Source organism: Borostomias antarcticus, assembly GCF_949987555.1.
Source record: "Borostomias antarcticus genome assembly, chromosome: 24".
NCBI lineage: Eukaryota > Metazoa > Chordata > Actinopteri > Stomiiformes > Stomiidae > Borostomias > Borostomias antarcticus.
In genome coordinates this window covers 18,322,718-18,394,806 of record NC_140257.1, presented here as the reverse complement: position 1 = coordinate 18,394,806, position 72,089 = coordinate 18,322,718, and the positions used below count along the sequence as shown (strand labels likewise).

The 72,089-nt window shown below is 43.2% G+C and overlaps 1 protein-coding gene across 1 annotated transcript; it reads left to right on the top strand.

Moving 5' to 3' along the window:
• Window positions 1–22,819: 22,819 nt before the first annotated feature.
• On the top strand, window positions 22,820–54,806 carry LOC311325640 (vasoactive intestinal polypeptide receptor 2-like; the record flags this gene model as incomplete). Its single annotated transcript, XM_084458363.1, has 14 exons — window positions 22,820–22,881; window positions 23,826–23,964; window positions 24,552–24,654; window positions 26,917–27,030; window positions 31,480–31,568; window positions 44,499–44,596; window positions 45,485–45,617; window positions 47,638–47,788; window positions 48,032–48,092; window positions 49,030–49,099; window positions 50,764–50,855; window positions 53,856–53,985; window positions 54,348–54,389; window positions 54,633–54,806. 14 exons carry the CDS (start codon window positions 22,820–22,822, stop codon window positions 54,804–54,806), a joined length of 1,458 nt encoding a protein of 485 aa, XP_084314489.1.
• Window positions 54,807–72,089: the final 17,283 nt, after the last annotated feature.

Genomic DNA, 72,089 nt, shown 5'->3' with positions numbered 1-72,089 from the left:
TGGAATCTGCAGCTAGTTGTTGTGAGCTCATGAGCTAACTGGCTATCCCGCTCTTATTGTGCTGGATTAGCATTGGAAGCATTGGAACTGATGTGTCCAGGCGACAAGACCTATATTAATTTATCAGACATTATTTCATGTCATTTCAATACACAGCTATTTCAGTGGCATGACTAGCTTCCGTCCTACCAGTCCTGAACAGAAACAAGCCAGCCATGCACATAAGCCAGGCTAGACCTGGCCTGGTTTGTTTATTTGTTTGCACAAAGACAAATTTGTGTATCCACCAGTCTCTTCAACAAGCAGTTACCATTCCCCTTTGATCACATGTGACACAGTTTGCACATGTGAGTGAGATACTGTAGCGCAACAAGATATTTGGGACCACAGGGCAGCCGTCGCTGTGTCTCCATACCCCTTCACCATTCAAAAAACACCATCATCACACATCCATAGACACCAAGGGAAGGTCATGTTGGCCTTCGCTTGATCTTCTAAAACTTCTTAAGTTGTACAAAAGAACATTCTCAAACAAGCTTAAATCCCACATATGGCAGCCTTCATGTATGTATGTATGTATGTATCTATGTATCTATGTATCTATCTATCTATCTATCTATCTATCTATCTATCTATCTATCTATCTATCTATCTATAATTTTCTATCTGCTTCATGCATGACAAACTGTCTCGGGTGTGATGTTTTCTGTCTGTCTTCCTAATTGCAGAGTAACTGCAGCTCTGATTGGTGGAGCTGCAGTTACTGATGGGGACAGAATTTCAAAACACAATGACAGTATTTGAGACACTGTATCCTTCTGAACAATGCCACACTATATATATATATATATATATATATATATATATATATATATATATATAATACACCATGTCAAGGAAATGTGATTTTCTTCATGAACATTGGAGATCTTGCAGTGAATATGAGGAGTATGGCTTGCTTCAGCTAGCTTCAGTTAAAAAAGGATACATTTCACAGCTGATTGGGGGAGACATTGCTGTTGCACTATAGGATTGTGGGTAATGCATTTTTTCTTGTATGAACAGCAGTAGTTTGAGAGGACAAAATGAGGACAGACTTCAAAATACTGCCCAAAATACAGTTTTAACAGTATTAACATTCTGAAAAAAATCACACTATATCTACCATGTTATGGGAATTGTTTTCATGACCATTAAAGATTAAGAGCAGGTATTTGCGGTTGCTGCATACAGTACTGTTTACAGTAAAACATTTTAATGTGCTGTGGGCTAAATTTTTGATATAAAAAAAACCTTTGAAGATCGTTTGTGGAGGACAGTCTGAAGATGCAGTGTAGTAATTGGGGTGTCAATGACCAAACAATGTGGGAGGAGTAGGGTTTGATAGGTTTTACAGCTTTTGAGAAAAAATGGTGATGGACTTCATAATATCTGCCAGCTCAAAGCATGGCAGTTTCTGCTCACTTGGGCCTACATGTTGGTGGTGGTTGCAAGGTTATAGCACGTACAGCTGATTTGTTATGATTTTTTTTTTTTTTTTAAAGGAGTAGTAAAGGGAAAATGCATGTTTAGCCCTGTTTTAAGGTTACTTATGATCATATACAATGGTTCAGCTAGCAAACTAGCACTTTTGAGAATGTCTGATAATTGCTCTACCACCGTTTTGGTCATATAATGGATGTGGATGGGCACCGTGAAAAATCATTCAAAAACATGTTAAACACTCAATTTCAAAGACAAGAAACTCACCGAGGTGTTAGTTGACATTCTGACATACAATTGACCATAGAGTAAGATTCTAGTTCATCTGGAAAGGCTTTTTAAAATATTTAGCATAGAACTATTTAGTCGCAGTACATACGTGTGTAAACTTCCGCAAACTAGGTAGCCTAGCAACATAAACAAAAACAATAGCTAACGGTCGCTTCAATACAAGTCAATGGATTTCATAAAATGATCAATAAAACCCTACAGGATTCATACTTTGCGGCGGTTTTGATGTCAGAACACCAACGGACACCAATTACCCCCTCAGTGAGCTTCTTGTCTTTGAAATTGAGTTTAAAGGACAATGCTCGTTTTTGACAACCTGGACCTTATTTACGACATATTATAAGACGTTTGACTCACCGAGATCACTTTGGTGTAGTTCGGAGGCATGTAGAAGAAATTTAAAATCCAGCTCGAGCCAGTATATCCATGTAATGGCGGTGGTCGGGGCACTTAGAATGCAGTTTCTAAAAATCTATTTTCTGCCGCGAAACGGTTGTTTTCATCAATCTGTCTTGATGAATCGCTAGTTGTGCTTACATAGAGCATAGGCCTGTTGTGGTTTTCACATGCCATGATCTTTAGAAATGTCTTTCGGAACGAAATAGCTTCCTCACTTGCTCCAGCATGCATGCGCACAGCGCGCAATCGTTGCTCCAGCACGCTGTGCGCATGCGTGCTGGAGCAAGTGAGGAAGCTATTTCGTGTCTAAAGACGTTTCTAAAAATCATATTACAGAGGCATGTGAAAAACCACAACAGGCCTGTGCTCTATGTAAGCACAACTAGCGATTCATCAAGACAGATTGATGAAAACAACCCTTTCGTGGCAGAAAATAGATTTTTAGAAACTGCATTCTAAGTGCCCCAACCACCGCCATTACATGGATATACTGGCTCGCGCTGGATTTTAAATTTCTTCTACATGCCTCCGAACTACACCAAAGTGATCTCGGTGAGTCAAACGTCTTATAATATGTCGTAAATAAGGTCCAGGTTGTCAAAAACAAGCATTGTCCTTTAACATGTTTTTGAATGATTTTTCAAGGTGCCCACCCACATCCATTGTATGACCAAAACGGTGGTAGAGCAATTATCAGACTTTCTCAAAAGTGATAGTTTTGTCAACGTTTTGATCCGAACCATTGTATATGATCATAAGTAACCTTAAAACAGGGCTAAACATGCATTTTCCCTTTACTACTCCTTTAAGTTATGAACTTTAGGCGGTTGCGGTAGCATCACCAGCAAGACTATTGTCCCACAATGCCAGTTGAGGACTTTTGGCATAGGACTGGACCTATGTGCAAAGTTTGATGATTTTTCATGCATTGGAAGTCAGACCTCCTAGGAAGAAGAAGATTCAGGGTATTGTGAAGTACAATAGGGAACAGCTGAGGCTGCCTGCTCTCTAATTAGTTAGGCTACTCAGAACTTTGAGTTATAGAACTGGGCAGCACAAATCTGAATATTGATAAGAATATAACATAGGCTAGAAAATAGAATAGAATATGGTATTATTGTGTAGGCTACTGTACCTGGGCTACTTGTGGATTGTCTGGAGTGCTGGGACAGAGTAGTGTAATGTACTGAAGTATTTTCACCACTAGATGTCAGCAGAGACTCGATATATGATCCCCATCATCAGTGCTGTTGATAGAGCTTGTTCCCAGTTGTCCGTTAACTTTGCCTGCTTGACTGTTTATGAAATGCCATTTTGGAGTATGGCCTTGGTACAGCCTGTATATAATTAAATGATTCATTTCCAAGGTTTAATTGTGTTGTTTTCTATCAAAGGTGCAAAATATCCACAGAGATGGGTGCTGGACACGGATCTTAGCTCCTTCAAAGTAGTCCTTATCTTTGAATTTGTTGTATAAATATGGGTAATACATCAATTTGAATATAAGATGTTTTTCTCACCGCCAATATGAAATCAGTATTTGATATGCTGATAAAGTAATTGTATTAATGCCACTACTGCCTCTGATTCCGGTGGCCATACTTGCCTTTTCATCTCGCAGGTGTGTCCAGGAGCAGGGGGGAGGTAGAGAGGGGAAATCTATTTTTTCATACTTGTGCATGTATATCTTTTTTTGTCTTCATATTTTTCATACCTATATATTAGATTTCCTACGGAGATTCAGAATATTGGCAAATACAAGAGGGACCAACTGCTGAGCTGCCCGGCCACTAATAATCTGAAACCAAGTGATACAAAATGCAAATACATGTAAACAAATATATACATATACTATACAGCATAATATAGGCCCTCACAGCACATTAGGAAATGACAACAAGCCAGTGGCCGTCATACCTTAAATAGCTAAAACATAGAGACAGGAATCTACAACATCCAGAACATTTCAGGAGACCATAATATACATTTAGCACACAAGTAGCACAGAAAAGATAGCACAAAAGTAAAGTATGTAATCTGAAACAACTGTTAATAACCATTGAACCAATATTCACCATTGAACTTATTTCTGCTTCTATATTTTCTATTGATCTCTTTTACACTTTTTAGTAATTCATAGTTGAAACCATTGAAATTAATGGTGGAATGTTCGGTTAGTGGTGGCAGTTGCTCATTTGAAAATATTCACATAAAAAAATGTGCCCCAGACAATAGATAACCAGCCCCAGACAATAGACAACCAGCCCCAGACAATAGATAACCAGCCCCAGACTATAGATAACCAGCCCCAGACTATAGACTACCATCCCCTGGATATAGACTACCAGCCCCAGACTATAGATAACCAACCCTAGACTATAGACAACCAGCCCCAGACTATAGACTACCAGCCCCAGACTATAGATAACCAGCCCCAGACTATAGATAACCAGCCCCAGACTATAGATAACCAGCCCCAGACTATATATAACCAGCCCCAGACTATAGATAACCAGCCCCAGACTATAGACAACCAGCCCCAGACTATAGATAACCAACCCCAGACTATAGATAACCAGCTCCAGACTATAGATAACCAACCCCAGACTATAGATAACCAACCCCAGACTATAGATAACCAGCCCCAGACTATAGATAACCAGCCCCAGACTATAGATAACCAGCCCCAGACTATAGATAACCAGCCCCAGACTATAGATAACCATCCCCTGAATATAGACTACCAGCTCCAGACTATAGATAACCAGCCCCAGACTATAGATAACCAGCTCCAGACTATAGATAACCAACCCCAGACTATAGATAACCAGCTCCAGACTATAGATAACCAACCCCAGACTATAGATAACCAACCCCAGACTATAGATAACCAACCCCAGACTATAGATAACCAGCTCCAGACTATAGATAACCAACCCCAGACTATAGATAACCAACCCCAGACTATAGATAACCAACCCCAGACTATAGATAACCAGCCCCTGAATATAGACTACCAGCCCCAGACTATAGATAACCAGCTCCAGACTATAGATAACCAGCCCCAGACTATAGACTACCAGCCCCAGACTATAGATAACCAGCCCCAGACTATAGATAACCAGCCCCAGACTATAGATAACCAGCCCCAGACTATAGATAACCAACCCCAGACTATAGATAACCAACCCCAGACTAAAGACAACCAACCCCAGACTATAGATAACCAACCCCAGACTATAGATAACCAGCCCCTGACTATAGATAACCAGCCCCAGACTATAGACTACCAGCCCCAGACTATAGATAACCAGCCCCAGACTATAGATAACCAGCCCCAGACTATAGATAACCAACCCCAGACTATAGATAACCAGCTCCAGACTATAGATAACCAGCCCCAGACTATAGATAACCAGCTCCAGACTATAGATAACCAGCCCCAGACTATAGATAACCAGCTCCAGACTATAGATAACCAGCCCCAGACGATATATAACCAGCTCCAGACTATAGACAACCAGCCCCTGAATATAGATAACCAGCTCCAGACTATAGATAACCAGCTCCAGACTATAGATAACCAGCCCCAGACGATATATAACCAGCTCCAGACTATAGATAACCAGCCCCAGACTATAGATAACCAGCCCCAGACTATAGATAACCAGCCCCAGACGATATATAACCAGCTCCAGACTATAGATAACCAGCCCCAGACTATAGACTACCATCCCCAGACTATAGACTACCATCCCCTGAATATAGACAACCAACCCCAGACTATAGATAACCAGCCCCAGACTATAGATAACCAGCCCCAGACTATAGATAACCAGCCCCAGACTATAGACTACCAGCCCCAGACTATAGACAACCAGCCCCAGACTATAGATAACCAGCCCCAGACTATAGATAACCAGCCCCTGAATATAGACTACCAGCCCCTGAATATAGATAACCAGCCCCAGACTATAGATAACCAACCCCAGACTATAGATAACCAGCCCCAGACTATAGATAACCAGCCCCAGACTATAGATAACCAGCCCCTGAATATAGATAACCAGCCCCAGACTATAGACTACCAGCCCCTGAATATAGATAACCAGCCCCAGACTATAGATAACCAGCCCCTGAATATAGATAACCAGCCCCAGACTATAGATAACCAGCCCCTGAATATAGATAACCAGCCCTAGACTATAGATAACCAGCCCTAGACTATAGATAACCAGCCCCAGACTATAGATAACCAGCCCTAGACTATAGATAACCAGCCCCTGAATATAGATAACCAGCCCCAGACTATAGATAACCAGCCCTAGACTATAGATAACCAGCCCCAGACTATAGATAACCAGCCCCAGACTATAGATAACCAGCCCTAGACTATAGATAACCAGCCCCAGACTATAGATAACCAGCCCCAGACTATAGATAACCAGCTCCAGACTATAGACAACCAGCCCCAGACTATAGATAACCAACCCCAGACTATAGATAACCAGCCCCAGACTATAGACAACCAGCCCCAGACTATAGATAACCAGCCCTAGACTATAGATAACCAGCCCCAGACTATAGATAACCAGCCCCAGACTATAGATAACCAGCCCCTGAATATAGACTACCAGCCCCTGAATATAGATAACCAGCCCCAGACTATAGATAACCAACCCCAGACTATAGATAACCAGCCCCAGACTATAGATAACCAGCCCCAGACTATAGATAACCAGCCCCTGAATATAGATAACCAGCCCCAGACTATAGACTACCAGCCCCTGAATATAGATAACCAGCCCCAGACTATAGATAACCAGCCCCTGAATATAGATAACCAGCCCCAGACTATAGATAACCAGCCCCTGAATATAGATAACCAGCCCTAGACTATAGATAACCAGCCCTAGACTATAGATAACCAGCCCCAGACTATAGATAACCAGCCCTAGACTATAGATAACCAGCCCCTGAATATAGATAACCAGCCCCAGACTATAGATAACCAGCCCTAGACTATAGATAACCAGCCCCAGACTATAGATAACCAGCCCCAGACTATAGATAACCAGCCCTAGACTATAGATAACCAGCCCCAGACTATAGATAACCAGCCCCAGACTATAGATAACCAGCTCCAGACTATAGACAACCAGCCCCAGACTATAGATAACCAACCCCAGACTATAGATAACCAGCCCCAGACTATAGACAACCAGCCCCAGACTATAGATAACCAGCCCTAGACTATAGATAACCAGCCCCAGACTATAGATAACCAGCCCCAGACTATAGATAACCAGCCCTAGACTATAGATAACCAGCCCCAGACTATAGACTACCAGCCCCAGACTATAGATAACCAGCCCCAGACTATAGATAACCAGTCCCTGAATATAGATAACCAGCCCCAGACTAGAGATAACCAGCCCCAGACTATAGATAACCAGCCCCAGACTATAGATAACCAACCCCAGACTATAGATAACCAGCCCCAGACTATAGATAACCAGCCCCAGACTATAGATAACCAGCCCTAGACTAAAGATAACCAGCCCCAGACTATAGATAACCAGCCCCTGAATATAGATAACCAGCCCCAGACTATAGATAACCAGCCCCTGAATATAGATAACCAGCCCCAGACTATAGATAACCAGCCCCTGAATATAGATAACCAGCCCCAGACTATAGATAACCAGCCCCTGAATATAGATAACCAGCCCCAGACTATAGATAACCAGCCCCTGAATATAGATAACCAGCCCTAGACTATAGATAACCAGCCCCAGACTAGAGATAGCCAACCCTAGACTATAGATAACCAGCCCCAGACTAGAGATAACCAGCCCCAGACTATAGATAACCAGCCCCAGACTATAGATAACCAACCCCAGACTATAGATAACCAGCCCCAGACTATAGATAACCAGCCCCAGACTATAGATAACCAGCCCTAGACTAAAGATAACCAGCCCCAGACTATAGATAACCAGCCCCTGAATATAGATAACCAGCCCCAGACTATAGATAACCAGCCCCTGAATATAGATAACCAGCCCCAGACTATAGATAACCAGCCCCTGAATATAGATAACCAGCCCCAGACTATAGATAACCAGCCCCTGAATATAGATAACCAGCCCCAGACTATAGATAACCAGCCCCTGAATATAGATAACCAGCCCTAGACTATAGATAACCAGCCCCAGACTAGAGATAGCCAACCCTAGACTATAGATAACCAGCCCCAGACTAGAGATAGCCATATGCAGTGTACCTTATACTGTCCAGCTGTGGAAAAGCTGTCCCCCTAACTGAATTCTGGGGACTGTAGCTAGAAAGCATCCAAAATCTCCCCATGCATCAATATTTTCACTGCATGGGAAACCCTGGACCAGACGAGAGCACATGATCGCACCTGCACGTACCTACCCCAACTTAACCCTGTACCTGCACGTACATACCCCAACTTAACCCTGTACCTGCACGTACATACCCCAACTTAACCCTGTACCTGCACGTACATACCCCAACTTAACCCTGTACCTGCACGTACCTACCCCAACTTAACCCTGTACCTGCACGTACCTACCCCAACTTAACCCTGTACCTGCACGTACATACCCCAACTTAACCCTGTACCTGCACGTACATACCCCAACTTAACCCTGTACCTGCACGTACCTACCCCAACTTAACCCTGTACCTGCACGTACATACCCCAACTTAACCCTGTACCTGCACGTACATACCCCAACTTAACCCTGTACCTGCACGTACATACCCCAACTTAACCCTGTACCTGCACGTACATACCCCAACTTAACCCTGTACCTGCACGTACATACCCCAACTTAACCCTGTACCTGCACGTACCTACCCCAACTTAACCCTGTACCTGCACGTACCTACCCCAACTTAACCCTGTACCTGCACGTACATACCCCAACTTAACCCTGTACCTGCACGTACATACCCCAACTTAACCCTGTACCTGCACGTACCTACCCCAACTTAACCCTGTACCTGCACGTACATACCCCAACTTAACCCTGTACCTGCACGTACATACCCCAACTTAACCCTGTACCTGCACGTACATACCCCAACTTAACCCTGTACCTGCACGTACATACCCCAACTTAACCCTGTACCTGCACGTACATACCCCAACTTAACCCTGTACCTGCACCTACATACCCCAACTTAACCCTGTACCTGCACGTACATACCCCAACTTAACCCTGTACCTGCACGTACCTACCCCAACTTAACCCTGTACCTGCACGTACATACCCCAACTTAACCCTGTACCTGCACGTACATACCCCAACTTAACCCTGTACCTGCACGTACATACCCCAACTTAACCCTGTACCTGCACGTACATACCCCAACTTAACCCTGTACCTGCACGTACCTACCCGAACCTACCCCAACCTAACCTTAACCCTAACCCTGTACCTGCACGTACCTACCCCACCTAACCCTAACTCTAACCCTGTACCTGCACCTGCACGTACCTATCCCAACCTACCCCAACCTTACCCTAACCCTGTACCTGCACGTACCTACCCCACCTAACCCTAACCCACAGGTGTGCTAATGAGGCACAATATCACAATACTTAACCCCTATCTGTTCCAGCGGGAAATACAGTGGCCATTGACTCTCACTGTGTAATAACTAATAACTGTTTGAAATACATCTAAATAAGTGTTGTAGTCAATCATTGCTGCGCTCTACTTACTTATACACAGCAATAACTTTGAAACCCTAACATAACCACTACCCTGAGTAAAGTGTAAGTGAAAATGAGCAATTACAACACTTACAATACAGACAAGGTTTATTGAGGTTTAAGACATCTAAAAGTTTACAGTCTATACCAGAGTTCATACAGCTGTCCACTAGACAAGACGACCGATCGACCAATCCCTAAAGGTTCAGGATCTAACCTCTTATAAAGACAGTCAAACAGTTCTATTCAGCCTGTCGTTTGTAAGACCTGTGGTTTGGGATGAAGCTCAGCTGTAGCTCCCATGCTCTGGATAGTAGCTATTACAGTAAACTGTTTATCACTGGGGGATAAAGCTGGCTGTATTTCTCTCTCTCTCTTTCTTTCTCTCTCCCCCTCTCTCTCATACTGGGCGGATCTTCCCAGACATTTATGTCACCTCGCAGATTGGTCTGCTATCATTAAGGAGTTATACTCCTAACAAAAGCTATAAGTCACTTTAGACACAAACTATCATGCTTCAGTCAGACAAGGATAATCGAGAGGCATGTCTGTCTGAGGTGAAGCCAAAGTAGCTGAGTTATTTGATGAATGATTGAATGAAATTGAATGATGAATGATAACATGAGTTTGCCAAGGAATCAACCCAAAAGTTATTTTTAGTTTTTTCTCTGACTTCAGGACCATGGATGTTATAGCATCAGAATTGTAGATTTTCTTGTACAATTTGAAGGGCTATAATTAGAGCTAGATATAATGCTAAAGTGGTCTGCATGGGCTGCATCTTCAAGAATATTTTACTTCACATCAATCACTAGCCTATCGACATTGCTTTTAGGCTTTTGCCTTGTACTTGTCACTTTTCCCCGTTCACACTAAAGCTCAGATTTCCTAGTTATTCTCTGTGTAAGAAGAAAAAAGGTTGTGTGCAATATTGTGCTTTTCACCATAAGTTAAAATTCTATGGCACTATTTATTTTTTATTTTTTTACCATAATCCTCATTGGTGTTTCTTGAAGTTTTAAAAACGTTTAACCAATGTCTATTAAACTGTCTAATAAGATCCGAGAGTTTTAACGAGGCATGAACGATCAGTTGATTAGGTATCATTGGAGAATGTTATGCACCACAAAGCGCTGGATTAGGACTTGACAGAGAGCGTTCTATCTGCCGCGCGCCGCGTGCACTGCTCTGTATTGCCCAGCGGTCCTGCGAGCGAGCAGTCAGTCTGTTCAATCAGCCAGGACACATTAACCCACTAGATGACTATAACCTACTAGATGACTATAACCCACTAGATGACTATAACCTATTATGACTATAACCTACTAGAGGTATCTGATGACTATAACCCACTAGAGGTATCCGGCCACGGGCATCCCGACTGGTTGAGCGCAACGCCAAACCAGCACCAATAGTTTTCCACTCTCTTTCAAGGGAATTGGATTGGACTCATTATCTCTCATTTTATTTTATTTTCCTTTGACATGTAGGGCTAGTTTTTAATCTTTATTGTAATGTTGGAGGATTTTTAAACGATTGATTACCTAGTGGGATTTCGGTTAGGATTCGCAGACCGTTTTAAGACAGTTGTGCCGTGGTCAAATTCGTCGAATTCAAGATGAAAGGCTTCCACGTTGTTTTTTGGTGTTTATCAACGTGTCTGTTTATGGTAAGTGTATTAAATGCAGTTTCAAAGAATTCGTACTATTGTGAGGATATGATTCGAGAGGAAGATGCCTTCCAAATAGGCTAGGCGATCTCAGTGACCACACATGCTACCATATATTAATTGTATTTATTTATGTATTCATGTATTTATTTATTTATTCATGTATTTATTTATTTTACCAATACTCACACGAGTAGCACATCTGGCTGGTCAACGGTTTAGAGCGGCCCAAAGGTCGCCCTACTAAATATACAATAGGTCTTCATGCATTTATATTATAGACTACATGAAGATAATATAATGAAACTTCGGGACATTTCTCCGTGAGTTGAGGCTGTCAGAGGTAATCTGAGGAGTCATTAGCGAGCTATATGTAAAGTTTCACCAATTAATTCCACCGGTAAGAAGGAACATTGAGATCTTCGTGCTGCCATGGCTGGCTTTATGCCCCCTTCCCCAAGTCACCACCAGACACCATCAGCCATAAGACAAACACCAGACTCGTCATTAGTCACCTTTTAGCTGTAAATTCCTCAGTTCTGTCTGAGGGTTTGGTCTAATATTCCATGCTACGCATGTGTCTGTGCCCTCAATAAGACATATAATTACATGGACACTGGTGTGTGTGTGTGTGTGTGTGTGTGTGTGTGTGTGTGTGTGTGTGTGTGTGTGTGTGTGTCTACAAGCACTGACAGATGTTAGGGTCAGATCCGTGCCATATCACATGAAAATTATTTCTCTTCAAGAATCAATGGGTGTATTGATTGATATGACTGTTGGATAGCAAGACATGTTCTGGATATTCTGGATTGTATTTGATACAATCTGACCATCCTTGTTTGTCTGCTTTAATGGACTTAATATGGGTGAACTGAAACACTGTAAGAGCACAGTACTGTACTCTACACTAGCAGCTTGCCTATCAGACTAGCCAAGGACTGTAGCACATAGACTTTGTGATGCACCTCGGTCACAACTCTAACAATAAGATGGTTTATTTGTCATATGTACATGACACACGTAGCATGTACTGCACAATGCCAGGCCTGGTGGCGCGCGCCGTGGGGCTCAGACCTACAGCCCAAGATTTAGTCTCCCGCTCTATCGACTCAGCTCTCCGGGCAAATCACATGTTGTCCAGGCTGTGTGATTTCTCATGTGCACTCTGAGCAGAGACTGCTGTGTGCTTCATGTAATGATCGCAAATGTGTTGTATTAAACCTACTTTTTATTATTATTATTATTATTATTATTATTATTATTATTATTATTATTATTATTATTATTGAAGAGGGATTACACATTGCTAGGGTTAGGGTTAACCCATACATTGCTTTCCCAGAAGAACATGGTGCAGTTTGAAATCTCTTTTGATCATAAGCGGTATGTCAGCTTGTGATTTCTGGAATGCAGTATTGCAGTATTTTATTTTCTTATTTAACCTTTATTTAACCAGAGAAATAAAATAACAGAGATTTGCATCTCTTTTTCAGGTGAGCCCTGACCAAGAAAGCAAAGCACACAGTTGCATACGAATAAAGACAACACATAATACAAACACATCAAATGATTAAAACAGAGCAACAGACATGGGTTAAAACAGTGCAGAAAACAAAATTAAAGCAATGTAAAATTGAAAAAAAGCTCCGTAGTCATCTCCATGTGTAATGTATAAGCCGTAGAGCTCCGTACAGTGTGTCTAGTGTATGCAGGCAAGACTTTGAGGCATACATGTACAGGATATCGCCATTAGTCAAGCAAAGTTTTTTTTTTTTGTGGATTAAATTTGAGATTAGATTTTTTCTTGCTTGAAACAAACTAGACCAGATAAAGCCTGGCTTATGGGCTGGTGTCGGCTTGTTTCTCTTCAGGACTGGTTAGTAGGATGGAACCAGCCATGCCATCGAAATAGCTGTGAACTGAAATTACATTAAATCTAACATCTGCTAAATTAAGATAGACCTTGTCACCTGAACACATAAGTTTCAAGATCGTTATAGACAGTTAGCTCATGAGCTCACAACTAGCAACAGCTTCCATAACATTAACAGTAGCTGTCGATGGCTAAAGCAGTTCCACTGATTATTCCTGTAATGTTAGCTATTTTGCTAACAGATTTTTAGAAACTGCATTCTAAGTGCCCCGACCACCGGCATTATATGGAAATACTGGCTCGCGCTGGATTTTAAATTTCTTCTACATGCCTCCGAACTACACCAAAGTGATCTCGGTGAGTCAAACGTCTTATAATATGTCGTAAATAAGGTCCAGGTTGTCAAAAACGAGCATTGTCCTTTAAGTTAGTTCAACAAAACGGAAAATATGCGATCGCTCACACTCACAAAAGATGACAACGCACAGATGTTTCATTTACCTGACTTCTTTGGACTTTTTGTGGTATTCCAGCAACCGATGGAAACTCACTCCCGCCGGTGCAGGTACATCTATGATTCCACAAATTGCACAGTATTTTAGCATTGTCTGTGTTTTTCTTCAGTAGCAAATATACAGTATAGTAGTACAGTACAGTTCTGAGTGTTCGCTTGAGAGATAATGATGGCTACTGTTGTTGTTCTGCCGAATTCCGACTCAGACTGCCGTTTGCCTCTAGCCTGGTATGACCATCCCATTCTCGCGAGCTCACATTCTGTTACACTAATGCAGAACGGTCTGTCCTTCGTCTCCTCCAGAGCGATTATGGCAAAATCCAGACCATACCGGGCCAATCAGGGACTGCGTTTTAAACTGCTGTTCCACCCCACAGTGGAAAGCAGCCCCTGATTGGTTCGTGTCCCTGCCGCTCGCTAAACAAACATGGCGGCTCCCGAATCAACGAGTGGTAACGTTAATGTTAGAAACGCAGCTATAAGTGCAGTTATGGCAGAAAAAGACTTAATCACAACACTTAAACAAGAACAAGGAGTTCTCGGTGGAAAAGACGTTTTTGCCGTTCTTCCGACTGGATTTGGCAAAAGTTTGCTGAACGCTCATTGGCTGAAGGTGTTTGTCTGTCAAGGCAAGTACCCCCTCCGACATAATCGCTCTTTATGGGGCAAAGGCCAGACCGATATTGCGGAGCGAAGAAGAGAGCTCGCTAGATCGGGATGGTCATGCCTGGCTAGTTTGCCTCCTCCCGATAGCTCAGTTTTGCGCAATGCATGTTGGTCAATTGAGTCTTTCAAAATAACAGCATCTGTAACCACCACATTCAGTTTATTGAACTTATTACTAAAAATAATGAAATATTCAGGTTTGGTTTAAGTTCATTGTAAGACACATATTACATGTGTTTAGAGGCTACAAAATCATAGACTTGAATTCTCCTTTAATGTGGACCTGAATGAACCTGTAGGCTACATCATGTCATGCAAAAGCATCCTTGCCCAAATGGAAAGTTTTTTTTTTTTTTTTACAAACTAGTACGGTTAGTAAAAGTGTGGTGCAATATCTGCAAGAAAGAGTCTGCAGACCATCGGTGCAGTTCTGGCCTTAATTATCATCTCAGTGCTGCCAGCCCGTGACAGCCCGGCCAGCTGGCTAGCATCCTGGCCAGCCCAATCCTCCGTTACAGCCCGGCCAGCTGGCTAGCATCCTGGCCAGCCCAATCCTCCGTTACAGCCCGGCCAGCTGGCTAGCATCCTGGCCAGCCCAATCCTCCGTTACAGTTTGGTCAGTTCAGGTCTAAAATACATTTCTTTAAGCCAATAGTGATCCCTGCCAAAAATGCCTGTAACAAGAATCTATGAGTGGTCAAAATAACTCTCTCCCTTTCATTTCCACTGCCTTTGACTGGGGCGGTTGTAGCTCAGTTGGTAGAGTGGGTCGTTCAGTGATCCAAGGGTCAGTGGTTCGAATCCCAGCTCCGATTGTCCACATGTCGAAGTGTCCTTGAGCAAGACATCTAACCCCAAACTGCTCCCAATGAGCAGGTTAGCACCTTGCATGGCAGCTACCGCCATTGGTGTGTGAATGTGTGTGTGAATGGGTGAATGAGAGGCCATTGTAAAGAGCTTTGAGTGCCGCTAAGTTGGAAAAGCGCTATATAAGTGCAGTCCATTTACCATTTACTGTGCCAGTCGTCCCCTTGGTCCCCATCTCACGTGAGTCTATATAGTGTAGCTGCACATCTCCTCAGTCACCAGGAACAGGACAGAAGACGTCCTTCTCTTGATACAGAGCATAACGGGTGTTCTGGGTCTATATAGTGTAGCTGCACATCTCCTCAGTCACCAGGAACAGGACAGAAGACGTCCTTCTCTTGATACAGAGCATAACGGGTGTTCTGGGTCTATATAGTGTAGCTGCTCATCTCCTCAGTCACCAGGCCACAACAGAAGACGTCCTTCTCTTGATACAGAGCATAACGGGTGTTCTGGGTCTATATAGTGAAGCTGCTCATCTCCTCAGTCACCAGGAACAGGACAGAGCATAACGGGAGTGATGAGATGACTGCTGCCGTGACATAGACAATAATGTAATGTCTTTGAATTCAAATATCTTCATTTTGAAGCTTTGGTGAGCAAAAAATGGATATGCGATCAATTTGCGATTAATTAGAGATCATGTCATTAATTAGATTTTTATCTTGTTTGACAGCCCATATGTGTATTTATTTATTTATTTATTTTTTCCAACACACATGTAAATGCTAGTTTTTGTCTGAGATTAAATGGATCTAGTTTCATTGTTCTTTACAGTAGCTAGGCTTATATTTGGGTTTAATAATAAATCCATCCATCCATCCATCTTCATCCACTTATCCGGGGTCGGGTCGCGGAGGCAGCAGCTCCAGCAGGGGGCCCTAGACATCCCTTTCCCTAGCATATCATAATGCTAAGGGTGTAGCCTAATGTAATAGTGTACCTTTCTGCCACTGCTACTAAGTGTGTGTACAGGAAGTAGTTGATGAATATTTAAATTTTTCTCAATTGTTTACACACAAATACTGGTACTTACGACACAATGACCACAACATGTAACTCATGCACCAACCCCCTGAACCAATTCTGCTAAACTACAAGCACAATTCCTGCTTTACACTCAAATTGCAGTTCTAAAACACACTTTTTTCAAAACACTACACACAATTCTCTGCATTTCATGAAGAAAATCTCTTGTTTTCACAAGGAACACACTGTCATTCAAAATTATAAGTTAATTGCCCTACTATGCACACTGACTCATCACATGGGCAAACACCTGTCACACAGTTTTACAATTAGCAATCAGAGCTTTAGCATAAAAGGGCAACAGGTGAGCTCTTCTGTTTTGGAGCAATGGAGCCAACATTGGAAACAAAGGCAGAGCCAGAGCCAGAGGAGTGAGGGTAAGAGGAGGAGGACGGGGAGGACGGGGAGGACGGGGAGGACGAGGACGAGGACGAGGAAGGCCAAGGACCGTAATCTCTGATGAGATCCGAGCCACTTTGGTTGACCATAGTCCATGTGGTCCATGTGGTCATGTGACCATGTGGTCAACCATGGTCTAACAATGAGGGAGGCTGGTCTACCATGGTCTAACAATGAGGGAGGCTGGTCAACCATGGTCTAACAATGAGGGAGGCTGGTCTAACAATGAGGGAGGCTGGTCAACCATGGTCTAACAATGAGGGAGGCTGGGAAAAGAGTACAGAGCAGCTTGAGGAATTTAAAATTAATATAAATTCTAGAATGCCATCCATAAAATGTACATGTGAAGCCAGTAGGGACTCTAGTATCTTTCCTTGATGTTCTTGTGCAGAAATCTGACCATGTTAGTACTAAGGTTTATAGAAAACCAACTGACCGTAATAACTTTCTCCACTTTTCGAGTTATCATCCCCCAGGTTTGAAACGTGGTTTGCCTTATAGTCAACTCCTCAGAGTGAAGAGAATATGTAGTAGTAAGGAATCATTTGAGGAACAAGCCTCTGAACTGTGTGAACGTTTTAAAACTAAAGGCTATGAGAACAACATTTTAGATGTTTGTCTGCAGAAGGTTCGAGACCTGGATAGAGAGAGCCTTTTAAATACCAAACCTCCCAAAGCGAGGGAATCTCAAATTGTTCTTGCAACCACATTCTCACCCATTAGTAAAGAAGTCAAAGTTACAGTAAAACGACACTGGCATATCTTATCTAGTGACCCTGAAATAGGCCACGTTTTCAGCAAACCACCTATCTTCGCTCAGAAGAGAGTCAGAAATCTAAGGGACTCCCTAGTAAAGGCAGACACTTACACACCACCACGACACTTCCTGTCAGACCCACCTGTCGGCAACTTCCCTTGTAGCAACTGTATACACTGCAATGCCATGATTAAAGGCCCATTAGAGCAGCCCAGACTCTGGAATACCCCCCCCCCCCACATTAGAGCAGCCCAGACTCTGGAATAACCCCCCCCCTCCCCCCCACACACACACACACATTAGAGCAGCCCAGACTCTGGAATAGCCCCCCCCCTCCCCCCCACACACATTAGAGCAGCCCAGACTCTGGAATAGCCCCCCCCCCCCCCACACACACATTAGAGCAGCCCAGACTCTGGAATAGCCCCCCCCCCCCCCACATTAGAGCAGCCCAGACTCTGGAATAGCCCCCCCCCCCCCCCCCCCACACACACACACACACATTAGAGCAGCCCAGACTCTGGAATAGCCCCCCCCCCCCCCCCCCCACACACACACACACACATTAGAGCAGCCCAGACTCTGGAATAGTGTCATAGAAATTTAACTGATCTAGTCAAAAAAGGATTTACCAAGATTCGCTCAAAAGGTTAAGTCTGGTTTATTGTGAAAAGCATACGAGCGCAAGGACTTCCTGAACAATAGCCCCCCCCCCACACACACATTAGAGCAGCCCAGACTCTGGAATACCCCCCCCCCCCTACACACACACACATTAGAGCAGCCCAGACTCTGGAATACCCCCCCCCCTACATTAGAGCAGCCGAGACTCTCGTAGCATTCAAGTCCCTCCTCAAAACCCATCTCTTCTCCCTTGCCTTTGATTACTTCCTGCCTGCCCCCCCCAGTAAAACAATTATTGCCATTTTAGTTCCTTTTTACTTTATTTTGTAATTTGCTGCACTTTTTTATTTTTATTTTATTTTGTTGTCTGTGTCTTTGCACGTATCTGTATTTGCACTACTCTTATGCTTTTGTATTTATATCTTTTGCTTTTATCTGTACAGCACTTTGGTTCAGCCACAGCTGTTTGTAAATGTGCTATAGAAATAAAATTGACTTGACTTGACTTGACCTGTTACATAGACTTAATTTACCCCGTTTGAGGTCCAATGCTGAATCAAATTAAAATTGTCAGACCCTACCCCCCAGTAGTTGAAGGGGCTGTTGTTTGTATTGAGATCACACATCTGATCAGCAGCACAACAGCCTCTGCTGACAGTACAAAACTACCCCTATTACTCACCAGCTTTAATACTGTAATCACATTGAAATTGAAACACTATCCACACAGACCAAACTCTGATCATACAGAGAGTAATATATGTTAACATTTGAAAAGCACTAGTTTTACTTTGTTGGAAAAAAATACATAGAAATGGTGCACAGAGAGCACATACCTCCCCTTATGAATACAGTGTGTAGCTTTGTGCATGCGAGCAATACACATTTGGTCTGTGCGTGCGCACGTGCTTGCGAACAGCACACATTTGGTATTGCTGCATTCGCTAGGTCAAAAGCTTCATGCTAGTCCAAACCCTGTACCACTGTGACGTTCTCATGTCGAGATATGGGCTTTTCAATACACCCCCCAGTGCATCATCTTCATCATCATCATCATCAAAGCTTAAGTGTCGCCAAACATAGCCTACCAAGTCTGATGATTGAGATACAGTAGGCTAGCCTACCAAGTCTGATGATTGAGATACAGTAGGCTAGCCTACCAAGTCTGATGATTGAGATACAGTAGGCTAGCAGAAGTGCCCGTGTTCCATTTAGAATGTTTTCTTACCTGGTCTAGTTGAGGGTGCCTCTAACCCTGGGTTAGGGACCTGCCTGGGTCCCTCTTCTCGCTCGTCTCTGTTGCTCTTTGCTCCGGGTGTCTCACAGGGTTAACCCTAACCCTAACCCTTACCTGGTCTAGTTCAGCCCTGGGTCCCTCTTCTCGCTCCTCTCTGTCCCGCTCTTTGCTCCGGGTGTCTCACACAGTCCTGTGTCCTTTTGTGGTCCATGATCTCACATAGGGAACGGGGTTGGATTTGTACAATGGTGGTCCGACGAGTAAGGAACAGTAGCAATGAGATTGTGGAGGTGTGTAGAGAGGCCCGGTTTGGGGTGCAAATCAAGTTCATCTGCAAAAATCCCCCCTCGCATTCTGCACTCGAGATGGTATGGGATGGTGGACACAGCGATGAAGAGGTTTTTCAATCCATCTGGCATTGATTTGCCTTGATTCCCGGTAGTCCCGTACAACAGTCTACGGGCTGTCGATGCCAAACCTTCGGCAGAGAGACATAACTTCCTCTTCTCCATACAAAGGCACCGCGGCCTCAAGCCAGTATTGTGCGTGAAGCACTTTTAACTCATCAAAGCCTGCTGTACCCACTGCTATCATCAGACCCACGTTGTTCCTTACCAGACACGTGAAAAACTCCTTCTGATCTCGGGTTCTGTCGCTGGGTTTTCCTGGGTTCAGGGGGACACCTTGTTGCTGGGTATCCTGGGTTCAGGGGGACACCTTGTTGGTGGGTATCCTGGGTTTAGGGGGACACCTTGTCGCTGGGTTTTCCTGGGTTCAGGGGGACACCTTGTTGGTGGGTATCCTGGGTTGAGGTGGACACCTTGTTGCTGGGTATCCTGGGTTTAGGGGGACACCTTGTTGCTGGGTATCCTGGGTTTAGGGGGACACCTTGTCGCTGGGTTTTCCTGGGTTCAGGGGGACACCTTGTTGGTGGGTATCCTGGGTTCAGGGGGACACCTTGTTGCTGGGTATCCTGGGTTTAGGGGGACACCTTGTTCCTGGGTATCCTGGGTTTAGGGGGACACCTTGTTGGTGGGTATCCTGGGTTTAGGGGGACACCTTGTTGGTGGGTATCCTGGGTTTAGGGGGACACCTTGTCGCTGGGTTTTCCTGGGTTCAGGGGGACACCTTGTTGGTGGGTATCCTGGGTTCAGGGGGACACCTTGTTGCTGGGTATCCTGGGTTTAGGGGGACACCTTGTTCCTGGGTATCCTGGGTTTAGGGGGACACCTTGTTGGTGGGTATCCTGGGTTTAGGGGGACACCTTGTTGGTGGGTATCCTGGGTTTAGGGGGACACCTTGTCGCTGGGTTTTCCTGGGTTCAGGGGGACACCTTGTTCCTGGGTATCCTGGGTTTAGGGGGACACCTTGTTGCTGGGTATCCTGGGTTCAGGGGGACACCTTGTTGGTGGGTATCCTGGGTTTAGGGGGACACCTTGGAAAGAGCCCTGGTTTAATGGCTTCAAACACACAGACCTGCAGACTGATAGCCCTGTGCGCATCAATGACAGTGCAGTCACATCTTTGCAATTGAAAGGACAATTCTGATAACTCCTGACATCTCAGTGCATCTTCTCCTGGATGAATACCTGCCCCAGAGCGCTCAAGACCTCAGACTGGGGCGAAGGTTCACCTTCCAACAGGACAACTACCCTAATCACACAGCCAAGACAACGAAGGAGTGTCTTCGGGACAAGTCTGTGAATGTCTTCGAGTGGCGCAGCCAGAGCCCAGACTTGAACCCGATTGAACATCTCTGAAAAGACCTGAAAATAGCTGTGCATCTAACCTGACAGAGCTTGAGAGGATCTGCAGAGTAGAACAGGAGAAATATCCCAAATACAGGTGTGCCAAGCTTGTAGCGTCATGCCCAAGAAGACTCGAGGCTGTAATCGCTGCCATAGGTGCCTCAACAAAGTACTGAGTAAAGGGTGTGAATGACAATTGACATATTTCAGTTTTTTACATTTTTTAAATACATTAGCAAAAATGTCTAAAAAACATTTTTCACTTTGTCATTATTGCGTATTGTATGTAGATATTTGAGTTAAAAAAAAAAACATTTTAGATTAAGGCTGTAAGGTGTGTAAAAAAGGGGTTAGCCACAGGGTTAGCAACTCGAAACCCGGCTCCTGGATAAAAGCGTTTATTAGTCCATTTACCATTTGATCTACAGAGAGGCAGGGTCTTGGCAATGGAAAAATGCATTGGAAAGGCGCCCCTTTTGTGGTGGGTTCTGGTACTACGGGGGGGGGGGGCGACTCACTCACTCACTCACTCACTCACTCACTCACTCACTCACAGACGGACAGACGACGTGACACCGGCCGACCTAAAGCCCCGCCCCCTTCGGCTGTCGCCGGGTGCATACTGTAGCACCCTTCAAAACACATTTACAAAGTGATTTTCAGGGCAGTGCTAGGGCAGTGCTAGGGCAGTGCTAGGGCAGTGCTAGGGCAGGGCAGTGCTAGGGCAGTGCTAGGGCAGTGCTAGGGCAGGGCAGTGCTAGGGCAGTGCTAGGGCAGGGCAGTGCTAGGGCAGTGCTAGGGCAGTGCTAGTCGGTACTTCAAACGGATGGCTAATTAAAACACCCTTCATAAAATGAGAAAAAAAACATCAAAAAAATAATGAAAAATAGAACACAAATACAGATAAGAGACTGCTTCAGAACTCACATTAAGCAAATGGCAAAGGCAGTTATTAACTTGAACATAATTAGCTTGCACAGAGTGAGTTTATCAGCAACAGCCTTTAAAAAGCCCTTTGGCCCTTCAGCCTGATACAGCGACTCATCAACTGTCTCCCTCTGAAGTCCTAATCTATGACCTGGTAGCGAGCGCGTTTCTGGACAGGACTGGTTCTGAGTGAGTCAGTCTCAGGGTGTATTCACACAGACACTAGTTAGTGCGCACAAAACGAGCTTTGGGCCCGAGAGCGCTTCGTTTAGGCCTGTTTGAACACAGCAATCGCACTCAGGTGCGCACCAAACCGAATTCTTGTGCACACCAGTTATGGTGTGAAAGTGCGCGACCACGGACCGACACAAGTACCTTATAAACCATTATAAATTTGTTCTTCCCGGGAGTTTTTCATGACGCTCTTGCACCCGCCCCCAGAAAGATATTGACCAATGACAGCACTGAGCCTTTTCATGTGACTTGTGGTGCTGCATTTGGACCAGAGTAAAGAAAGTGCTGTGTGAAAGCAAACCGCAGTATCTGAGTGATATAATGTATCACTTTGTCTTTTGGTGCGCACTAACATGTGTGAATACGCCCTCAGCTTCCAGGCAGCGGAGGAACTCTGTGCACCCTGGGTGATAAGGTCCTTCCATATCCAGGAGAAGACTTCTGATTCAAATCAGACACACGGATTTAAGCTGGCTTTGAGGAGAGAGGATTGATAGGTGGACCACTTTGTCTGCATGTGTGTGTGTGTGTGTGTGTGTGTGTGTGTGTGTGTGTGTGTGTGTGCGCGCGCGTGTGTGTGTGTGTGCGCGCATGCGTGTGTGCGGTAGTGGTCATGATCATGTCCATCGGAGTGTCCATTGACCTAGTCTACCAGTCTCTCCCTGAGTCTCTCCCTGAGTCTGCCTCTGAGTCTCCCTCTCCCTCTGAGTCTCCATCTGAGTCTCCCTGAGTCTCCCTCTGAGTCTCCCTCTCCCTCTGAGTCTCCCTGAGTCTCCCTCTGAGTCTCCCTGAGTCTCCCTCTGAGTCTCCCTCTGAGTCTCCCTCTCCCTCTGAGTCTCCCTCTGAGTCTCTCCCTGAGTCTCTCTCTGAGTCTCCCTCTGAGTCTCTCTTTGAGTCTCCCCGAGTCTCCCTCTGAGTCTCTTCCTGAGTCTCTCCCTGAGTCTCTCTCTGAGTCTCCCTCTGAGTCTCTCTGAGTCTCCCCAAGTCTCCCTCTGAGTCTCTCCCCAAGTCTCCCCCTGAGTCTCTCTCTGAGTCTCCCTCTGAGTCTCTCCCTGAGTCTCTCTCTGAATCTCCCTGAGTCTCTCTCTGAGTCTCCCTCTGAGTCTCTCTGAGTCTCTCCCCAAGTCTCCCCCTGAGTCTCTCTCTGAGTCTCTCTCTGAGTCTCCCTGAGTCTCCCTCTGAGTCTCTCCCTGAGTCTCTCCCTGAGTCTCTCCCTGAGTCTCCCTCTGAGTCTCTCCCTGAGTCTCTCCCTGAGTCTCTCTCTGAATCTCCCTGAGTCTCTCCCTGAGTCTCTCCCTGAGTCTCTCCCTGAGTCTCTCCCTGAGTCTCTCCCTGAGTCTTCCTGCTTGGCTCCTGCAGTGGTAGCGTGGTGCTCGCGAGCTTGGCCACATGCCAGGGCAAAGCATGCATCTCCATGTGTCTCTGCCATGTGAACCTTAAGGGATGTACACACAACGTTCCAGACACGGCATGTGAAGGGATCGCTAACTACAGCACAGTACACCTCTGCATTCTTACAAAACATTCATGTATATATGCACATACATAGTAGCTCATAATCCCCATGTATGAATCATTCATATTCCTCGTATAGTCATGGGAAGAACAAGCATTCAACTCTTTACTTTGACGTTCTGTATTCAAATATCTTCCATCCCCATCTTCCATCTTCCAGTGAAACATCATCTACACTCTCACTCAGAACAGAAAGGCACCATGGTTTGAGCGTGTGATTATATTCATATATAACATGGACATTTCACCAGTGGTTTGAACATTTGATTATATGAATGTATAACATGGAGTACAGTATGTTACATTCACTAAATGCAATGAATAATAGATTCAAGGCTTATTCAACAAGTCCTTGACATGTTTGTGCCTGGTTTGCTTATCAACCTGCTGTGTGAGGTGATATTTTGTGATACTTATATATCAAATAATTGCAGTTGTCCAGTTTTTATACAGTAGCCTAGGTCAATAATGCTGCAAAGAGTCACTGTCAAAGCCTTATTAATACAATGTAAACTATATGCTCATATGATATTTCTTTATGATTTAATGACATATTCCTCTTTCTGTTAGGTGAGTGCAAGACATCCAAACTGCAACTTTATGTTGGAGGTGGAGAAAGACCATGAAGAGTGTCTCATTAGGCTGAAAGAGAAAGAGCCAACCAGCTCCAATGGTGAGATTCCAGAATGTTCCTCCTCTTCCTCATTAGGTACAGTAGCTGATGAACCACGAGCTGCAGATACACGACTGAATAACTTGGTAGTAGTTGCATATTTTGTGAATGAATGGGGAATATTGTTTTAAGTTAGCTAGTTAATCAATTCATGACACATTTTGTAAAGCAGTTTAACGCAAAAGTGTGACTATTCCAGAGACAATTCCAGTGACCTCCAAGACTATGTCTTAATATTTAAAATCCAGCGCGAGCCAAGTATATCCATGTAATGGCGGCGGACGGGGCACTGAGAATGCAGCTTCTAAAAAATCTATTTTCTGCCGCTAAACGGTTGTTTTCATCAATCTGTTTTTGTGAATCGCTAGTTGTGCTTACGTAGAGCGAGGGCTTGTCGTGGTTTTCACATGCCTCTGTAATATGTTCTTTAGAAACGTCTTTAGAAACGTCTTTAGAAATGAAATAGCTTCCCCATATTCGGTCAGCTTCATCTTAAGACCTTTGTGATCAAAAGTTATCAAAAAAAATTAGTTTTCACCAAACACCCTTGCCGTGGCGCCCCACCAAAGTTTGACATTTCACCATAAAACAGGAAGTCCTCATAACTCCTCCATACATTATCCGATTTGTCCGATATTTCTCATGCTTCATGAAGGTCGCATTCTGAACACATCTATGCGTCAGCATTGAGTCATACTTATAGCGCCACCTACTGCTTACAGGAAGTCCTCATAACTCCTACATACATTATCCAATTTACCCCAAATTGCTCACACTTGATGAAGGTCGCGTCCTGAACACATCTGTAGGTCAGTATTGAGTCATACTTATAGCGCTGCCTACAGGTCAAGCAGGAAGTCATCATAACTCCTACATACATTGTCCGATTTACACAACATTTCTCACACTTCATCAAGGTACTGTCCTGAACACATCTATGCGTCGGTATTGAGTCACGCTTAGAGTGCCACCTACTGGTGACAGGAAGTTTCTCTCAGTACTGAACACCGAAATAGCACACCCTTTAACGGCGCCGCACCCCAACACACGTGGGGTGCGAGGGCCTGCTCACTGCTGCTCGCAGCCCTAGTTTCTATGTTGCTTTCCTAGTTTCAGTGTGCTAATAGGGCCATTATGCAAATGCATTGATTCGGCCAGGCCATTCACACTAGAGTACTACTGGGTACCAACGTTCAAACACAGTAGTCATGACAACATAGATGTGCAGTACGGATATTTAGGAAAAGTCAGGACACGGGGAATGTCGTACAGGCACTGGCAGAATGATTTTACCTTTAGTACCAGAACGGCAAACCCTGCTTCTGTTGTTACTGCATCAGTAATGATAATAAGAAGAATGCTTTTCATATGCCATACCATAGCTCTGCATTCAACATTGTTCCATTCAATGTAGTCTACTGTAGCGAGTGTTTCATCAATATTGAGATTGGCATGAGTCATCCGTTAACCTGCTAATCGTTCAAGTTGGCTTACATGTGTCCTCAACTGTAGACCACTCCCCTTTTCCCTGTAGACCACTCCCCTTTTCATTGTAGACCACTCCCCCTTTCCCTTTAGATCACTCCCCTTTTCCCTTTAGACCACTCCCCTTGTCCACCTTCCCTCCTCCCCTGACTGGCAAGCTGTTTTGAAATAAAAGACCCTTCAGTCAAAGAAGGAATTGTATTTTTTAATTTTATTTCACACACATCAGGCATGTTATGAGAAATAGGCAAACATAAAATAAGTGGCAAACAGTGTGTACAGTATCAGTAGTACAGTCATTCTAATACCAAATATAATACTAGAAATGGTGCTCGGAGAGCACAGACCTCCGCCCACAAATGCATGTCGTGGCTCTGTGCGCATGGCTCACGTTTGGTATTGCTGCATTCGTTAGGTCAAGAGCTTTATGGCTGTCCATACCCAGTGTCTCTGTGACCTTCCCCTATCGAGATATGCCCGTTTCAATCCCCCCCATTGACAGTGAATGGGGGGAATTTTTCGCTCCTGAGTCCAAGTCCAAAAAATGAATGGAGGTGAATGGGCGGCTCTGTGGTGCCTCCCTCGGGCCGCAGCCAGCCGGGAGCAGTTCAGTGTAACATGACATTACAATTATGTTATAAAATATTATATCATTTCATTCATGTCATCAGGGCATGAAGGGGAGCTGGACTCTCTAGAAGCAGAATGGTTTATTAGTTTATCAAAGAGGAACAGATGTCTGAAATGCTAAGATGTTGCTTTTGGCTCTTTTGACAGGGACAGGCTGCAAAGGAGTGTGGGATAACATATCATGCTGGGACCACGCTGAGGCCGGGCGGACGCTCACCCTACCCTGTCCCAGGGTGCTCAAGGCCTTATTCGGCAGCAATGGTGCGTGATTCCCTTATCCTCTTCAGTCGCACCTTAGTTTGACACTTTCAATATGAGTTATGTTTCTCAATGAATGTGCTTATGTTGTGTTTCCTTACAGCATTGCTTCTCTTAATTCAGATCAGTTCCCATTTAGTGAACACTTTAATCAACAAGAATGTTACAGCACCCAGTTTTAAAACCTGGGATCTCCCCCTAGGGGGATCATTAAAATATCTATGTGGGTGTGTGTGTGTGTGTGTGTGTGTGTGTGTCTGTCTGTCTGTCTGTCTGTCTGTCTGTCTGTCTAAGCAGGTGCAGGCTGGCAAGGACAAATGTTCAATAATCGTAATAAAGCTTGAGAGAAAACAGGTTCAGAATGAGGAGCACACCCTGCTTCATAGGATTCACTGTCAACAGTTATGTGATAATGGGTGCGTTAAGTAGCTGAGCGCTCAGTCAGCGATGAGTGATCAGAATTCACTTAACGGGTTGCTCAGTTACACTCAGACTGATCTGCTCAGAGCACAAGTGAGCAGTTTTGAACTATGATCTGTTTGTGCCAAACACCAATCATAATCACCTGAGCAAAAAGAAACAAGGGGTGCGTTTTGTCTTGGGAATTGTTGGGACGCTGCTCGCTAATCACACATGATTGCCAACAGGTGAAAAGTTCTCGTCTCCTAGCAACTCAGCGCTCGGTTAGAGCAGACCGTTAAGTGGTTTTAAAAACTGCTCAGCGCTCAAAGTGAGCATTCTAAGAGTGAGCGCTCAGCAACTTAACGCACCCAATGTAAAAATAATTTAATTGGGGAAAATAATGTCTAAGAAATAACCCACAGGGAGTGCACTCGGTGTATCATTTGACACTGAGGGACCCTTTGGTACTTTGTGGTGCAAGCCATTACAATCTGCAGTCTGAATCCATATTCCCACCAATGGACTTTTGGGGAAGATGCATTTTGTATCAAAAACATTCGGGGAGTACCTATTACTGGATTCAAAATCATGGTTGTGGCCAATAAAAGTGTGACAAACTCCAAAGAAAGCTGATTTTGGTTGTACTCAAATAACGCAAATAGCGTTCCATACAGGCGTCAACAGGCAGGCAGGCAGGAAAACAGGCCAGCAGGGAAGAAGAAAGACAGACAAGCTGGCAGCCGTGCAATAAGACAGACCAAGTAGACTGGCAGGCAGACAGTCATCCAAACCACAGACAAACAGACAGTCAGACAGACTGTCACACACACACTCACACACGCACACACACACACACACACACACACACACACACACACACACACACACACACACTACCCCTAGCTCACACGCTCCTGTAGTTCATGTTCCTGCCCACTCATTAGTTCCATCCAGACTGCATGTGGAATGTTAGACTGCATGTGGAATGCTAAACTGCATGTGGAATGCTAGACTGCATGTGGAATGCTAGACTGCATGTGGAATGCTAGACTGCATGTGGAATGTTAGACTGCATGTGGAATGTTAGACTGCATGTGGAATGTTAGACTGCATGTGGAATGCTAGATTGGATTGTTAGTCTGCATGTGGATTGTTAGTCTGCATGTGGATTGTTAGTCTGCATGTGGAATGTTAGACTGTGGCTTGTTAGACTGCATGTGGAATGTTAGACTGCATGTGGAATGTTAGACTGCATGTGGAATGCTAGACTGCATGTGGAATGTTAGACTGTGGCTTGTTAGACTGCATGTGGAATGTTAGATTGGATTGTTAGTCTGCATGTGGAATGTTAGACTGCATGTGGAATGTTAGGACCTTTTCACACCTACATTGTTTAGTCCGGACTTTCAGACTTTTCAGTTTGATCTGAACCAAATTGACAGGTGTGAAACCTCCTGGATCACGAGGCGCAGATCAAAGACTCGGTCTTTGGTCCGACCTCAAGAGGTGGTCTCGGCACGAACCAAGGTTCGTTGCTGCCTAATGTGAAATCAAAGGTTCTCACTTTCGGATCAAACAGACGCGCGTGCATCCACAAACCAATCAGTGTCAAGTATAGGGAGACGCACCCCCATGGAAGCGATGACGACATAATGTAGGTCTGCCACCAAAAATCCTTTTGGTCCGCTGGTGTGAAAACGAAAGTTATGAAACGAATCAATAAAAAATAACAAATGTGAAAGCATCAAATGGGATTCTGGTTCGGACCTTGGTCTAGACCATGGGTTCCCAAACTCCATCAATGTGGGCCTCCCTGCTGAAAACAGTGACACACCCGCACCCCCTGCGCACCCCCAACCCCACAAATTTGTCCATATTGCAAGGCAGCATTTGCTACCCCATAATGTTACACAGCTAAGTTAGCTCGGTGGCACCTGCTGCTAGTTCGCACAATACATTCATGCCTGTGGGGGGAGACTCTCTCTGCACTATCCACAAATGTAGTATACATCTCTCCCATTATTTATTTAGATCTTCTGACCTCCAAAATCACGTTTCATTCATAAAAACCATAGACATTTCAAAAATAAAAAACATGTTTTTCATGTTTTTTTTTTTGTTTTTTTTTTAACCATTCCTCCGCGCCTCCCCTGAACTTCTTTGGGGCCCCCCAGGGGAGGCCCGCCTCACAGTTTGGGAATGCCTGGTGTAGACCTTTAGGTGTGAAAGCGCCATTAGACTGCATGTGGAATGTTAGACTGCATGTGGAATGTTAGACTGCATGTGGAATGTTAGGCTGCATGTGGAATGTTAGACTGCATGTGGAATGTTAGACTGCATGTGGAATGTTAGGCTGCATGTGGAATGTTAGACTGCATGTGGAATGCTAGACTGCATGTGGAATGCTAGACTGCATGTGGAATGCTAGACTGCATGTGGAATGTTAGGCTGCATGTGGAATGTTAGACTGCATGTGGAATGTTAGACTGCATGTGGAATGCTAGACTGCATGTGGAATGTTAGACTGCATGTGGAATGTTAGACTGCATGTGGAATGCTAGACTGCATGTGGAATATTAGACTGCATGTGGAATGTTAGACTGCATGTGGAATGTTAGACTGCATGTGGAATGTTAGGCTGCATGTGGAATGTTAGGCTGCATGTGGAATGTTAGGCTGCATGTGGAATGTTAGACTGCATGTGGAATGTTAGGCTGCATGTGGAATGTTAGGCTGCATGTGGAATGTTAGACTGCATGTGGAATGTTAGGCTGCATGTGGAATGTTAGGCTGCATGTGGAATGTTAGACTGCATGTGGAATGTTATATTGGATTGTTAGTCTGCATGTGGATTGTTAGACTGCATGTGGAATGTTAGGCTGCATGTGGAATGTTAGACTGCATGTGGAATGTTAGACTGCATGTGGAATGTTAGGCTGCATGTGGAATGCTAGACTGCATGTGGAATGTTAGACTGCATGTGGAATGCTAGACTGCATGTGGAATGCTAGACTGCATGTGGAATGCTAGACTGCATGTGGAATGTTAGGCTGCATGTGGAATGTTAGACTGCATGTGGAATGTTAGACTGCATGTGGAATGCTAGACTGCATGTGGAATGTTAGACTGCATGTGGAATGTTAGACTGCATGTGGAATGCTAGACTGCATGTGGAATATTAGACTGCATGTGGAATGTTAGGCTGCATGTGGAATGTTAGGCTGCATGTGGAATGTTAGACTGCGTGTGGAATGTTAGACTGCATGTGGAATGTTAGGCTGCATGTGGAATGTTAGGCTGCATGTGGAATGTTAGGCTGCATGTGGAATGTTAGGCTGCATGTGGAATGTTAGGCTGCATGTGGAATGTTAGGCTGCATGTGGAATGTTAGGCTGCATGTGGAATGTTAGACTGAGTGTGGAATGTTAGACTGCATGTGGAATGTTAGACTGCGTAGACACATTCACTATTCATTCAATTGATGCAGTCCAAAGCTTGCTTTAAACAAGGGATGATATTGCTTCTGAAAGCCCATCTTTCACTGCAGGCTCAAAACTGACCTCTTCAAGAAGTACTACCACAATCCTCCCTCTTAAGCACAATTTTTAGTTTGCTACTCTTGCACTTTGCCTTCAGCACAAGATTATGCTCTTAGTCACTTGTTTCAGAAAGGAGATGCACTTGTGAGTTCTGGTGAGTAGTGGTACACTGACTTCCTATGTTAAATGCAATTATTGTAAGTCGCTTTGGATAAAAGCATTAGCTAAATGACTGTAATGTAATGTAATGTAATGAAAGTAATTTTTATTCCAAAATTACACAAATTTACAGGATGACAATTCACAGCGTCAACAACAGGCTGAGGTGTAACAGTTAAACAGAAAACATTTACTGTCAAGGGAGATTGAAAAGGGAAAAGTAATCCCATTTTTCACAAAATATGTAAAAACACAATAACAATGTCCTTATATAAATATGTATTAAACACAATAATAAGAGTTTAGAGAGGAGACTTCTCTGACAATAGCAATGCCATTATATCACCCACAGGACATATCAGCAAAACCTGCACTGTGGACGGATGGTCTGACGTTTTCCCCAACATTACCAGTGTGTGTGGACGGGAAATTGAAGATAAGGTGAGTCCAGCAAGCTCAAGTTGCCCAGAGGTGGCCCCCAGAGAAGGGCCCCCTGCTGTTCTGCTAATGCACTTAGTAGCTGGGATAAGTTCAAATTTGCCATGGTGGGTGGAAGCATCCCCTGCCTAAACAGGGCAGATAATGACTCAGCTTCAGCAAGCGCTGTGAATGACTGGCAGGATGGGGTCTGTATGACTGGGATACAGCATAGTACGCCAGCCACTGCAGCAGCGTATTAACATGCAGCCCGCGGGGCCATGCTCATCCAGCCCCAGCATCCCGCTGGCAGCCATGCAACACCACTACCGTCAGCTGGGTTAGGGTTAGTCTCTGTGTCATGAGGGATTTCTTTCATATATTGAGTGTGTGACGAGGAGCAGTGCATTTTTATTCTTATAGGGTGAGGGTTGTGTTCTTATAGGGTGAGGGTTGTGTTCTTATAGGGTGAGGGTTGTGTTCTTATAGGGTGAGGGTTGTGTTCTTATAGGGTGAGGGTTGTGTTCTTATAGGGTGAGGGTTGTGTTCTTATAGGGTGAGGGTTGTGTTCTTATAGGGTGAGGGTTGTGTTCTTATAGGGTGAGGGTTGTGTTCTTATAGGGTGAGGGTTGTGTTCTTATAGGGTGAGGGTTGTGTTCTTATAGGGTGAGGGTTGTGTTCTTATAGGGTGAGGGTTGTGTTATAGGGTGAGGGTTGTGTTCTTATAGGGTGAGGGTTGTGTTCTTATAAGGTGAGGGTTGTGTTCTTATAAGGTGAGGGTTGTGTTCTTATAGGGTGAGGGTTGTGTTCTTATAGGGTGAGGGTTGTGTTCTTATAGGGTGAGGGTTGTGTTCTTATAGGGTGAGGGTTGTGTTCTTGTAGGGTGAGGGTTGTGTTCTTATAGGGTGAGGGTTGTGTTCTTATAGGGTGAGGGTTGTGTTCTTATAGGGTGAGGGTTGTGTTCTTATAGGGTGAGGGTTGTGTTCTTATAGGGTGAGGGTTGTGTTCTTATAAGGTGAGGGTTGTGTTCTTATAGGGTGAGGGTTGTGTTCTTATAGGGTGAGGGTTGTGTTCTTATAGGGTGAGGGTTGTGTTCTTATAGGGTGAGGGTTGTGTTCTTATAAGGTGAGGGTTGTGTTCTTATAGGGTGAGGGTTGTGTTCTTATAGGGTGAGGGTTGTGTTCTTATAGGGTGAGGGTTGTGTTATAGGGTGAGGGTTGTGTTCTTATAGGGTGAGGGTTGTGTTCTTATAGGGTGAGGGTTGTGTTCTTATAGGGTGAGGGTTGTGTTCTTATAGGGTGAGGGTTGTGTTCTTATAGGGTGAGGGTTGTGTTCTTATAGGGTGAGGGTTGTGTTCTTATAGGGTGAGGGTTGTGTTCTTATAGGGTGAGGGTTGTGTTCTTATAGGGTGAGGGTTGTGTTATAGGGTGAGGGTTGTGTTCTTATAGGGTGAGGGTTGTGTTCTTATAGGGTGAGGGTTGTGTTGTTATAGGGTGAGGGTTGTGTTCTTATAGGGTGAGGGTTGTGTTCTTATAGGGTGAGGGTGTTCTTATAGGGTGAGGGTTGTGTTCTTATAGGGTGAGGGTTGTGTTCTTATAAGGTGAGGGTTGTGTTCTTATAGGGTGAGGGTTGTGTTCTTATAGGGTGAGGGTTGTGTTCTTATAAGGTGAGGGTTGTGTTCTTATAAGGTGAGGGTTGGCCTGCTGCCAAAGGCATCACTGGTTCTGTTCTGATGGACTGATAGGGAAGGTGGCTGCTGCACACACTGTGTTTGTTTGTGTCACATACACACATGCAAAGGCAAGCAGACATTTGCGTGCGCACACACACACATTGTAACGCTGGCGCCCAACCAATCACGTTTGAGGAACAGACCGTTACAACATACACACACACACACACACACACACACACACACACACACACACACACACACACAGTGTACCTGCCAAATGCAGATGAAACACAGGCGCCTTCATAGCCGAATAAAACATTACATTACATTACAGTCATTTAGCAGACGCTTTTATAACAATAATTGCATTCAACGTAGGAAGAGCCAATGTACTACTACTAGCCAGAACTCACAAGTGCATCTTCTTTCTAAGTGAAAATGACTAAGTGACTGAAGTGACTGAAGTGACTAAGAGCATAATCTAGTGCTGAAGACAAGCAATCTAAAATACAATAGGTGCTTAAGAGGGATGATCGTTGTAGTACTTCTTGAAGAGATGAGTTTTGAGCCTGCGACGAAAAATGGGCAACGACAGTCCTGACGTCAGTGGGCAGTTCATTCCACCACTGCGGGGCCAGGACAGAGAAGAGCCGTGACCGTGTCAATCGACCGCAGGGGCCTCGGAGTGACGGGGCAACCAGTTGCCCTGAGGTAGCAGAGCGTAGCGGTCGGAAGGGTGTAGGGTTTGACCATGGCCTGGAGGTAGGAGGGGGCTGTTCCTTTCATTGCCCTGTAGGCTAGCGGCAGAGTTTTTTAAACTGGATGCAAGCCGCTACAGGGAGCCAGTGTATAGAACGGAGAAGGGAAGTTGTGTGGGAGAACTTGGAGTGGTTGAACACCAGGCGAGCAGCAGCTTTCTGGACAAGTTCCAGGGGTTTAATGGCTGACGCCGGGGCCCCAGTGAGGAGGGAGGTGCAGTAGTCCAGGCGGGAGATGACCAGGGCCTGGATGAGCACCTGTGCCAGGTTTCATCAGTGAGGAAAGGGCGAATCCTCCTGATGTTGTAGAGCATGAATCTGCAGCAGCGTGTGACGGATGTGATATGTGCGGAAAACGACAGTTGGTCATCTAGGGTCACACCAATTTCCTCGCAGTCCGAGTCGGGGTTAACACTGTGTCTTCAATGGTGATGGCCAGGTCCTGGTGCGGGCAGCCCTTCCCCAGGAGAAACAGCAGCTCAGTCTTGTCCAGATTGAGCTTGAGGTGATGTGTCGTCATCCACTCCAAGATGTCAGCCAAGCACCCAGCTATGCGTGTCTTTCTAGGAGGTCGTTCTGGTGGAGGTACGAAGACAGTTGGTTAAAGATAGCACGTTCAAGTGTTTTAGATAGAAAGCATAGAAGGGAAACCGGTCTGATACAAGAGATGCGTTGATGAGGTGGATTAGGAAGGGAAGGAGTTCAGGTGCAACAGACTGAAGGAGAGTCGAGGGAACAGGGTCTATGGAGCACGTGGTGGGGCGGTTAGATGTTACAAGGTTGAGGACCTTGTTGGGGGAGAGGGGAGAAAAGTGGGATAAGGTGGGGTGTGGAGAGGAGGGGGAGAGAGGGTGGGGAGGTAGGGTTGGTGCACGGAGCGTTGACCGGGGGAGGGGGGAAAGAGGATCTGATATCGTTAACTTTCTTGTCAAAGAAGTTGGCGAAATCATCAGGGAGAAGGGAGGAGTTGGGAGTAGGAGGTGGGGGCTGGAGTAGTGAAGAGAAGGTTTCAGACATTTTTAGGATTGGAAGCAGAGGGTAGGATTTTAGAGCGGAAGAAAGCAGCTTTAGCAGCAGACAGGGAGGAGGAGAATGTGGAAAGAAGAGATTGGAAATGAAGAAGGTCCTCTGGGAGTCTACCTTTCCTCCATTTACGCTCAGCTATTCTCAGGCTCAGTCTATCAGTACGCACAAAACCTCTTGTTCCACATGGCAGCTATGCTGTGTTCTCAGTGTGAACATGGTTCGGGTTACTAGGGTTACTAGCACCGTAGTTACCCTCTTGGCGTGGGCAGTGCAACAGAAGCTGTCATTTGGGGTCACAAATGTCAATACCTTGAATGCCCTGTTGCCCTCTCTTTCTCTCTTCCTCCCTCCCGATCTCTCCCTGCTATTGGAAATTATCCTCCAGGCTTGATGCTACAAAAGATCCCATTGCCAGTTTGAACTACTGTAGCCTGATATTCTGGTCCTGTGAAGTTCAATTAGAGCACAGAGCTGTCAAAGCTAGGGTTATGGGTTGAATTTCAATTGGGGCCCATACTGAATGGGAATGAATAATTTTAAGCCTAAAATAATAGACTTGGTTACACTAGATAACTAATAAATATTATGATTTGGACTCAATTGTAACCCTGGCCATTACAGTTGTTTCAGGTCAGTCAGTAATAGATGGTGCTGTGTGTTGGATGACTATAGCATGTTCAGGTCAGTAACAGATGTTCAGGTCAGTAACAGATGTTCAGGTCAGTAACAGATGTTCAGGTCAGTAACAGATGTTCAGGTCAGTAACAGATGTTCAGGTCAGTAACAGATGTTCAGGTCAGTAACATGTTCAGGTCAGTAACATGTTCAGGTCAGTAACATGTTCAGGTCAGTAACAGATGTTCAGGTCAGTAACAGATGTTCAGGTCAGTAACAGATGTTCAGGTCAGTAACATGTTCAGGTCAGTAACATGTTCAGGTCAGTAACATGTTCAGGTCAGTAACAGATGTTCAGGTCAGTAACATGTTCAGGTCAGTAATAGATGGTGCTGTGTGTTGGATGGCTTTAGCATGTTCAGGTGTGACAGACCCCAGAGGGGAGCAGGTGGGGCCTAACCCTAACCCTAACCCCCCACTCTGGGACTGTACTAGCAAGTACTCCCCATAGAGCTACTGTATAGCATGTACCTAACTCACCCCCCAGCTATTTATGTATTCATTCCCATCCATTTATAGCATCTGCATAATCCATTCATTATCTATCCCATTCCAGCTTCATTTTATACTTATAGAAAGGGTACTTATTGTGTTTTGTAAAACTGTGAAATTGTAATTTTTGTACAAATTGTTTTGTACAAATTGTACATTTGTCTATTTTTTAATGTCTATTTTAATTTGGAATTGAGTATTAGAGTTTATCTGTAGCATAATGTAATCTTGGAGCCGGCAGCAACATTTCCCTGTGACTGAACACCGTACATTACATGTGACGAATAAAAAGAATCTTGAATCCTGACTGCTGACTTGGGCCTGAACTATTAATAATTAGCAAAGCCTGGCCACTAGGTTGTACTGACTGAGGTGTATAATTTGCCATTAACATTAAAACATCTGTGCACTGAACATACGGTTAACTTTACTGTGAATCTAATCAAGCAGAGTCGTCTTGTCAGCACTCTAGCTGTGGTTTGTGTGAAGAGCTCTGGATTGGACTCTAGATGTGGTTTGTGTGTGAAACTGTGTGACGAGCTCTTGGACCATTTAAAGTCTGTTCTCTTCATGGCAGCACAGCGGTGGTCTCAATCTGGGGTCAACTCTCGCCTGTCTCAATCTGGGGTCAACTCTCGCCTGTCTCAATCTGGGGTCAACTCTCGCCTGTCTCAATCTGGGGTCAACTCTCGCCTGTCTCAATCTGGGGTCAACTCTCGCCTGTCTCGTGCTTCAGAGTCAACACAGTCCCTGGAAGAACGCAAAGCGGCACGGTCTCCATCTGATGGTCACATGGGGAGATGGAGGGGTGTGGTCTCCATCTGATGGTCACATGGGGAGATGGAGGGGTGTGGTCTCCATCTGATGGTCACATGGGGAGATGGAGGGGTGTGGTCCCCATCTGATGGTCACATGGGGAGATGGAGGGGTGTGGTCTCCATCTGATGGTCACATGGGGAGATGGAGGGGTGTGGTCTCCATCTGATGGTCACATGGGGAGATGGAGGGGTGTGGTCTCCATCTGATGGTCACATGGGGAGATGGAGGGGTGTGGTCTCCATCTGATGGTCACATGGGGCGATGGAGGGGTGTGGTCTCCATCTGATGGTCACATGGGGCGATGGAGGGGCACAGCATATGTTGATAAACCTTTTGACATCAAATATGGAAATAAGAACCGTGCCATTAGACCCATAATGAAAAATGAAGAGAAAAAAACAGGTTTTTGAACAAAGTGGTTAGATTTAAGTGATACTGTGCATTTTTATCTCATTCCTCACACTTTATTGTCTTTTACTAACTCAATCTCAGGCTGAGTTGAATTAAATAGTTCAACTGAGTAGTCAGGGTTAGGTTGTGCTAACCATTCTTTATAGGGTTAGGGTTAGGGTTAGGGTCAGGGTTAGGTTGTGCTAACCATTCTTTATAGGGTTAGGGTTAGGGTTAGGGTTAGGTTGTGCTAACCATTCTTTATAGTCTTTCAGGAAAACATGAATAGAATCTGACCTTTTTTTCTTGCTGGGTGTTTGTTAATTTGACAAGGTTTTTGTTGTTTGACATTACAGTATTCAGTTTCTGTTTCCTAAGGGGGGCTATCTGTCAGAAGATGCTTCCACACACACACACACACACACACACTCACACACACACACACACACACTCACACACACACACACACACACACACACACACACACACACACACACACACACACACACACACACACGTGAGACAATGAGCCATGGAGAGTGTGAGGTGCAGTAGGTGAAGATAATACTCCAACAGAGCTCCAGGATATAAACTGAGCTTTCAAAGAGAGTGACTGTTTCACTCAGAGAGAGAGAGAGAGAGAGAGAGAGAGAGAGAGAGAGAGAGAGAGTGTGTGTGTGCGTGTGTGTGTGTGTGTGTGTGAGTGGCTGTTTCACTCAGAGAGAGAGAGAGAGAGAGAGAGAGAGAGAGAGAGAGAGAGAGAGAGAGAGAGAGAGAGAGAGAGTGTGTGTGCGTGTGTGTGCGTGTGTGTGTGTGTGTGTGTGTGTGTGTGTGTGTGTGTGTGAGTCTGGCAGAGCCCCAGAGCTGCTGGGCGCCCCAGGCTGACATGTGTCACAGGAAGTGTTTTTCAATGAAAGCATTTGAGAGGAAATAACTCATCTGACTTCTGTCCTGGGGAAGAGGATAAGAGAGCAGATCCGCTCCGGCTCTTCACTGACAGATTTTAATCTCACTGTGCATGGAAGCGTGAAGCTGCCTTTAAACAGATTAAAATAAGAAACATGTCATCCTATATTTGCTCAAAGGAAAATAATCCTTTCGAAAAGAATATGTTTAATACACCAGACTATTAAATTATTTGTGACTACCAAAAAGTGATGTGAAAATTAAATCTAACCTGCCTTTCCTACATTTCTTCAAGCATTGAGACACATGCCACACATACAGATGTTTATTTGATTTGGCGCCACTCTAACAAAGGGGACACGTTAAATTATAATTTCCCTACCGTCTTATTGCGTTGCACACAAGACTGATAACCTGATGTGGGACTGGAAACCGCCTGAACTGTGAACAACCACATGACTGCAGAAAATATCTCAATTCATGAGGGAAATTTATGTTTTATTGTAATATGAACACCAGTCTAATAGTATAGTGTTAGTTTAGTGGTGTCTGTAATGGTGGTTAGTATAGTGTTGACTGTAATGGTGGTTAGTATAGTGGAACTAACCATAGTATAGTGTTGTCTGTAAGTGTTGCCTGTAATGGTTGTTAGTTTAGTATTGCCTGTAATGGTGGTTTATGTAGCCTATTCAGGAAAATAGAAAAAACAAGTTGTACAATGATTTGGGGGCTAATATTCCTAGCTAGCTACATAAAGTCACCAGCTTTATATCCCGCCACAGTGTCACAATCAAGCGGAGATGGCGGTGTGCCCCTAACCCTAACCCTAACCCTAACCCTACAAACTCTGACTAGAGAGACTAGAGACTGGCAACATGAACCAATATAAGGCAGCAGCTCAGACAACGTAAGGAGCACAGTGAAGGAAGCCAAAAGGGAATATGGTGAGAAGATGGAATTTAAATTCAAACAAGGTGACCTGTGTGTGGCAGGGATTAAACACCTGACTGACTATAAGGGACCTCCATCCTCCTCAGGAGGTGCAGACGCTGCTCTCATGAACACCTCAACACTTTCTACTGAACACTTTGAACCCAACAACAGCTGGACGGCCATTGCACCTGAGGTGGAGGAGAATGGAGGGGAGGAGAGACACTCTCTCTCTCTCTCTCTGAACACGGCATCAGAAGGGTGTTTAAACAGGTGAACACCAGGAAAGAAGGGTGTTTAAACAGGTGAACACCAGGAAAGAAGGGTGTTTAAACAGGTGAACACCAGGAAAGAGGGTGTTTAAACAGGTGAACACCAGGAAAGAACGGTGTTTAACCAGGTGAACACCAGGAAAGAAGGGTGTTTAAACAGGTGAACACCAGGAAAGAAGGGTGTTTAAACAGGTGAACACCAGGAAAGAAGGGTGTTTAAACAGGTGAACACCAGGAAAGAAGGGTGTTTAAACAGGTGAACACCAGGAAAGAAGGGTGTTTAAACAGGTGAACACCAGGAAAGAGGGTGTTTAAACAGGTGAACACCAGGAAAGCCGCGGGACCAGACGGTATCGCAGGGCGGGTCCTCAAGGCGTGCGCCAACCAACTGGTTCCTGAGTTCACAGTGATATTCAACCTGTCCCTGGCCCTGTCCATCGTCCCCACATGCTTCAAGAAGTCCTCCATCATCAAGAAGCCAAGACCAGCCTGCCTCCATGACCAGCGCCCGCTAGCTCTCACCTCCGTGGTGAGGAAGTGCTTTGAGAAGCTGGTCAAGGAACACATCTGCTCCTCACTGACCAGCACACTAGACCCCCTACAGCTCACATACAGACCCAACAGATCCACAGAAGATGCAACAGCTCACATCCTCCACACCACCCTATCCCACCTAGACAAGAGCAAGGGCAATGTGTTGGGTTGTGTGAGACTGCTGTTCATTGACTACAGTTCAGCTTTCAACACTATAACCCCATCCAGACTGGCCCAGTAGTCAACCTCCATCTGAGTGTCAGAAAGACAAAGGAGATGCTGGTGGACTTTGGGAGGAATCAGGAGAGGAACTACACCCCTCAGGACCCATGTAGAGAGAGTGGACAACTTCAAATACTTTGGTGAGAAACTCAGCTTCTTTCCGCAAGCCATCCGGCTCCTGAATTATTCTATCTAACGTATAGTACCACTACACCCAGAGGAGCAGGATACATAACACAGGATATATAGTGATAACATAACACAGGATATATAGTGATAACATAACACAGGATATATAGTGATAACATAACACAGGATATATAGTGATTACATAACACAGGATATATAGTGATAACATAACACAGGATATATAGTGATAACATAACACAGGATATATAGTGATAACATAACACAGGATATATAGTGATAACATAACACAGGATATATAGTGATAACATAACACAGGATATATAGTGATAACATAACACAGGATATATAGTGATAACATAACACAGGATATATAGTGATAACATAACACAGGATATATAGTGATAACATAACACAGGATATATAGTGTACATAACACAACCACTTACAACGCAAATGTCATACCCCATGCCATACATTTATTATTTCAATAGAATGTACTGTACCTATCACCCATTTCACTGTGACTGTAAATGACAGATAAAGTGTCAATGTCAATGTCATTTTATTTATATAGCACCATTCATACAAAATAATGTAGCGCATAGTGATTTCCATAAAAAGAGATGGATAAAAACATAAATCATCAAAAAACACAGTGAGAACAGATTGAAAAGAAACAATCAAAGTAAAACAATTAAAAATGAAAGATAGTGTAAAATAAGGAACTAAAAGGAATCTTGAATCTTGATGGTGCGTGGAAGAGCGCCATTTTGAAGGAGAAACATCTGTACAAGCACATGCTTCACACACACACACACACACACACTAGAGATGCGAATATTGCGGATATATCCACGACATTCGCGGATATCCGCATCCGCGGGTGGGTGGGCCAATAAAAATCAACATAGTGAATAATTTTGGGGGGATTGCGGGTGGATTTGTCAGTTATATTCGTATTTAATAACTACTATAATTATATATATTATATTATAACAACTGCGAGAACGTCAACCCAGATCCTGCGAAAGAGAGCCTATAATCTTTAAATTGTTTAAGTCAAGAAAATGTGCCTATATGAAAAGCGAATGAGCACGAACGGCTGGACATCATTTAAATGTAAACACAATAACTGGCGGGTTGGGTGCGGGTGCGGGTCTCTACATTTTAGAAGATAATTACAGTACATCGGGTGGGTGGCGGGTGGATGATTGATGAGTGCACGCGGATTTGGGTGCGCTCAAACTCCATCCGCGCATCTCTAACACACACACACACACACACACACACACACACACACACACACACACACACACACACACACACACACACACAAACAATCATACACCATTATGTGCTTTTAAGGTGCCAATAAATGTAATGTGCCAATAAATGTAGGCTGACCCAGGTTTGCTACAGGCTGACCCAGGTTTGACCCAGGTTTGACCCAGGTTTGACCCAGGTTTGACCCAGGTTTGACCCAGGTCTGCTACAGGCTGACCCAGGTTTGACCCAGGTTTGCTACAGGCTGACCCAGGTTTGACCCAGGTTTGCTACAGGCTGACCCAGGTTTGACCCAGGTTTGACCCAGGTTTGACCCAGGTTTGCTCCAGGCCGACTCGTCCCTCTCTCTGCAGCATCTCTTCTACATGGTGGTGCAGACTCTCTACATGCTGGGCCACAGCCTGTCTCTGATCTCTCTCTCTCTGATCTCTCTCTGATATCTCTCTCTGATCTCTCTCTCTCTGATATCTCTCTCTCTGATCTCTCTCTGATATCTCTCTCTGATCTCTCTCTGATCTCTCTCTCTCTCTGATATCTCTCTCTCTGCAGCGTCTCTTCTACATGGTGGTGCAGACTCTCTACATGCTGGGCCACAGCCTGTCTCTGATCTCTCTCTCTCTCTGATCTCTCTATCTCTGATCTCTCTCTCTCTGATCTCTCTCTCTGATATCTCTCTCTGATCTCTCTCTCTGATCTCTCTCTCTGATCTCTCTCTGATCTCTCTCTCTCTGATCTCTCTCTCTCTGATCTCTCTATCTCTGATCTCTCTCTCTCTGATCTCTCTCTCTCTGATCTCTCTCTCTCTGATCTCTCTATCTCTGATATCTCTCTCTGATCTCTCTCTCTCTGATATCTCTCTCTCTGCAGCGTCTCTTCTACATGGTGGTGCAGACTCTCTACACGCTGGGCCACAGCCTGTCTCTGATCTCTCTCTCTCTCTGATCTCTCTCTCTCTGATCTCTCTCTGATCTCTCTCTCTCTGATCTCTCTCTGATATCTCTCTCTCTGATCTCTCTCTCTCTGATCTCTCTCTGATCTCTCTCTCTCTGATCTCTCTCTGATCTCTCTCTGATATCTCTCTCTCTGATCTCTCTCTGATCTCTCTCTGATATCTCTCTCTCTGATCTCTCTCTCTCTGATCTCTCTCTGATCTCTCTCTGATATCTCTCTCTCTGATCTCTCTCTCTCTGATCTCTCTCTCTCTGATCTCTCTCTGATCTCTCTCTCTCTGATATCTCTCTCTCTGCAGCGTCTCTTCTACATGGTGGTGCAGACTCTCTACACGCTGGGCCACAGCCTGTCTCTGATCTCTCTCTCTCTCTGATCTCTCTCTCTCTGATCTCTCTCTCTCTGATCTCTCTCTGATCTCTCTCTCTCTGATCTCTCTCTCTCTGATCTCTCTCTCTCTGATCTCTCTCTGATCTCTCTATCTCTGATCTCTCTATCTCTGATCTCTCTCTCTGATCTCTCTCTGATCTCTCTCTCTCTGATCTCTCTCTGATATCTCTCTCTGATCTCTCTCTCTCTGATCTCTCTCTCTCTGATCTCTCTCTGATCTCTCTCTCTGATATCTCTCTCTCTGATCTCTCTCTGATCTCTCTCTCTCTGATCTCTCTCTGATATCTCTCTCTGATCTCTCTCTCTCTGATATCTCTCTCTCTGCAGCGTCTCTTCTACATGGTGGTGCAGACTCTCTACACGCTGGGCCACAGCTTGTCTCTGATCTCTCTCTCTCTGATCTCTCTCTGATCTCTCTCTCTCTGATCTCTCTCTCTCTGATCTCTCTCTGATCTCTCTCTCTCTGATCTCTCTCTCTCTGATCTATCTCTGATCTCTCTCTCTCTGATCTCTCTCTGATATCTCTCTCTGATCCCTCTCTGATATCTCTCTCTCTGATCTCTCTCTGATATCTCTCTCTGATCTCTCTCTCTCTGATATCTCTCTCTCTGCAGCGTCTCTTCTACATGGTGGTGCAGACTCTCTACACGCTGGGCCACAGCTTGTCTCTGATCTCTCTCTCTCTGATCTCTCTCTGATCTCTCTCTCTCTGATCTCTCTCTCTCTGATCTCTCTCTGATCTCTCTCTCTCTGATCTCTCTCTCTCTGATCTATCTCTGATCTCTCTCTCTCTGATCTCTCTCTGATATCTCTCTCTGATCTCTCTCTGATATCTCTCTCTCTGATCTCTCTCTGATATCTCTCTCTGATCTCTCTCTCTCTGATATCTCTCTCTCTGCAGCGTCTCTTCTACATGGTGGTGCAGACTCTCTACACGCTGGGCCACAGCCTGTCTCTGATCTCTCTCTCTCTCTGATCTCTCTATCTCTGATCTCTCTCTCTCTGATCTCTCTCTGATCTCTCTCTCTCTGATCTCTCTCTGATCTCTCTCTGATCTCTCTCTGATCTCTCTCTGATCTCTCTCTCTCTGATATCTCTCTCTCTGATCTCTCTCTCTCTGATCTCTCTCTGATATCTCTCTCTGATCTCTCTCTCTCTGATATCTCTCTCTCTGCAGCGTCTCTTCTACATGGTGGTGCAGACTCTCTACACGCTGGGCCACAGCTTGTCTCTGATCTCTCTCTCTCTGATCTCTCTCTGATCTCTCTCTCTCTGATCTCTCTCTCTCTGATCTCTCTCTGATCTCTCTCTCTCTGATCTCTCTCTCTCTGATCTATCTCTGATCTCTCTCTCTCTGATCTCTCTCTGATATCTCTCTCTGATCTCTCTCTCTCTGATATCTCTCTCTCTGATCTCTCTCTCTCTGATCTCTCTCTGATATCTCTCTCTGATCTCTCTCTCTCTGATATCTCTCTCTCTGCAGCGTCTCTTCTACATGGTGGTGCAGACTCTCTACACGCTGGGCCACAGCCTGTCTCTGATCTCTCTCACCACCGGCAGCGCCATCCTCTGCTTGATCAGGTACGTGGCTGTGATGTGGAGGGTTAGGGTTAGGGTAGGGTTAGTACGGTTAGGGTTAGTACGGTTAGGGTAGGGTTAGGCTAGGGTTAGGGTTAGTACGGTTAGGGTAGGGTTAGTAGGATTAGAGTATGGTTGGTAGGGTTAGGCTAGGTCTAGTCGGGTTAGGGTAGGTTTAGTAGGGTTAGGGTAGGGTTAGGCTAGGGTTAGTAGGGTTAGGCTAGGTCTAGTAGGGTTAGGGTAGGGTTAGTACGGTTAGGGTAGGGTTAGTAGGGTTAGGCTAGGGTTAGTAGGGTTAGGCTAGCACTAGTAGGGTTTGGTTAGGTAGGTGGCTGTGGTACACAGGGTCAGGGTTAGGGTCAGGGTTAGGGTTAGGGTTAGGGTTAGGTAGGTGGCTGTGGTACACAGGGTCAGGGTTAGGGTCAGGGTTAGGGTCAGGGTTGGGGTTAGGTAGGTGGCTGTGGTACACAGGGTCAGGGTCAGGGTTAGGGTTAGGTAGGTGGCTGTGGTACACAGGGTCAGGGTTAGGGTCAGGGTTAGGGTTAGTAGGGTTTGGTTAGGTAGGTGGCTGTGGTACACAGGGTCAGGGTTAGGGTTAGGGTTAGGTAGGTGGCTGTGGTACTCAGGGCCAAAATGTATCTGGCCTCATACAGGGTTGAACGTACAGCATTCTTTATAATAGTATAATTGACCATATTTGAAAACAATACAATGAAAGGACAAAAATGCAATTTTTATTACGGAGCAAAAAGCTTCATTTTATAAGAACTTCCCACCAGGCTAGGGGAACAGACTTTGTACTTGGCAGTGTACATGGTGCCGCAGCTGTTGAAAGGTACCAGTGAGTATAATTATGTTATTATGTTAATCTGCTCCTCTCCCCCTCCACAGAAAACTCCGCTGCACACGGAATTACATCCACCTGAACCTGTTCTTCTCCTTCATCCTGAGGGCGGCGGCCGTCCTGGTGAAAGACGACATCCTTTTCTCTCGTAGCACCCTGTGCTCCAACCAGTCCTCGCTGGTGAGGCTCTGCCCAACAGCCTCTCTGTTCCTTGCTTGTTCTGTCTCTGGTTGTGTAGGTGGATATACTTGTTCTGTCTCTGGTTGTGTAGGTGGATATACTTGTATGTCTCTGGTTGTGTAGGTGGATATACTTGTATGTCTCTGGTTGTGTAGGTGGATATACTTGTATGTCTCTGGTTGTGTAGGTGGATATACTTGTTCTGTCTCTGGTTGTGTAGGTGGATGTACTTGTTCTGTCTCTGGTTGTGTAGGTGGATATACTTGTTCTGTCTCTGGTTGTGTAGGTGGATGTACTTGTTCTGTCTCTGGTTGTGTAGGTGGATATACTTGTTCTGTCTCTGGTTGTGTAGGTGGATATACTTGTATGTCTCTGGTTGTGTAGGTGGATATACTTGTTCTGTCTCTGGTTGTGTAGGTGGATGTACTTGTTCTGTCTCTGGTTGTGCATGTGGATGTCCTGGTCATTTCCCTTGGTGGGCATTGTGGCTAATGGCGTATTCTTAACTGACATCTTTAAAGTGTGAATATGTTTAAACTGTTGTCAATCATTGATATCAAATGCATTAATCAGTAGTTATCTGTTTGGTACTGAGACAAGTAATAAATCGTTATAATGTTGATAGTGAGCGGTATGTGTAGATACACAGTGGTATGTGTAGATACACAGTGGTATGTATAGATACACAGCGGTATGTATAGATACACAGCGGTATGTGTAGATACACAGTGGTATGTGTAGATACACAGTGGTATGTATAGATACACAGCGGTATGTGTAGATACACAGTGGTATGTATAGATACACAGTGGTATGTGGTATGTGTAGATACACAGAGGTATGTGTAGATACACAGTGGTATGTATAGATACACAGTGGTATGTGTAGATACACAGTGGTATGTGTAGATACACAGTGGTATGTATAGATACACAGTGGTATGTGTAGATACACAGTGGTATGTATAGATACACAGCGGTATGTGTAGATACACAGTGGTATGTGTAGATACACAGTGGTATGTGTAGATACACAGTGGTATGTATAGATACACAGTGGTATGTGTAGATACACAGTGGTATGTGTAGATACACAGTGGTATGTATAGATACACAGCGGTATGTGTAGATACACAGTGGTATGTATAGATACACAGTGGTATGTGGTATGTGTAGATACACAGAGGTATGTGTAGATATACAGAGGTATGTATAGATACACAGTGGTATGTGGTATGTATAGATACACAGAGGTATGTATAGATACACAGCGGTATGTGTAGATACACAGTGGTATGTGTAGATACACAGCGGTATGTATAGATACACAGCGGTATGTATAGATATACAGTGGTATGTATAGATACACAGTGGTATGTGTAGATACACAGCGGTATGTGTAGATACACAGCGGTATGTGTAGATACACAGCGGTATGTATAGATACACAGCGGTATGTGTAGATACACAGAGGTATGTATAGATACACAGCGGTATGTGTAGATACACAGCGGTATGTGTAGATACACAGAGGTATGTGTAGATACACAGCGGTATGTGTAGATACACAGAGGTATGTATAGATACACAGTGGTATGTATAGATACACAGCGGTATGTATAGATACACAGTGGTATGTATAGATACACAGTGGTATGTGTAGATACACAGTGGTATGTATAGATACACAGCGGTATGTGTAGATACACAGAGGTATGTGTAGATACACAGCGGTATGTGTAGATACACAGAGGTATGTATAGATACACAGCGGTATGTATAGATACACAGAGGTATGTATAGATACACAGTGGTATGTATAGATACACAGAGGTATGTGTAGATACACAGCGGTATGTGTAGATACACAGCGGTATGTGTAGATACACAGAGGTATGTATAGATACACAGCGGTATGTATAGATACACAGAGGTATGTATAGATACACAGTGGTATGTATAGATACACAGAGGTATGTGTAGATACACATAGTATGTAATGCTGTATAATGTTGTTGCAGGTTGGTTGCAAGACCAGCTTGGTGTTTTTCCACTACTTCATCATGGCTAATTTCTTCTGGCTGCTAGTGGAAGGCCTTTATCTCCACACACTGCTGATCGTCATCTTCTCTGAAAATAGACACTTCATAGTTTATCTTCTCATCGGCTGGGGTAAGATACACACTCATTTATCAACATGATCTTGGCCAGCAGTGACGGAAACATAGTTTCCATTTTGACATTTAGTATAATGTCTTAGATTTACATTGTTATTGACATATAGTTAGAATTTGACATTTCTCGGTTACTTGGGAATGTGATGAAATAGCCCAGAGAGCAGGTTAGAGAGACTGGCAGGAAACTGAAGCTTTCATGGCTCACTGATATTGAAATGTAATTTCCTCTCTACGTCAGGAATCCCAATGATCTTTGTGTTTGCATGGACAATGACACGGATTTACTATGAGGACACAGGGTGAGCAGTCTCACAAGATCTACTCTCATATTATTCTGCTTCCCTCAATTGGGATAATAATAATAATAAATAATAATAATAACTAGGGCTGCGAGCAGCAGTGAGCGTCACCAGTAGGTGGCGCTTTAAGGGTGACTCAATACCGATGCATAGATGTGTTCAGGACGGTACCTTGATGAAGCGTGAGAAATGTTGTGTAAATCGGACAATGTATGTAGAAGTTCATGATGACTTCCTGCTTGACCTGTAGGCGGCGCTATAAGTATGACTCAATACTGACCTACAGATGTATTCAGGACACGACCTTCATCAAACGTGAGCAATTTGGTGTAAATCGGATAATGTATGTAGGAGTTATGAGGACTTCCTGTAAGCAGTAGGTGGCGCTATAAGTATGACTCAATGCTGATGCACAGATGTGTATGATTGTATGATTTACTTTGTATGATTTACACAACATTTCTCATGCTTCATCAAGGTACCGTCCTGAACACATCTATGTGTCGGTATTGAGTCACACTTAGAGTGCCACCTACTGGTGACAGGAAGTTTCTCTCAGTACTGGACACCGAAATAGCACACCCTTTATCGGTGCTGCACCCGGACACACGTGGGGTGCGAGGGCCCGCTCACTGCTGCTCGCAGCCCTAGTTTAATATTGATGTGATTTTTTGGTGGTGGCGTGATAAAGTCTGTATTCAGATGAATGTAATCAGTATGTTAATCAAGTGTTGACAGCAAGATTTACGCACTAAGTAGTTCTAAGTAATAATTTACTTTTGTTGCAACATATGGTCATATGGATGGATTATTAAACATGTTAAAATTCTACTCATTATACTCCCTCTTTGATTCATTTTCAGGGATAGTCATAGGTACATTGAGAGTGTTCCCTAAGGATAGTCATAGGTACATTGAGATTCTTTTGTTCCTTTAGATGTTGGGAAAATAACGACACCCCAGTACCGAACTGGGTGATCAATGGGCCAATAGGATTCTCCGTCATGGTAGGTTCCTCCACTCACAGCCAATAGGATTCTCCGTCATGGTAGGTTCCTCCACTCACAACCAATAGGATTCTCCGTCATGGTAGGTTCCTCCCTTCAGACGTTTATAGGCATTAACTAAACAGGCAGCGTGTATGAGATTAGCAATAAGCAAATGTCACACAGAGAATATTCACATGTGCCTGATATGGCTGTCATAGCATGAACATGTTCAGTTCATGTCAAATCCATGAAGCAGTGTGATATGACGCCCATAGTGCCGCTGTGCCACATGCTGTGAATAGACACTGGATCATGCATAGATGAGGGGCCTTAAAGGACAATGCTCGTTTTTGACAACCTGGGGCCTCATTTATAAACATTGCGTAGAATCCACGTAACTAAGTTAGCTTAGCTAAGTGATTACTAAAATATACGCACAAAAAATCTCCGATTTATAAAACGCTGCGTATCACAACCCGTGTTCACTCAGGCACGCCTACGCCAGCTGCCCTTTATAAATCACAATCAACACTTAACTTGGCGCACGTGAACGCGCGTTCTGATCACACCCCAATTAACGCCCACAATTGCCTATAAATGGTCAGTGATACGCCTATACATATGCAACGACAATGGAGCCGAGTGCAAAAGGCAGAAAGAGAAAGATACATTTTACCGATGCGAGGTGGAGGTATTGGTCAACGAGGTAGAGACGCCGCAAAAGTATCTTTTCGGAACGATGATTTCACATGTGCACGACTGATAAGAGCACCTGTTAGGCCTGAGTGGTCTGTTAGATAATGAATTATCTATCATGCAGGCTATATTGGCATTCGTTTAGTGCGGTAGGCCTTATTAGGTGGCTGCTTATATCCAAACTGATAATCATTATAAGCCTATAGTGTTGTTGCATGGGTAATGGGGTTTGGATCTATATTGCACGTAATCTAATGCTTCACAGGGTGGCCCATGAATAAAATGCCTAACTTATCAACGTATAAACGGGGCACTGAGAATGCAGCTTCTAAAAAATCTATTTTCTGCCGCAAAACGGTTGTTTTCATCAATCTGTCTTTATGAATCGCTAGTTGTGCGCATGCGTGCTGGAGCAAGTGGGGAAGCGAATTCGTTTATAAAGAGTTTCTAAAGATCATATTACAGAGGCATGTGAAAAACCACAACAGGCCTACTTTCTATGTAAGCACAACTAGCGATTCATAAAGACAGATTGATGAAAACAACCGTTTTGCGGCAGAAAATAGATTTTTTAGAAGCTGCATTCTCAGTGCCCCGTCCGCCGCCATTACATGGATATGCTTGGCTCGCGCTGGATTTTAAATTTCTTCTACAGGCTTCCGAACTACACAGTGATCTCGGTGAGTGAAACGTCTGATAATATGCCGTAAATAATGTCCATGTTGTCAAAAACAAGCATTGTCCTTTAATCAAAGAATCTTTGCTCAGACTTAGGGCATTTCAATTCATGGCATTTTTTCAATTTATAGTATTTTTAAATGGTGCAGCTGCTTCTGTATGCGACATGTCAGTCCATCCGTGTGTGAGCATGTACACACCGTGTAGCATGAGATTTAGACCATACCTTTGTACACCAGCAGAGGGCAGTAGAGATTGCTCATAAACTAACACCACCTGCGTGTGATTTTTTTTTATTTGTCTTTAAGGTGAACTTCATCCTGTTTATCAGCATTATTAGGATCTTGGTCCAGAAGTTGCGATGTCCTGATGTTGGTGGAAATGACCAGTCGCAGTACAAGTATGATTTCACCTCATAATTGCATTTATTTATTAAAAGATAAGTATTTATTAGTATTGAAAAATTATTATATAAAATAAAGTATTTAATAGTATTTTTTACTATTATCTCAGTCTGACTTACCTGAACCTGACACATAGAAACTATATGTCCCTGATCTCCTCAGTATTGAGCTAGCTACAGTTGTTATGTAGGCCTACACTCGAACGCACTCGGCTACAATGGAAGTCAACAGGGCCAGTGAAATGTTGGAAAACATACTCTACAACGTACTGCAGCAGTTTACAGTGCAAAAGAAAGAAGGTAGTGAGCTCGCTCTGTTTCAAATGGAACTTTTGATTCAACATTCAGTTTCAGATTACAATATATTTCACAGGAGAGCATATTAAGACCGGTAAGATTATTACATCCTGTGCTTCCCATCTAAGAAAACATATTTATCGTACGTTTTCCACCATTTCACTGGTCCTGTTGACTTCCATTGCTGAGTGTTCGCAAGTGCACACCTGCAGAACAACTGTAGTTAGCTCAAATAGTGAACCCTATCCTTTAAGTTAAAGAGTTTGGCTGAATAGCAATTCACCCCATGGCCCTACCCCCTGCCCCTAACAATTTTGCTCGCTCACGTTTAGGGGTAGGGTCGTCCCAGTCCTCGAGGGTGTCAAGTGTAGGGTTAAGGGCGAGGGATACCATAGCCCTCGAAACTTAGATATTTCAGACCCACACTTCAAACCAAGGGCTATGAGCAAACAACAAAATAACACCACACATTTCCGAAAAAATACTGTTGTTGTGTTACGGAATATCGTTTTTAGATCTTTTTAGGCGGTAATGCACTTGTTTAACTTAAAATCTGTGGTCAATTTATCAAGATAGAGCCAATTTTATTTGCTCAGATGTTTTCGGAGCAGCTAGCCATCAAGATGATTGGGCGGTCAGTGGTCATAGTACACCGCTGACAACAACTTTATCTCTGCAAGTCGTTAGAAATCTGCCGCTGGCTCTAATGTCTGTCATGGTCCGTTTTGGGTAGGCTAACATTAGGCAGACAATCGGTCTCAGAGCAAAACAAAAGCACAAAAATATAGCCTGATATTTTCTTTGTTAAGAAAGATTAAAAAACTATGATAATATCGTTTTAACTATAGACCTTTTCTTTATAAGTATAGCCTAATGAAAAATCGCTGTGGCTTGCTGCTATGTCTGCGCTATGTCTGCGACCGGTGAGAAGTGCCACCCAAGTCCTTTGGTTAACATACAGTGGTGATGACTCTCTCACTGGCAGGTAGATGAGATTACCACCACAAGGCAAGTTGAAGCCCCAGGTGGGAATAGTAAACTCAGTGATCTCTATATCCTGTTCCTGTGCTAGAGACCATGTTGGCCCTTAAGGAACGGTTCTTAAGAAGGGGAAATGGTTCTGGAGGGCCCTTAAGGAACTGTTCTTAAGAAGGGGAAATGGTTCTGGAGGGCCCTTAAGGAACTGTTCTTAAGAAGGGGAAATGGTTCTGGAGGGCCCTTAAGGAAGTGTTCTTAAGAAGGGGAGGGTTAGGGTTAGGGTTAGGGTTAGGGTTAGGGTTAAGAAGGGGAAATGGGTTAGGGTTAGGGTTAGGGTTAAGAAGGGGAAATGGTTCTGGAGGCTTCTTTTTGAAAAAGGTGTTTGTGGTGCTCTTTATGAAAGTGTTACAAAATTGCGCCGCAAATTTATGGAGGTTTCATTTATGTACATTCTGATCTCCCGAGCACACATTCCATAGAGATCCGTTTGTGCTTGATCAGAAAACAATCTAGCCAATTAGAGTTCTATGAGGAAATACTAACAGCTAGGCTGGGTGGGTTTAAGTGTGACAACATAGAGGAGCACTTGAAGTTAGCATGTGATAGACGGTGATAGATACGGGGTTCATCCAGTCACCTCCCAAATATTTTTGAAAGTGAAAGTTCCCGTTAGGTTATTATGTAGGGAAAAGCTTCCTACAGTATAATCTTATATTCAGGGGTGTAGTGGTGGGAAAAACTAGCATTGATGCACAAAGTTGTTATGCTACCATTAAAGGAGTAGTAAAGGGAAAATGCATGTTTAGCCCTGTTTTAAGGTTACTTATGATCATATACAATGGTTCAGATCAAAATGTTGACAAAACTAGCACTTTTGAGAAAGTCTGATAATTGCTCTACCACCATTTTGGTCATACAATGGATGTGGTTGGGCACCTTGAAAAATCATTCAAAAAACATGTTAAACTCTCAATTTCAAAGACAAGAAACTTACCGTGTTAGTTGACGTTCTGACATATAATTCGTCAATAAGTAAGATTCTAGTTCATCTGGAAAGGCTTTTTTAAATATTTAGTATAGAACTATTTAGTCGCAGCACATACGTGTGTAAACTTCCGCAAACTAGGTAGCCTAGCAACATAAACAATAACAATATCGTAAGTAGTTTCGCTTCCTGAATCCCCTCTGCAGATTGATCTACACATCTAAAATGGTCACTTCAATACAAGTCAATGGATTTCATAAAATGATCAATAAAACCCTACAGGATTCATACTTTGCGGAGAATTTGATGTCAGAACACCAACGGACACCAATTACCCCCTCGGTGAGCTTCTTGTCTTTGAAATCGATAGTTTAACATGTTTTTGAAAGATTTTTCAAGGTGCCCATCCACATCCATTGTATGACCAAAACGGTGGTAGAACAATTATCAGACTTTCTCAAAAGTGCTAGTTTTGTCAACGTTTTGATCTGAACCGTTGTATATGATCATAAGTAACCTTAACACAGGGCTAAACATGCATTTTCCCTTTACTACTCCTTTAATACATATATACTGATTTTCAAGGAAATATGCATAATATACATTATTCATGATAATGTGTTTATTGGCAAAGGTAACTGCTGCTTATATTGCATTGCAAAAGTACATTAAATGTTTGTTTATTTTTGTCTTTACATTAGGTTCATGTCTCAGTCATAATGTCTGTCTGATTTCAGGAGGTTGGCCAAATCAACTCTTTTGTTGATCCCTCTCTTTGGCATCCATTATGTGGTGTTTGTGGTTCTTGGGGATTCCATTGCAGAGGATTACAAGATCTTTTTTGACCTGGGCATTGGATCATTTCAGGTAAAACATAATTTAGGATATTTTTAGTCTAACTTACTGGATGTAGGTTTTGGAGATAAGCCTTGTCATTGGGTTTATCACTGCACAATCAGTGGCGACAGAGATTCTCCTGGCCAATCAGATTAAATCCAGACTCCTCCCCTTCTGATATCTGCGTTTTACCATTTTCAAAGTCCACTTCACTACATGAAACAACAACAACCTAGCAACTGCTCTGCCCAACACAATTGGGATTGAGGATAGGTCTGGCTATGCGAGACTAGGATATTTTAAACCATCAATATTCCCCCCAATGCTATGTGTTATTTTAAATCAGTGTTATTTCCTGTTTGTGGATTTCTTTGGTTTTTGTTTTTTTACAGGGTTTGGTGGTGGCCATTTTATACTGCTTCTTAAACAGCGAGGTAAATTCTCACTTCATTGAGTTTTTCTGTAAATGGAGGATTCTTTGGAGACTAGAGAAATATTTGACCAGTATTTCCAATAGCGAAGTATGTATAAAGGCCAGACTCAGATGTACATTTAACCAGCTTTGATAAAACATGTTATTTTTGTTGCTAGTTATGCTGATGTTCACTGATGATGTGTTGATGTAACAAAATATTATTTTCCTTCGGTTTCAAAACATTTGATCTTAATTTCTAAAGGTCCAAGGGGAACTGAAGAGGAAATGGCGGAGTATGTGTCTCAACTGCCGTATGAGTAGAGATTACAACCTCAACAACACCTATGCCTCTCGAAACGGCTCAGAGAACATGGTGCAGTGTCCACGCAATTCCCGTACCCAGTCCTTCCTGCAAACAGAGACTTCTGTACTGTGACAGGTATGAGCTGACTAACCTCTCAAAAAACAAACTTTGTGGAATCCCAAAAAATGTGCTTGGGTTTGCCATTCATAGCTGACACAACAGTACATACTGTATCTTTTTTTTTCAATAGTTGATATTTAGCTGCCTGCAGTAACTGGAGCATGCACAGGAAGTGATGTGCACAGGAAGTGATGTGCACAGGAAGTGATGTGCACAGGAAGTGATGTGCATGCTCCACCCTCGTGCTGTGAAATGGATTTCACACTGCTTAGTGACCTGCTGTTTGTAGGCTTTGTGTGTTTCTACAGCAAAATAATTCAAGTTTCATTTCAAAATGCTATTCAATCCACCATTTGAAAAATGACTGATCCATATTAACTAAATCATTTCTAGCAAAATACTAATTGCTTAGGGAAACATTTGAACTGTACGTGCCATCCCAGGCCATTTGGTAAGTTAATAATACGATTCTTGAATATAGAACAGAAGACCAATATTACTTTCCAAGTTTCCAAGTGGATATACAGTATAGCTTTTTGGAATGAACCACTTTCGAGGAGCTTCAGACAAAACTTGGCTAGCTTGAGGAATTACATGTACCTATACCTATTGTTTCATGCCATCATTGTAAAGATAATTATACCTTTATATTATAGTTTAGTTTAGTGAATACGTGTGTAATTTGTGCAAATGCATGTCATGATTGTATTAAGTGTGTGATAAGGCAAGGGATGTAACTGAAATTACAATATGCCACATGTATTATTTGTTGCTTTACAATAGAGTATTATTAGTTGCTTGACAGTATGTATTAAAATAGACAGTCTGTATTAAAATAGAGATGATTGTTGGTTACAATTATAATGATTAGGTAATGGGGATTCTATTCACAAAACAAAAACATGCATTTCAGCTTAGCTTTAACCCCCTGGGGTCTAGGCCTATTCTCCCAATTTTTTGGTATCCTCGCCTAGTTGTTATTATGTAGGAGTAAGCCTATGTAATCCCATATGGAACTATCAAGTGTTGCATATAATTTTATTCAGCACAATATGCTCTGCAGACTATATGTATGCCAAAATGACCACAAAAGCAAAGACAATACTCAATAAAAAAACTAAAAACGGTTCGAAAAATCTTAAAATATGTATTGATTACAAACTATACAGAACAAGATGGAAGAGAAAATTGTTCTATGAGGCCTTGGGTATAAATACACTAAAATAAACACTCCACACCACACAAGTGTATAACTATAGACAAAACTGTTAGCTCAGTTCACATGCGTTTTTGGACAGAATACACATTTCAAAGCAATTTCCTATTGAACATTGTGTGTGTCTGAATATATATATATGTGTGTGTGTGTGTGTGTGTGTGTGTGTGTGTGTGTGTGTGTGTGTGTGTGTGTGTGTGTGTGTGGAGGCACGCACACCCAACCCACTCACCCTGGAGCATACCTTTATGCTGACAGTAGCAGCTAGAACAGAAGGATGTCGAAACGGTGGTCATTTTGAAGCCAATTGGCCCAGATTTATTTCCTGCCAAGGGACTAAGCATATAATAAAAACTATAACAACATCAACACTAATGAACCCCCCTCCCTTCTCCAGGCCACAACATTACTATCCTGACCCCATCAGTGTTTTCCATCTCTTCTCTCCTCATCAGTCTCGTCTCCTCTCATGTGCTCTCCACTTCTCTCTCATATTCACTGTAAACACAAAAGTGTGGGCCTACAACAAGTCTCATATTCAATGTAACACATACAAGTGTAGGTCTACAGCAAGTCTCATATTCACTGTAACACATAGGAGTGTAGGCCTACATCAAGTATCATATTCACTGTAACACAAGATTGCAGGCCTACATCAAATATCATATTCACTGTAACACAAAAGTGTAGGTCTCAAAATCATTCAAATATTGAGTTGAACTGGACTCAGTTTGAATTCAAAGTCAATTTTCATTTCACAACCAGTAAATATCAGTGGCAATTGCTCCTATAAGCCAGGGATGACTGGCTTACCCATACAAATCCAAATAAAACTTGTTTTCAGTGAAAGAGGGCACAAAAATCGACTTTCAGACTGTTTTTTACTTGAATGCGTCTTGTATTCTGCCATATCGCTTCATTTTCATCCGTGTTTAGCGTTTTGGTAATGCTCCGTCTCCCCTACGGTCCTCATGAAAATACAGTCCACATTACGGTCTGTTGACTCTCGTCATTCACTTAACATTGTAGGCCAGGTAAAATGATTCTGGCTTACGGAAATCAAGACCGAATGAAAAATCAACCAATCAAATTAGCCCACACATAAAAAAACGCGAATAATGTCATCAGTCGAAATGTAACCTAATCTGTCATTTGTCAAAATGCTTAAAAGTGGGCGTAGGGTAAGCCAGTTCTCAAAGTGCTTACATTGGAATTCCCATTGACATTTTAACATTGGGACGGCTTATCCAATCAAAACTTGTCATGACTGTCCAGTCATTCACGTCACCTGTCAATCACATTACCCACTTTAGCGATCTAGCTAGCATCAATGAACATGGAAAACGGAGATCTTGAGTATTTGTTGAAAGTTGATTCCAAAATGAAGTGGATTAAACGAGATTGGGTTACGATATAAGGTAGGTCTTTTGTGATTATTTACCAGTTGTTATGGCTGTGCGTTTTGCTTTTCCTAGATTTAATCAGCACTCGAGAGCGTGAACTTTGCTTCCTGGAGCGGTGGGCTAATAGGGCTAGTAGCCTAGTAGGCTAGTAGTAGCCTAAACACTGATTAGTGAAGTAGGGGCATAGGCTATTGAGTGCTGTGCCCTAAGGGGTGTATTTTATCGTCCTGTCATTCCTCTTTGTGGTGCTTGGCTATTGTTGTCATATAATGTCTCTGTAGTTTATTTAGTGTGTCCCTAAAAGCTTGGTTGTTTCGACCTAAATATTGCCCTCTTATTCGCTCGCTCTCAAATTAGTGGCCTTTGTTGACGTGTTAAAAAACATCAGTAGGCTAGGCTACTGTAGTTTTCCTGTATGTTTTTTACATATAAAAATGCCACTGCTCAGCGCCCTTCTGGTGCTGTGAAACCTCCCATCAGGGCATGCTTTGAAAGCGCACCCCCCAAAAAATCATGCGAGCTGCGCGTGCATGCTCCGTTGGTCCTGGCTTACCCAGTTCTGGGACCCACCAGACGCCACTGGTAAATATAAATAAATACTTACACATCCTCATTAGCTGCTGGTCGTTTCTTTCTTTTGCGCAGGCCATGAATTGGAGAACATGAGCTGACAGCGCGTCCTGCTTCTACAGCAGCTGAGGGTCCTGCAGTGTTCTCGCTCTCCTGTTTTCTCTTCTCCCCTCTCCTCTCACATCCTCTCCTTTCCTCTCTTGTCTGCTCCTCTCTTCTGTCTCCTCCTCTCCTCTCCTGTCTTCTCCTCTCCTCTCTGCAGTCTCATATCCACTGTACAAAGATAAGAACGTACCTCAGAATCCTTCAAATATTGAGGTGAACTAAATCCATTTGAATTCAAAATAATTTTTCATTTCACAACCAGTAAATAGGTGTACTTACACATCCTCATCCGCTGCTGGTCGTGCCTTTCTTTTGAGAAGGCCGTGAACTGAACATGAGCCGACAGCACGTCCTGCTTGTACAGCAGCTGAGGGCCCTGCAGTGTTCTCCTCCTGTCTTCTCCTCCTCTCTCCTGTCTTCTCCTCCTCTCTCCTGTCTTCTCCTCCTCTCTCCTGTCTTCTCCTCTTCTCTCCTCTCCTGCCTTCCCCTGTCCTCTCCTGTCTACTCTTCTCTGATGCCTTCTCCTCTCCTCTCCTGTCTCCTCCTCTGTCCTCTCTTCTCCTTTCTTCTCTCCTCTCTGCATCCTCACATTCACTGTAACGTTACACAGATGAAGTAGCCTAACGTTACCTCAAAATCCTACCAACGTGGTTTACAGTACATGAATAGCCTACCGAATATAACTTTGAAACACTGAATTCTGATTTCAGTACTTACAAATCCTCCCATCCTGATAAGCGTTTTCATCATCTGTCAAGAAACTTTCCTCCTGTTGTTATCCTCCTCCTTGTCGATGTTACTCTCGAAAATGATCTGAAGCACTTGAGCACCGGTAAATTTCTTGGGCAGCAGCATCCTAAATAACTAAATCTAACTAAACTAAAAACAAAACAAAAAAGTGTTGTGTGTTTGTTTACAATATGACTTTGTTGCCTTGTCTTTTACGCTAGCTAGCTAGCCGTCTTTGAAATTCGCATGAAATTATCCACCTGTGCTCCCCCTTCGCTAATGTGTTTTTTTTGAGAAGCTGAAAGCCGGCAAGTCAACCACAAATCTGGTCTACAAATCTGTAAATCACATAGATAGACTAAGGTATACAAAATATTGACCTACAGACAATCCTTATTATGTAAGATTAGAGGATGAGCAGGGTAGGTTTCATTTCACTGCAAGAAAACGTAACCTCCGATTGGCTCATCAATATAGAAACTTCTGGTTGGTCTAGAAACACGGGGGGGGGGGCTCTACTTGTAGCTACAAAACGTCTGGTTGGTCTAGAAACACGGGGGTGGGGGCTCTACTTGTAGCTACAAAACGTCTGGTTGGTCTAGAAACACGGGGGTGGGCTCTACTTGTAGCTACAAAGGTAGGCTTCACAATACAATTTATTTCAAGTTCCTACGCCGAACGGTAGCGAAGTTATTAAACAAAACGTGCAAGCACCACTTGAGCGCTGATTGGTCGACCCCAGGGGGTTCAACTAAAATAGAAATAAAAATGTACAATGTTAATTTTTATGAACTTGTTTATTATTACTGCAGTATATTTTTTTAGCTACCTGTATTTGTATTACTGCAGTATATTGTATTAGCTACCTGTATTATTATCAGCAGTATATTGCATTAGCTACCTGTATTATTATTACTGCAGTATATTGTATTAGTTACCTGTGTTATTATTACTGCAGTATATTGTATTAGTTACCTGTGTTATTATAACTGCAGTATATTGTATTAGATACCTGTGTTATTATCAGCAGTATATTGTATTAGCTACCTGTATTATTATCAGCAGTATATTGCATTAGCTACCTGTATTATTATTACTGCAGTATATTGTATTAGTTACCTGTGTTATTATTACTGCAGTATATTGTATTAGTTACCTGTGTTATTATTACTGCAGTATATTGTATTAGATACCTGTGTTATTATTACTGCAGTATATTGTATTAGTTACCTGTGTTATTATTACTGCAGTATATTGTATTAGATACCTGTGTTATTATTACTGCAGTATATTGTATTAGCTACCTGTTTTTGAAGTTGGTTGTCTTGTATATGGTAGCAATGACAAAACGATGTTAAACTGTTGATTATATAATGTCACGTACATATAAGGGGTCAACTCCAGTAATAGGGTTAGGGTAACTTACATATAAGGGGTCAACTCCAGTAATAGGGTTAGGGTTAGGGTAACTTACATATAAGGGGTCAACTCCAGTAATAGGGTTAGGGTTAGGGTAACTTACATATAAGGGGTCAACTCCAGTAATAGGTTGAGGTAAAACCCACCATTTGTACAAGTCAACCTTCAGGCAATGAGCACATTTTCCATCATTATTGAAAAGTTTTGTTTTTATAGCAATATGAATGTCATAACCACAAACAGATTAATTAAAAACTTTGAAGTCCTGTCTCATGTGAAGGGAATTTTTTACATTTACTGTATACTACCATTATTGCATTTGCAATGTTTATTTTTCTTGTAGGCAATCGACTGAAGCGATTTCTGATGTCATACAAAGAAGATGGAATTGCAATGTCTCCTTCTGTAGCATTCATCGTTGTTCAAAGTTCCTGCTCTGTGTGTGCTGTTCAAAACCCACACCTGGTTGAGTTTGTTCAAAGTGACTGCTCTGTGTGTGCTGTTCAAAACCCACACCTGGTTGAGTTTGTTCAAAGTGACTGCTCTGTGTGTGCTGTTCAAAACCCACACCTGGTTGAGTTTGTTCAAAGTGACTGCTCTGTGTGTGCTGTTCAAAACCCACACCTGGTTGAGTTTGTTCAAAGTGACTGCTCTGTGTGTGCTGTTCAAAACCCACACCTGGTGGAGCTGACCTCCACCTACAGTCATTTATTCTCTCCAAGGTTGTTTCTTTTCCTCAGTAAGAGTGATAAGTCAATGATGATGACAGTGTTCAGTCACACTAGTGGGAAAACCATGGCGGTGACCCTAAGTCACGTTAAAAAGGGTTTCCTCCCAAAATATGTAGCCTAATTATTATCTCCCCATGAGCTTTGAACAGTTTGCCTATACATTCTGCAAGGGGTTTGTCATTGATAATTGTCAGCATGTTTGTGATTGATGTCGTCGATGAAGCCAAAAACGAGTGCCTAATACTTATTATTTAATCCTATATTCATTCACCATCTGTTATTTAATTTGATGTCAAGGGTATAAGAGTCATGCCACAGTCTGTATTTAACTTTTGTAAAAGCAAAAAAGTATGATGATGTGGCTCTGTGTTTTTAGAGAACTTTAAGGTAATAACTTTTCAGATCAGATGATGACTTTGTGCCAGCTGTACTGTAGCTACAATCACACTGCCACTCACATCAAGGTGGATAGTTTATAAGTTGCATAAGGAACAGCTTTGTATTTTAACAATAAATGATGTTAAGATAATTAATTGTTAACAATGAATTATGCTTTTTTGTTTTAAATGCCTGGCTATGTACAGAACTGAATGTGAACATGAACAAACATGGTATAATACAGTATCTTCCAATGTTTCACCAGTATATCCCATTGTTTCACCAGTATATCCCATTGTTTCACCAGTATATCCCATTGTTTCACCAGTATATCCCATTGTTTCACCAGTATATCCCATTGTTTCTCCAGTTAATTTATGAAACTTCTGGAAACAAATGATTTAGAGGGGCTCACTTAGTCTCCCAATCTGATAATGTCAAATTCATTTTAGCCTATACATTTTCATTAGGTATTTGGCAATACTACTGTATGTGTGAGCAGTGGCTTTTTGCTGTGGTTATTTTTCAAATTATCTGACTAACCTCATAACATGGCACTCTAGTGCACAATATCTCAGGATTGGTTAGTTATTGGGGTCCCTTGGGTCAGGACAGAGCTTGGCAAAGCATATTTTAGTTACTGTGCCTCTAGAGTTTTTAATGAGTTTCAGGAGACCATCAAACTTGATTCCCTGGTCTCTTTGGGCAGTTTTAAAAGCTTGTTAGAGGAAGTTGAGGCTGCGGAATGGCTTGGTTGTTGAGGTCTGAGAGGTGGGGGTGGGGTTAGGGTTAGGGTTGGGGGTGGGGATGATTTTAGAGGCTGTGTGTGTGATGTGGAGGAGTGTGTTTTTGTTGGGGGCAGTGAGCATGTAGAAGAAACAGGGGGAGCAGTAGAAGAGGATGGGCTGGATGATGCTCTGGTAGAGCAGCAGCAGCAGGAAGTGGGGGGCGACGGAGAGGCTTTGAGTTTGCTGTTGGCAGAGAATCTTTGTTGGCTGCATTTGTGGATGTCACTGATGTGTTGATTGAAGCTCAGTTTATAGTTCAGGGTGTGTCCAGGGTATTTGTAGCTCTCTACTCTCTCCACTTCTTTGTTGTGGATGGAGTTGTGGGCTGCGCTGGGTGTGTTGGGGGTGATGACCATTTCCTTGGTTTTTGCCACGTTCAGTAGCAGGTGGTTGTTCAGGCACCACTGTGTGAAATGGGAGATGGAGTCCTGATAGCCTCCAACCGAGTTATTGTCAGTGAGGAGTGCAAGAATGAGAGTATCGTCCGAGTATTTGAGGTATGTAGTGATGGGTGAGGGGCTGATACAGTCATTGGTGTAGAGAATGGGTTCCCAAACTCCATCAATGTGGGCCTCCCCTCTGAAAACAGTGACACACCCGGGCCCCCCCAACCCCCCAAATTTGTCCATTTTGCAAGGCATCGTTAGCTAGCCCATAACGTTACACAGCTAAGTTAGCTCGGTGGCACCTGCTGCTAGTTAACGTTATGACATTTTGGCAAAATACATTCATGCCTGTGGGGGGAGACTATCTCTGCACTATCCACAATTTTAGTATACATCTCTCCCATTATTTATTTCGATCTTATGACCTTTAAAATCACGTTTCATTCATAAAAACCATAGACGTTTTAAAAATAAAAAACAGGTTTTTCCTTTTTTTCTAACCATCCCTCCGCACCTCCCCTGAATTTCTTTGGGGCCCCCCAGGGGAGGCCCGCCTCACAGTTTGGGAATGCCTGGTGTAGAGGGGTGAACAGGAAGGGGCTCAGGACACAACCTTGTGGGGCTCTGGTGTTGGTGATGATGGTAGAGGATGTTGTGGTACCAACTCTCACTGTTTGAGGTCTGTCGCTGAGGAAGCTGTGACCCAGTGGATGAGGGGGGACGTGGACTTTCCGGATCATCTGGTGGCGCTGGATGGTGTTGAAAGCTGAACTGAGGTCACATTGATCTATTCATCACTAAATATAAATAGAAAAAAAAACTTTTTTCTATATCAAGAACAGTAAAATATCAATATTCACACTAATAATGATTTCGCCAAAGGTGTTATTGCCAGTGGCAACATCCATGGCATACAAAAGCACCTGATACTCCGTATGTAGGAGTAGTAGGTCCCATCTCACCTCCCACAATGCATTCATTTGGCAGGAAGGAAGTGCTAGATGTATGGGCTTTTGTACTGTTGTTGAGGAAATTTAGGAAATGGCCCTCTCCATACACAGTAATGGCACTCCCACCAAGAGCCTTAATGAGACACTGGATCAGTCCTTCCTCCTGGGATGAACTCATTCTCCTTCCTCTCTCCTAACATTCCCCTAACAACATGTATACATGGATAACCAGAATATTGACATGGACACAAGAGAGATAAGGGCTTGTCTTCATGTAGCCTTAACAAGTCTGACTTCTGCACATCTGTAGTATGACAGGTGCGTCAGAGAAGAATGTTGGTAGAGCTAAATTATGAAAATAATGAAAGTCAATGACCAAAACATACTTATTACATTGATTTATTGCAAGTAAAGATGGCAGTGTGCAGGAGTTCTTTCACTCTGTCATGTAACCACCTCCTACCTCCCCAGAGACGTCTTGCATGTGCTACACTACCAATTAGCTTGTGTTTAATGATCACAAATTCTTGCTTGGCCTTTGTGTCCCCTGCCCTCTATCTTTGTCCATGCCCTCTCTCTTCACACATGCCTGGATGTCCTGTCCTGGTTGTGGGGCTCTGGAATCTATTCATATTTCTTTCCATCTGCACTCAGACCCACATTCTTTGCATCACACAGGAATGCCTGAGGAATCGGCTGTATGAAGACCATTTTAAATTGTCTTCCTCTACGAAATGTTCTTCCCTCATATCAGGTCTTCTAAAAGTGTGGCAACTGTGCACAATGTTCCCATTCCACTAACACCAAAAAATTCACCCACCCTCGCGCAGGAAGAAAATGTTAGATTTTATTTAATTTTTTTATTTCATCAACTGTAGTACTCATGTAGTGTATTTGTTCAAATGTCCTTGTGGACTAGCCTATATTGGCCAAACTAAACGACCACCTACATTTAGTTGAATCTCTGAACACAAAACCAATATACGCACAGAAGAAACCTGGATTCTGCCATCTCAAGGCATGCCCAGACAGGCATGGTTCAAGCATGCTTGATGTTCTGGGCCCAAAACGTCTCCATATCCCTGAGAGGTGGTGATATCATTAAAACTACTCTGCAGAGAAGCATATTGGATCCACACACTTAACACACTTGAGCGTATTCTTGACTCTGATGAAGATGTACTAACATCGAAATGTGTAAAAATGGCTAAACGGTCTGTGCTCCTGTGAATCCTCGAAACGGACCGGTTAAGAGGAAAATAGTTTTGACACACCTGAAAAAATTACGGATAGATATTGCCTTCATACAGGAAACCCACCTCACCACACAGGAGCATAGGAAATTAAAAAGGGACTGGGTAGGACATGTATTGTCATCATCCCTTAATTCCAGAGCTAGGGGAGTGGTTATTTTGATAAACAAGAACACACCCGTGACAATTGGAGAAACAATTATTGACCCATCTGGCCGATATGTATTAGTTCATTGTTAGATTTATTCAGAACCCTGGATACTTTTGAATTTATATGCACCCAACTATGATGACGAATCTTTTATTCAAGTTATTTTTCTTAAGGTATCAGGGGGACGTAAAAATATACTTGTAGGGGGTGACTTTAATTTTTGTTTGGATCCTGTAATGGATAAGTCAACCTCAATTGTTTCCAAAACAAAAGCGGCCAAAACTACATTGGCTTTTATGAAAGACCTAAATTTGACAGACGTGTGGAGACACACGCACCCCCAAACTAGAGACTACTCTTTATATTCCTGCCCTCACAACTCCCATACTCGGATTGACCTTTTTCTGCTGTCATCACAATTAATTCAATCTAGAACCCTATCAGATCATTCATCTTTGACCCTGTCTATCTTCATGCCAGAGAAACCAATTAATTTGTTTAGATGGCGTTTGAACCCTACTCTTCTTAAAATACCTGATTTTTGCAGGTTTATTAGGGAATGCATAGAGTTATTCTGTGAGACAAACTGTGCCTCCTCTCCCAATAGTTTTATATTATGGGACACACTAAAAGCTTTCCTAAGAGGACACATATTCTCTTACACAAAGAAGAAGAAGAAGTTAAGGAGAAATACATGGCAGAAATCAAAGAATTGGAGACAGAAATTTTGAGGTTAGAGAAGGAGTTCCAACAGTCTGGTTCCAAGGAATTATACAAATTACTGGTAAACAAAAAGCTTGAATACAATATATTAGACACTTATAAAACTGAAAGAGTCATCTTACGAACTAAACAAAGGTATTATGAATTGGGTTTGAAGGCACATAAAATCCTGTCGTTGCAACTGAAAACAGAGGACAGCTCAAGAACAATTAACTCCATTCAAACCAACACTGGCGCAGTCTCATATAAACCAATGGAAATTAATGACACTTTTAAAGAGTTCTATACTAAATTGTATACATCAGAGTCACCTGAATATTTGAACAAGATTGATCAATTTCTATCCACTATTGAACTGCCCACACTTGGTCAAGAAGACCAAAATAATTTAGATCTTCCTTTAACACAGAACGAAATTGAGAAGGCCCTGAACTCATTACAATCTAATAAATCACCAGGGGAAGATGGGTTCCCGACTGAATTTTAAAGATAATTCAAGGATTTACATATCCCCCTCATTAAGGATGTAATTGATTTAGCATCTAGGACTCAAACTCTCCCAGAATCATTCTGCCATTATTACTGTGTTTCATTAAAAAAAAATAGGGACCCATTGAAGTGCTCTTCGTATCGACCTATTGCGTTATTAAATTCGAACTATAAACTGATTTCTAAGGTCCTAGCTAATAGGCTTTGCCAATTCTTGCCGCTATTAATAAATCCTGACCAGAGTGGTTTTATTTTAAAGTGGTCTTCAGCTAACAACCTATGCAGGCTCTTTAATATTATCCACCTAGCTAAATCTAAGACTGAGCCTAGCATAGCTGTGGCCTTAGATGCTGAAAAGGCCTTTGATAGGCTGGAGTGGCCGTTTGTATTAACGTTTTGGCTAAGTTTGGGTTTGGCCAGTCATTTATTAACTATCATATGCCCCGGGCCAAAATCACCACTAATGGGCAGATCTCGACAGCATTTCCCCTGAGTAGATCGAGTCGACAGCGTTGCCCTTGGGGCTCTTCGTCCTGGCTATCGAGCCCCTAGCCGAAGCAATCAGACGGGACCCTGATATAAAGGGCTTCAAAGTGGATCAGACAACTCACAAACTCAATCTTCTGGCAGATGATGTAATTTTGTATTTAACAGATCCTGGTAACTCCCTCGCCAAATTACAGACTCTATTAGACACATATGGTGTTATTTCAGGATATAAGGTTAACTTGGAGAAAAGTGAAATTATTCCACTGACAAATTTTGATTACACAGAGTGTCAGCAAGCAAGCCCATTGAAGTGGCTTCCGAATGGTATAAAGTATATTGGAATAACTGTAGACAATGACCTTAATAATTTGTACTAACTGAATTACCTCCCACTGCTTACTAGAATTGAAGAAGATCTAAGTAGGTGGATGAGTCTGCCCATTACTCTATGTGGAAGAGTTAATTGTGTGAAAATGAATGTCTTACCGAGGTTACAATATCTCTCCCAGTCCTTGCCCATTCCATTCCCTCAAGCCTTTTTTAAAACCCTCAACAAACATGTTGGACAGTTTATTTGGAATTGTAAAGTGCCCAAGGTATCTATGGTAAGGTTAATGTGGGTTTATGGGATGGGTATGGGATGGGTCTTCGGTTACCTAGTTTTAAAAGGTATTATTTGGCAGCTCAGATGCGATTCATTTAATCATTTTTTGAAGGTGAGAGTGCCTCCTCCTGGATACAAATTGGAGTGCATTCCCTGAAAGAAAATGTGTTTGGTGATTTTGTTTATAAATGGAACCCCATAATGATATCTAAAAAGACAGACAATCCTATTTTAAGACACTTGGTTAAAATATGGTGGGAGACTCATGGAAGCCTCGGACTGAATGTGGGACTGTCACCAAGAACACCTCTGAGGCAGAATGGACTTATACCTATGACTTTAAATAACAAGATTCTGGCGACTTGGTATCAGAAGGGGATTCATCACTTGGAGGACTGTTATGAAAAAGGAGTTTTCATGTCCTTTGAGGAATTGAAGAGAAAATATGACCTGTCCAACAAGACTTTCTATTGCTACCTTCAGTTACGATCTTTCCTTAGAGCCAGCCTAGGCCCTGGCTTGTCTTTACCTTTATTCACTGATATGGAAAAACTGCTTCATGAGGGAAATGCATACAAATTAATCTCTAAAAGGTATTCCTTACTGCTGAATGGGGGCCCAAAGCCAGGTCTGCATAAATCCAGAGAGAAATGGGAATCGGATCTTAATATAACAATTGATGAACTCTGGTCAGACTTATGCCAGGATAGTATGTCAGCTACCATCAATGCTCGGTACAGACTGATTCATTATAATTTCCTTCATCAACTGTACCTTACCCTACAGAAAATTCATAAATCTAAACCTGAATTGTCAGAGATGTGCTTTAGATGTGGTGTTGAGGTTGGTTCCTTCCTACACGGTACCTGGCTCTGTACTAAGGTGAGGCCCTTCAGGTTTGATCTCTGTGACACATTGACCAGGGTTATGGAGGTCACCTTTCCATTAGATCCTGAGCTCTGCTTACTGGGGAATCTCGCAAGTATTAGTAATTCTTTACCTAAATCTCAAATTAAATTTGTAGAAATTGCTTTGTGTGTGGCCAGGAAATGCATAACAGTGACCTGGAAATCTGACTCTTCTCTTCTTATTGATAGATGGTCTTCAGAAATGAACAGTTGTATTCCTCTTGAAAAAATAACATACAGTCTAAGGAAAGGTTATAGCACCTTTAAAAATAACATACAGTCTTAGGAAAGGTTATAGCACCTTTAATAATAACATACAGTCTAAGGAAAGGTTATAGCACCTTTAAAAATAACATGCAGTCTAAGGAAAGGATATAGCACCTTTAAAAATAACATGCAGTCTAAGGAAAGGATATAGCACCTTTAAAAATAACATGCAGTCTAAGGAAAGGTTATAGCACCTTTTTGAAAACTTGGTAGCCTTACTGACGCCACCTTAGGAGTATGTTGAGTATGTCTCTGTGTTGAGTATGTCTCTGTGTTGAGTATGTCTCTGTGTTGAGTATGTCTGTGTTGAGTATGTCTCTGTGTTGAGTATGTCTGTGTTGAGTATGTCTCTGTGTTGAGTATGTCTCTGTGTTGAGTATGTCTGTGTTGAGTATGTCTCTGTGTTGAGTATGTCTCTGTGTTGAGTGTGTCTCTGTGTTGAGTATGTCTCTGTGTTGAGTGTGTCTCTGTGTTGAGTATGTCTCTGTGTTGAGTATGTCTCTGTGTTGAGTGTGTCTCTGTGTTGAGTATGTCTCTGTGTTGAGTGTGTCTCTGTGTTGAGTGTGTCTCTGTGTTGAGTATGTCTCTGTGTTGAGTATGTCTGTGTTGAGTATGTCTCTGTGTTGAGTATGTCTCTGTGTTGAGTATGTCTCTGTGTTGAGTATGTCTCTGTGTTTTATTCTATGCACTGACTTTTTGTGTGTTTGTTTTGTTTTTTGCTTGTTTGTCTTTGTACGTGTTTTAGTTGGATTTATATAGGGAGGGATGGGGATTGGGACTGTGTGTGTGTGTGTGTGTGTGTGTGTGTGTGTGTGTGTGTGTGTGTGTGTGTGTGTGTGTGTGTGTGTGTGTGTGTGTGAGAGAGAGCGCGTGTGTGTCTGTAGTTGGGGGTGATAGGGTGCAGGGTAGAAACAGAAGATTATCCATGAGTCTGACTCTGGGTCTACAATTTCAACAGAACAAGCCCACTGTGAAAACCATAATGGACCATTTTGTTTCTGTCAATTGACACCTGCTGAGTTTCTGTTGTGTGTGTGTGTGTGTGTGTGTGTGTGCGTGTGTGTGTGTGTGTGTGTGTGTGTGTGTGTGTGTAACCCTCCCCCTTGGTATTGACCCATGTGTAGGTGTGATCCTGCCCTGCTGTCTGATCCGTGCCCAGGGCTGTGTGTGTGTGTGTGTGTGTTATTGACTCATGTATAGGTGTGATCCAGGCCTAAGGTGAGAGCCACACTCGCTCATCTCTTCCACCCAGGGGGCCGACTGTATAACACACAGCAGCATCTGAACCGGTGACCTTTTTTTCTCTGTACATTGGAAAAACCTAGATATTAAATACATTCCATTTCATATTATGTTTTACATAACTTCTTTTATGTGCTTTACTTCTTTTCATGGGGTGATGTAGAGATGTGACACCTCTTCTGTTCAGGGTCAAATCGACCCGTTCACTTAAAATCAAGCCAAATAACCTTGAGGTAAATTCTGATGAAGATGCTGATTATGAACCATCAGATGAGGAAAGGGTTATTCCTCCAAGTGAGACTTTCCTGTTAAAAACTTGTGAAATACAGTGGTGCGCGCCCACTAAGCGCCGTCCGAGTAGCTCCACTCCTGGGTCCAGTTTCGTAAATTAGCCTGATCCCTGTGTCCACGTTAGAACACGAGCTATAAGAACAGTAGCTAATGCTAGCTAATAATAATGACAGTAAGAATGTGAGCTAGTTAATAATAATGACAGTAAGAATGTGAGCTAGTTGGCTAGCTAGTAGTAGTGGCAACTAGCTTTGTTTGCTAGTTGCTTGTAAAACGTTGTTTGCTAGTTTCGCCAGCTAGTTTTGCACTCGGTGTTGTCTCACCAAAGTTGTTAAAGCGCTTGCAAATTTATATCCCTCTTCTATCATGTGTTCCAATGTGAACAACCAACCACAAAACTCTGAGAACAAACAATCAAAAACTAAGGCCTATCCCACATCGTCTGCCGACGTTTATAACTGTATGATGTCGTCAAGAAATGGCGTTTGGAGGTGATAGACAAACGTTGAATTCTGAAGTCTGCCAAGTGCGACCAGGCTGGTGTGTGTGTGTGTGTGTGTGTGTGATTGGGGTGAAATGTGTGGGAGGGAGTAGGCAATACCTGCATGTCTCACATTTGCAAAGAAATTTGACACTTCTGTCTTCTTTTAGCCTCCAATGTCACTGCCGGGACAATGTGACCCATCCCCATATCTCTGAGATAAACATGCAGGACGGGGCTGCAAATACATGAGATTAAAATGTTGATTACACTACTAAAGGCTAGCAGACGAGGGTAAGGGTTAAGGTTTCATACGGGAAAAATACTTTTAAATATTTTCCTAGATTTTCAAACTTTATAGGGGACTGAAATTGTTTGAACAGAGGCCATGGATCTCTAAATGACCCGACTTCCCTTCATGCGTAATTACACACGGAGAACATGGCGGGCCTCTGTGCTTTTAGTGACTACGCACACATACCCCTCTGGGGGCCAACAGTTCACCTGTCTTCCCAAGGTGAGACCTTTACAGCTATCTCAAGGATGTAAGCTTTTCCCAGAAAAAACTATTTTTCTGAATGTCATTGTTTTCCTGGACACATGCTGATGAATATTTATAGACAGCAGCAAATATATTCTACGATAAATCTGTCTGCCATCTTATACATTAGTTCTCTATAATGCATTTAAATTCTAAAATAAAGCTTCCAAGTCAGAAATACAGCAGGAGAACTCTGTGAAAGAAGTTGTAGTGAACAGAAGCTTCTATAGTGAACAGAGGCCGTAATAGTGAACAGAAGCTTCTATAGTGAACAGAGGCCGTTCTAGTGAACAGAAGCTTCTTTAGTGAACAGAGGCCGTTCTAGTGAACAGAAGCTTCTATAGTGAACAGAAGCGTTTATACTAGAACAGCAGCTGCATCACTGTTTTTTCAGTGTAGCCTCAATAGCTCAATTGCAATGAAACATAATGATGAAAGAAATGTTACTAGGTCCATTTATCTGGAGCAGTGAGATATCTGCAGCCTAGATGAATGTCTGTATTATCTTGTAGTCTATCTCATTATCATGAGTAGGGTTGTAGAGCCTGCATCAACAGTACAGTAATGTGATATGTTCTGTGGCTCAGGATAGAGCGTCCTAAGGCTTTGGAATTTATATTATTACAAATCTATGGTTTTGGATCTATTCAACTGAACAGTACAGATATCAATTTGCTATGTTGGTCCAAGATGTCGAGTATAAAATGAACTTTACCTAGGTTTTTTCCAAGCCTATTCTTTATGAAAGCACCCAAAGAAATGAAGACTGCATGTCTCCCCTCTTGAGAAGTAAAGTGGTAGGTTGGCATGATGCCAAATATTTAAGGATACGCTTGTTGATACTGAAAACGTCAAGTTCATTTACTTCAGCTCATCTAAGTTCACCAAAAACCCAATCACCCCCCTCTGTATTGTCGGGGAACAGGGTTACAACCGTGCTGCGAAGCAATGCCCCACAAACTGCAAACTAACTGTCTCCTGCTTGACCACCCACACACAGAACCAGCAAGCACGTGGAGACACCTCATCCCACTGATATAAACAGAGACCATGGTGCTGCTGTTTCAACCTGCTGCTGTTTCAGGCTCTGCAGACACACAAAGCCTGGAACATCCAGTCCCCTGATTCACTAACACAATAGATCATCACACATTGTTTGGGCTGATCTCCTGTTTTAACAG